The sequence below is a fragment of the Podarcis erhardii genome (assembly GCF_964252035.2).
Source record: "Podarcis erhardii genome assembly, chromosome: 10".
Taxonomy (NCBI): domain Eukaryota; kingdom Metazoa; phylum Chordata; class Lepidosauria; order Squamata; family Lacertidae; genus Podarcis; species Podarcis erhardii.
This window is the reverse complement of record NC_138500.1, coordinates 10,462,651-10,534,739: the sequence shown is the minus strand read 5'-3', so window position 1 is coordinate 10,534,739 and position 72,089 is coordinate 10,462,651. Positions and strand designations below refer to the sequence as shown.

The 72,089-nt window shown below is 44.2% G+C and overlaps 1 long non-coding RNA gene across 1 annotated transcript; it reads right to left on the bottom strand.

Annotated features, from left to right (window-relative positions):
* Window positions 1-38,246: 38,246 nt before the first annotated feature.
* Window positions 38,247-49,404, bottom strand: LOC309352053. The gene is made up of 4 exons (XR_014161066.1): window positions 49,237-49,404; window positions 43,329-43,730; window positions 39,883-40,017; window positions 38,247-38,371 (listed from the first exon to the last, which is right to left on the bottom strand). It is a non-coding gene; the product is annotated as an uncharacterized lncRNA (long non-coding RNA).
* Between the last annotated feature and the right edge of the window lie 22,685 nt (window positions 49,405-72,089).

Sequence of the window (72,089 nt, the reverse complement as noted above, 5' to 3'; positions counted from 1 at the left end):
TGCCTCACCTCTGCAGTTTGGGGTTCAGAAAGGATCTTTCCAGGACTCAAAACTTTTTCTTTCTTTTTTTAGATGATCTTTATTGAATTTTCAGTTACATCCTATACATACACATACACTATATTTCACATTTTCAAACAAAACCTGGGAAACTTGCTGACAATGTAGTCCTAATATGCACGTCTACTCAGAAGTAAGCCCTGCTCAGTTCTATTATTATTATTATTAGTAGTAGTAGTAGTAGTAGTATACTTAAATTCTGTATCTCCCCACCCCACCCCGACTGGGTCTCAAGGAGGCTTACGTATATTAAAACAGCACAGATAAAATACAAAAAGCTGAAAACATACAATCATTAAAATGTAGTTAAACTCAAAACAATATAAAAAGCAATGCGTTTAAAATACTGATGGAAGTTCAATTACTTACTTACTTACTTACTAACTGAAACCTTCTCTTTTTCCCCTTACTGGGACTCAGGGCAGTTTATGAATATTAAAACAGCAGAGATGAAATGCAAAAAGCTAAAAACATCCAAAAGACAATCATTAAAAAGCAATTAAACTCAAATAAAACCATATTAAAAAGCAAGGCTTTTTAAACAGGACCCCAGTAATAAGGGCCTATAAGTGTATTTTAATTATTGTTTTGTGTCTGTGTTTCGGCTCGCACCTGAATATCATCGCAATTGCCCAAACCCCATTGCGGTTAAAGGTGGCTAGGCTGCCAGAGCAGCTTTAGGATTTCAGCCAATGTGTAGGAACCAAATTCGCACAGCTGAGCCCCAGCAACCAAGTTTATTTTGAAATAAACAGCAGCGCCGAGCCAATTTCTATAGGTGTCTGTTTATCCTGGCAGCTATCTTACACAAGTCCTGATTCATAAGTGGCACAAAATGTCTCCACAGGGCTTGCATGGAAACCAAAGGTTGATAGCCAAAGGTAGGGACATCTTTATTCAGGGTAGATTCCAACTGTCAAAAAATAAAATAAAAAATGGAGCCTGGTAGCATAGCTGAATAATCTTAGCTTCCTTTTCTTCTTCTTCTTCTTCTTCTTCTTCTTCTTCTTCTTCTTCTTCTTCTTCTTCTTATTTTTAGATCAGGTCTGTAGTCCTCATGAACGTGAGAGGAATATTGAAAGGAGAATCACTTCCGGGTTGGCGCCTCCGGTAATGGCGGAATTCCTCTGATCGGGAGGAATTTGCTTCGTGGAAATCCGGGTCTGGCCGCCACGGCAAAGGTGGAGACCCACTAAAAATCACAGGCGGATGAAGCCTGTGAACGTGGGATTCGGCTGACACCTTTTGCGCCTTCCCTACTTACGGGGAAACCCGGTTTTGGGGATCCGGAGTAACGTGGGGTGAGTGGCGCAGTGCTTCAAATTGACTGCTTTTTCCACGGAGTGAAGCCACATAGCTGTTGCCAGAGAGCGCTGACTTTTTCCTGTGGACAATTTGATCTTAAAGCAACTACCCATGAGTAGAGTGAAGAACTGGATTTTTAAACGTCTTAATTTGGCATCGAAATGGGGATGTTCAAAACAGGAAGTCCGCCTTCCCCTTTTGAAGCAAAGAGGCTGCAAGCTAAAGTCTTGGAAAGCCTACTGTAAAGGACTAAATTTCCATCAGTAAAAAATATTAAATCCCCCTTGGAAACAGGAGATGAGGGGGGAAGTTTTGGATTGTATATGCTTGCAGGAGAGAGTGAAGGAAGTTAAAATACCACCGCTCTGAACCTGGAAACGGGCTGATAGTAAGACTGACGTCTTTTGGAATGCTCATTGACCGTGACTAGAACGTTCACTGACAGTTAGTTAAATAAGAGAAATACATTGTTTCCAATGTCTCCGTCTGCGTTTAAAAAGGAGTAAAAGTAACTGAAAATTGAAACTAACTTTATTGTTTGAACTGTGTCTAAAAGGAATAATACAAATAGAAACTGTTTCCCTCCAGAGGAAGCTTTTGAAACTGTTACAAGAGCTGATCTGGGAGAATTTCCAGCTGCAAGATAAAAAGCTGTGAGACTCTGGGACTGACCTTGAATTGGTTAAGAATGTCGACAGAAGAGGCCTTAGCGGTCACATTAAGTAAGATAAATAACTCACTGGAAGGTGGATGTGGTAACTACCAAAATTGATAATTTGGGACAAAAAGTGAACATCAATACAGAAACTATTCAGAAATTGATACAGGAATCTACTTTCACATGGCAAACTGCAGAGAAGGCTAGGGAGAAAGTTGTTGTCGTTGAACCTAAAGTAACACAGTTGGAGAGAGAGAGAGTCCCAGCCTTACAGATGCAATTTGATGACCATAAGTCGATGCCTTCTACGACTGAATTTAAAGAAAATCAGATTTTGAGGATTAGAGCCCTACTTGAACTGGAGAAGGAGAGTTTGATGGATTTCATCACACAGGAATTTGCTGATTTTGGGGACCTGGACTTGGGTCAAGAAGAGATTAAAATTGTGAGGGCCTTCAGACTTGGAAGAGGAGGGAAAAAAGAGAAGAAAAAAATAAGAGACTGTTGGAACTACCAGAAGAACCCAGAAGAACAACAGTCAATAGTGGAAATTTTGAAAGACGTCCCGAAATACCTTTTGGATTTTGGGTTTAACTACGGAGATTTGGTTGCCCTGTTGAGAAGGAATAAAATCATCTCTAGGTGGGAGTTTCCCCGAGATCTACTCTTCAGCCTCAAAGGAAGGAAAATAAAAATAAGATCAGTAGACGACAAAGTAAAGTGCATGTATAAATACGAAGAAGACTTGCAGAAGGGACTTGGAAAAGAGTTAAGAGCATCAGACAGAAGATTACGAGGTTGATGGACTATATGGAATTGGTGGAAATGACTGGCAGAATCCGAGACCAGGGAGAAGAGACGGTGGAAGAAGATTGGAAAAAGTTTAAAGACTATTTATAGAAATATTGTAAATTAATGAGTGTTAGAAAAATGTTGGAATGAACTTATATGGCTTTAGCAGAAATGTTATAAGGAATTAAGTATAAATAGATTATTAGAGTATTAAAGGGAAAATAAGGTTAAAATATGTTAAGATAACTATATGACAGAAAATAGAGGAAGATGGAAAGGAATTGCTGAAACAATTAATACAAGTGGAATACAAAAAGGGAGGTGTGAGGAGGTCGTTGAAACAAGTGAATGAAAGATAAGATATTGAAATGGTATGATGTGTGTTTTAAATGGTCTTTGCTTTGTTTGGTTTGGTTTGGTTTGTTGTGTTAATGTTGTGTTGTGTAATGTTTATATATTGTATTGTATTGTTTTCTTTTCTCTTCTTTTTTTCTTTCCTTTTTTGTGATGTTTAAATGTAATAAATATTATTTTTTTTAAAAAAAAAAAGAGGAATATTGAAAGGAGTGCCTGCCAAAACAGGAAACTGCCAACTTACTTGGCACCAATTATTACGCTGAAATATACTTGTTGCTGTTGGATTCGTTATAGATGGGATAGATTACTCTTAACATCTGCATGTTTGATTGTGAATTTTTTGCAACTGCCTACTGATATTCTGATATACTCACCTGTATTCTAGACATCCAATAGCAACAGGACGTTAATAAATTTTCGAACCAAAACTTCTCCCTTCTTTTTAAAAACAATATATATGTTTTTTAAATCTATATAGTACTATTTTATTTTTATTTTTTATAAAAAAAGACATCTCCCTTTCCTTCTTGTGACAATGGCATGGCAGGCCAGAATTCACCTGTTGAAGTTTTCTTTACTATTGTAGTGAAATTTGCCACAGTTTTTACACATTCTTTCATTCATTCATTCATTCATTCATTTTTTAAAAATGCATCTTCTCCATATTGGTAAGGATTTATTTCACAGTTTTGATATTTTCGCTCCATCTCTCTAACCCTCCAAAGCCAACACTTCCCATAACTGAGAATGCTGCCTAAAAATGATGAATGAGCGAACTATTCCTTGCACTTAAAAGCAGGTCTGATTTTTAATGCTCGTGGTGAAGTACAAACCATTTTTAATAAATTATTTATAAAATATTTTAATTATAAATGGAAAACTATTTTTTGCTCGTTACACCACAGAGGGCATCAGGCCCTTGGCCTAATCCTATCCAACCTTTAACGTACTTTAAAATATTCTATGCAAGTGATCTGTCCTTTTCCTAATAGCCTATTAGGGAGAGAGGAAGCGGTAGCTCCGCCTATTTTTGACCTACCCAATGGGGGGGCTTCATCCCTAGAGTTGCAGAAACAGGAAGCAAACTGCCTCAGGACCCCACATGGCTGGGGAGTGTCAAATTATTGAAGTCCTTATCTGTGTTCCCTCGCCAAGGGAGATGTAAAGGCTGGCAACATGGGAAAGGGCCTTTTCAGTGGTGGCACTGCTCTTATGGAATGCTCTCTCCAGGCAGGCATGCCTGGTGCCACCTCAACAACTTTCAGCCACAAGCCAATCATGTTTCTTTCGAGCCAGATTTTTAGCCTTTACCTTGGAGAGTTTTAGATTTGGGGTCTATGCGGCAGGATGTGTTAGATCGCTTGGAAAACTTTGAAAGTTTTTACCATTTGTTTTGAAGAAGAAGAAGAAGAAGAAGAAGAAGAAGAAGAAGAAGAAGAAGAAGAGTAGTTTGGACTTGATATCCCGCTTTATCACTACCCTAAGGTTTCTCAATCTCCTTTCTCTTCCTCCCCCACACCAAACACTCTGTGAGTTGAGTGGAGCTGAGAGACTTCAAAGAAGTGTGACTGGCCCAAGGTCACCCAGCAGCTGCAAGTGGAGGAGCGGGGAAGCGAACCCGGTTCACCAGATTACGAATCCACCGCTCTTAACCACTACACCACGCTGGTTCTCTGTTTGTTTTAATTTTGGATTCGCGTTGTTAGTTGCTTTGAGTTTACTTTTCGAGAAGAAAAGCAACTAATAAATGCAATAATAATACGTAATAAGAAAATAATAATAATAATAATAATAATAGTAGTGGTAGTGGTAGTCGTAGCTTGTTAGCTATATATTGCCCTGCTTCTACAGCAGCGGAGCTGGGAATTGTGCTTGTGCAACTCGTTCTATTTCGTCACCCTCTCCTCACATTTCCCCTTGAAAAGAAGCTTGCTTGCCAAATTCTCTCTTGATGATTAAATTGATAAGTTCTCCAAAATCAAGGAAAGGAAGAATACATTCAAGTAGGAAGAATTCATTCAAGTCGACCACCTGCTTAAAGATTAAACACTTCATTATTATAATAAAGCACTTTTCGTTTGACTAATGTTTGAAGATTTCAGATCTTAATTTCAGTAATTGTAAATAACGTTTAGAGAAACTGATGATGGTGTAATTTTCTGATGTTGCAAGATATTCCTTTTGCATTTCGTCAAAGTCAGTTTGCCTATCTAATGAATTGGCATTCATGGTTATTAATGAACATTATCATCATCAAATACAAGTTACTAAACTTTATAATGCCTGGATTGCAATCACACTGCTCAGTATTCATGTTTTAATGTTTTGCTTAACATTTCCTTGGGTTCTTTTAATTGCACTTTGATATTGTGTATTTTATCTTTCCTTCCAATTTTTGGATGGTCATTTCTGTGAACCGCTTAGATGTTGTGTTATATTTAGTGGTATATGAGCTCTAAAAAATATTTACTCTATTTCAGCAGGGAGGGCATTCCACAATATCATACCCTCCAACATTTCTCTGACGAAAATAGGAACGTCCCAATCCATAATGATAATTTTACTATTTATACCCCACACATCTGGCTGGGTTCCCCCAGCCACTCTGGACGGCTTCCAGCGTATATAAAAACATAATAAAATATAAAACTTTAAAAAAAAAAAAAACTTCCCTATACAGGATTGCCTTCAGATGGCTTGGGGGGTCGGATCATTCCATACCCTCCAACATTTCTCCAATGAAAATAGGGACATCCTAAGGAAAAGCGGGACATTCGCGAGTCAAATCAGAAACCAGGATGGCTTCTCTAAATCAGGGACGTCCCTGGAAAATAGGGACACTTAAGGGGTCTGCTATGTGAATGCCACCAGTGAAAACCCCATCTCCATGTAAGCATGTTGTTGTTGTTTAGTCGTTTAGTCGTGTCCGACTCTTCGTGATGGACCAGAGCCCACCAGGCACTCCTGTCTTCCACTGCCTCCCGCAGTTTGGTCAAACTCATGCTGGTAGCTTCGAGAACACTATCCAACCATCTCGTCCTCTGTCGTCCCCTTCTCCTTGTGCCCTCCATCTTTCCCAACATCAGGGTCTTTTCCAGGGAGTCTTCTCTTCTCATGAGGTGGCCAAAGTATTGGAGTTTCAGCTTCAGGATCTGTCCTTCCAGTGAGCACTCAGGGCTGATTTCCTTCAGAATGGATCTTCTTGCAGTCCATGGGACTCTCAAGAGTCTCCTCCAGCACCATAATTCAAAAGCATCAATTCTTTGGCAATCAGCCTTCTTTATGGTCCAGCTCTCACTTCCATACATCACTACTGGGAAAACCATAGCTTTTACTATACGGACCTTTGTTGGCAAGGTGATGTCTCTGCTGTTTAAGATGCTGTCTAGGTTTGTCATTGCTTTTCTCCCAAGAAGCAGGAGTCTTTTAATTTCGTGGCTGCTGTCACCATCTGCAGTGATCATGGAGCCCAAGAAAGTAAAATCTCTCACTGTCTTGGGCTCCATGATCACTGCAGATGGTAAGCATAAGCCATTAATAATCATGTTATCTTTTGTCCTGCATCTTTTGAGAAATCGTTTGTTGTGATAGGTCAAGAGGAACATCTAGTTCAGAGATGGAGAACACGCAGTTCTCCAAATGTTGTTAGAGTGCGACTTCCATCTTCCCTGAGCATTGACTATGCTGGCTGGTGCAGATGGAAATCCAACAAAATCTAGAGGGGCACCGGTTCCTCATTCCTAATCTTGTATCTGTCTCATATAACACTTGGCTATTTTATTTAAAAGGCATTTTTCTGTACAAAGCTGCTCACAACGTTGAATACACAGTGCTTTATGGATATCCGCCACAGTGACTTACACCTTAGTTACACCCCATTCAGATTATTATAATATGCTCTACAAAGGGTGGCTCTGAAAAGTGCTCAGAAACTTCAGCCGGCTCAAAGAGCTGCAGCCAGATCGTTGACCAGGGCTGGTTATAGGAAGCAGAGCTTTGCCATGACAGCTCCACTGGCTAACAGTCTGTTTCCAGGCACAATTTAAAAAGTTGGTTATCACCTATAAAGCCCGACATGGCTTAGGCCAAAGCTAACTGAACACCGTATGCCCTCATATGAACCTGCCTAGGTTCTGAGATGAGGCCCTTCTTTTGTTCCTGCCATCCTCAAAAGCACGCTTCGTGAGAATGCAGGACAGGGCCTTCTGGGTGGCTGCTCCCAGACTCCCTCCCTAGGGAAGCTAGCCTGGATCCCTCCTTGTCATCCTTCTGCCAGCTGGTGAAGTCTTTCTTGTTCCAACAAGAAAGGGAACTGACTGCTTTAAAGGAAAGGGCTGGTGCCATGCTGTTTTTATTGTAATTGTCTGTATGCATTTAATAGTTTATTACATGGGTAGAAGCAAACTAAGGCCCGGGGGCCAGATCCAGCCCAATCTCCTTCTAAATCCGGCCCATGGACTGTCCGAGAATTAGCGTGTTTTTACATGAGTAGAATGTGTCCTTTTATTTAAAATGCATCTCGGGTTATTTGTGGGGCGTAGGAATTTGTTCATTTTTTCTCTCTTCAAAATATAGTCTGGCCCCCCACAAGGTCTGAGGGACAGTGAACTGGCTCTCTGCTGAAAAAGTTTGCTGGCCCCTGGTTAATAAATACAGGAAGGAGAGAGAGAGAGAGAGAGAGAGAGAGAGAGAGAAAGAAAGAGTGAGTTAATTCTATCAGTGTTAAATTGTTCTTTTCAGTGGAAAAGATAGGGTATAAAGTTGTTGTTGTTGTTGTTGTTGTTGTTGTTGTTGTTGTTGTTGTTGTCAGCCATGCATCTGAACCATTGTCTTCAGGCTGACTTTGGACCACTGCAAATTACTTCCTAACTTATTAGGTTTCTTCAGGATTTCCAGGGGGAGGAGCCCATGGGATTTCAGCGGGGGTTGAAAAGGACTTTTGCCATTCACTCTGTCCCCATGACCAGCAAGTCCTAGGAATCACCAAGCACAGCCAGGCTCCACCCCCTGACCCGCCCCAGATGCCATTAGACCCTGCCCCTTATCTTCTGCATGCCAGTCTCTGAAGATCCCTACCTATCAGTGGGCGGGCTGCTGCAACTCAGGTGAGAAAAACGGTCCATTGTGGAGGGTATACCTGAAGTAGGTTTTCCTCTCCACCTCTCCCCCCATTTTCTGTGTCTTCTCTCCCCCCACCCTCCCCGCCCCAGGGCTGTGTTCTTTTGGCGGGCATTCCCTGTTGATCATACCTCTTTGCTGTAATTATCCCAGACAGCTTTTTGGCTCCAGTTGTGGTTTCATTGGTTACATAAATCTTGCAAATTATTACCGCAGTGCTAAACTATAATTACTCACAAACTCCAACATGCCAAGAGGTGTATTAATTTGATAATTTAATAAACACTTTGGAGCATATAGCTATAATTATTGCTTCCAAGTTGACACATATTCCATCTTGGGGTGTGTGTGTGTGTGTGTGTGTGTGTGTGTGTGTGTGATGGTAAGATAATATTTTGATGGAATTGGCATGTCAAATTAAGATCTGCTCAAGAGAATAAGGATCATTATCCTACTGGGATTAGATCAAACTCCCAATGATGATAGGCTGTTCAGACAGATAAGGATATAACTCTTCGTCAGGACGAAGAAAAGGTTACTTATTCTTAGCTTTGTAGTCGGTGAGATTGGTATAATAATTAGATATTTTACTCAAATATTAATATTTGAGACCTAGTACGGTGGGTACTGACACACACACACACCAAATTCAAATTGCACTTCAATCTGCCACTCACCGACTGACACCTGCAATATAGGAATAATATTGCCTTATGATATTGTTGTATGGATTATTCAGGTGATGACTGTACAGCATTTGAAACACTTGTAAGTGCTATAGAATTCTATTATTGTTGGCTATATAATGATGTGTGTACAGTGGTACCTTGGGTTAAGAACTTAATTCGTTCTGGAGGTCCGTTCTTAACCTGAAACTGCTCTTAACCTGAAGCAGCACTTTAGCTAATGGGGCCTCCTGCTGCCGCTGCGCCGCTACTGCACGATTTCTGTTCTCATCCTGAAGCAAAGTTCCTAACCCGAGGTACTATTTCTGGGTTAGCAGAGTCTGTAACCCGAAGCATCTGTAACCTGAGGTACCACTGTGTGTGTGTGTGTGTGTGTGTGTGTGTGTGTGTGTGTACACACACACACACAAATATAATCTGTGAGGGTAATCTTAATCAACAACAAATTTTGCAGCATAAATTCACATGTACTGATTAGTTTTTAAGAAAAAATCATAATGGAAGTGAATGAAAATTCAAAGGTCTGGGGCAATTTAAAATAATAATAATATTTTTAATAATAATTTTATTATTTGTACCCCGCCCATCTGGCTGGGTTTCCCCAGCTACTCTCTTGTGGGTTTCCCCAGCCAGGTCTTTTTGCCTGGCCCAAGAATGACAGTAATGGAGGTGTGATCCTCCTTGAAGAGAATGTTCCAGGTTGGGCCACGACAGCTGTAAAAAAACCTTTTCTGTAGTATTCTCCCATGACATGTGGAAAGAGCAGGGTGGAAACAATACAAAAAGTATACCTGAATAGAAATATTATGCACAACTTCAGGCTGACTGGCATGCCCCAAGATGCCTGCCAACAGCATCAATAAGGGTTCACAGTCTTTATTTCCCCTCTCACTTCCCTTTCCTTCCCCTGTTCACCAGCATTTTTGTAGCTGCCCTGGCTCCATACACTATCCACTGCCCCTGGAATCATCTCTCCAGAGTCAAACAGCCTTTGAGTCTGCTAGGAGAGGGTAATCTTAATACAGTAGACCCTCTGGATGTGAATGTAATTCGTTCCAGAGGTCGATACGTACCCCGAAAAATCTGCAATTAGAGGCGCCGCTTCTGCACACGCACACGGCGAAACCCAGAAGAATACACTTCCGGGTTTGTTGCATTCACAACCCAAAAGTTACATTACCCGAAGGCAACATAACCCAAGGGTCCACTGTACTTTGAATATAGGTAAAGGTAAAGGGACCCCTGACCATTAGGTCCAGTTGTGGCCGACTCTGGGGTTGTGGCACTCATCTTGCTTTATTGGCCGAGGGAGCTGGCATACAGCTTCCAGGTCATGTGGCCAGCATGACTAAGCCGCTTCTGGCGAACCAGAACAGTGCACGGAAACGCCGTTTACCTTCCCGCCGGAGTGGTACCTATTTATCTACTTGCACTTTGTCGAGCTTTCAAACTGCTAGGTTGGCAGGAGCAGGGACCAAGCAACGGGAGCTCACCCTGTCGTGGGGATTCGAACTGCCGACCTTCTGGTCAGCAAGTCCTAAACTCTGTGGCTTAACCCACAGCGCCACCCGCGCCCACTTTGAATATAATGCATGCTATTTATTTATTTATTTATTTATTTATTTATTTTAAATGCATATCAAAATTGGAATGTCAGAATTCAAAATGTCAGTGTTAAAATATTTTAGTTTTGAATTTGGAGTGAAGCTTTCAAAACGTACAGCATAATAGATGTTTAGGATTGCAGCCTTAGGGGATGAATTGCTTGTTTTGAGCTTATCGATGGTCAGATCTTGACAACGAGAAAGCAAAAAGAAACACTGCTCTTTTTGCTACTCACATTTCAGATGTGTTTGCTTTCCAGAACCAAATATTTTCAGGAAAAATATTTGCATAGTGCCACAGAATACAAACCCTGTTTTGAATGCATGTTTGTTTTTGTTTTTTTAAGTGATTATATACCAGGGGAGTGCATTGGCTCAGTGGGGGGGGGGGATGCCCAACAAGGGAAAATTCTGTGGGTCTTTCCTTGCCCCTGAAATGAAGGGCAGTACCAGTAAACCCCCTAAATTGAATCACTGGAGGCACAAAGTCTCACATTGCTGCTTCTGTCCTTTTCTATCCCATTTAACAGCTCTATGTTTTTCTGGGTCCATAGGCTTTGCAAGAAGTCAAGCTGTCCAAAGTACTGCTTGTGCAATAACTGAAGAGCTTTGGGCTGTTTTGCTGCTGCTGCTGCTTCTGTTAATGCACAGCAACTGACTTCTTAAAAAAACTAAAATGAAAGCTTTGATGTTGTTGCTTAGTCGTTTAGTCATGTCCGACTCTTTGTGACCCCATGGACCAGAGCACACCAGGCACTCCTGTCTTCCACTGCCTCCTGCAGTTTGGTCAAACTCATGCTGGTAGCTTCGAGAACACTGTCCAACCATCTCGTCCTCTGTCGTCCCCTTCTCCTTCTGCCCTCCATCTTTCCCAACATCAGGGTCTTTTCCAGGGAGTCTTCTCTTCTCATGAGGTGGCCAAAGTATTGGAGCCTCAGCTTCACGATCTGTCCTTCCAGTGAGCACTCAGGGCTGATTTCCTTAACTTTAATTGTTCACATTACTTATTTATTTTAAGAAAGGGCTGCGGGAACCTGTGGTGCCTTTCCCCCGATGTTGTTGGACTACAACTCCCATCACCCCCAGCTAGCAAAGCGAATGGCCAGGAATGATGGAAGTTGTAGTCCCAGCAATATCTGAAGGGCCGCACACCCTATTTTAATGTTAGCAAAAAAACAAACCCCTGCCCCCCCCAATAATGGGTTATGAAGGACATTTAACCCCCTTTTCACACAGGCTGAGTTCATGTGCGATCCAATAATAACTGAGGATTTTTGGATACCCTAAATTCACGTGGCCCGAAACTATTAGTCATATGCTTCAGTGGGCCAGGGCTGCCCCACTCATCTGACCTCCTCCCCACTGAGTCACTGCAGCATTTCAGGAAGGAGAGGCAGAGAGGCACGGTGGCGGCAAGGCTGGCACGATGCAAACACGCCAGTAGAGCCAATCCACTGCCCCGGCAGTGTGTTTGCACCGCTCCAAACTCACTGCCAATGTGTCCCTCCCTCTCTCCGTCCCAGCATGCTTCAGTGCAGAGGTCAGGTGAGTAGGACAGCCACACCACCCCATCTACTGCTGACAATGTAAAACTGATACCTCGGGACTTAAGTGGTGCCCAGGACCTGTTCTTGAACCAATTGCGAACAGCAACCATAATGCGATCAGGTTCAATATATCTGTAAATGGACAACTGCCACGAATCAAGCACAGTCACATTGGGTTTCATAAGAGGAAACCCTCAGCAATCCTTTTGTTTGCTTGTTTAGTATCCTAAAAACACAAATACCTATATGAGCAAAGAATGAAGAATATATTGCACATTATTTGTCCTATCGCATAAGAGAAATCATGTTTGGGGGTTTTTTGGTTTTTTAAAAAGCCTACTCAATGTAAAAAAGGATTCTAGTATATAATTTCTGCAACAATGTGTACAACCCAAACATATATCAGATGAAAGAACACATATTGCTGAATATTATCTTGAGATTGCATATTCCAGTGATTTATAAATACATGCTATTTTTCAATAAAGCTACTCAACGGAAACCTCTCCTCCAATATATCTTTTATTGTTTGCGTGACTTTCTGCCAAAATGGTTGTAGCTGAGGATTGGATCAGAAGACATAATAAATCTGTTCCTGAGGCTTGATACATCCAGTATCCTATTAGTAACATGTTTCCAATATCCCCCCAAATCAGTTCTGCTATATCAGGAAACGCAGAGTCTTGGTATCTGCTTAAGAGAAGGGTAAACAATCTGGTTCCCGCCAAATATTTTGGACTCCCAACAGTTCCCTGCCAGCATGGCCAATTGTCAGGGCTAATGGGAGTTGTAGTCCATCAGCATCTGGGAGACTCTCATCCAGTCCACTGCCAAGGCAAGACAACGGTCCAGCACCTTCACTGCCACACCTACAGATGTAAAGGAGAAGTAGAGCTGTGGATCATCAGCATATTGCTGACAGCATACTCCAAAACTCTGGATAACTTATCTCAGCAGTTTCATGTCGATAATAAACAGCAAAGGGGGTGAACTTGAACCCTAAGGAACTCTACATGGAAGGTTCCACAGGGCCAAAGAGCATTCCCTCTGGAAACAAGCATCCAAGTAGGACTAGAACCACCTTCAGGTGTGTGTGCAGGAGCCAGGCCCTGTGACCAATAGGACTTTGCAGGACTGGGGCCTTCCTAAGTTTGTTCTGAAGAGGCAAGGCGCAGTCTCACAGGTGAGGCCGATTGGTAACTCACAGCACCTGGTGGCAAGAGCCAGGAAGGGATATAAGGTCAGCATTTCCCTTCAGCTCTTTGCCACAGCATCATGCTTCCTGCCTTGCTGCGTTTGGCTTCTTGCTTCCTGATCCTTGCACCTTGGCTTCTTGACTCCTTGCTTCTTGATCCTCGGATCCCTGACTTCGTGACTCCTTGCTTCTTGATCCTCGGATCCCTGACTTCGTGACTCCTTGCTTCTTGATCCTCGAACCCCTGACTTTGTGACTCCTTGCTTCCTGACCCTTGGACCCTTGGCTTCCTGACTCCTGGCTTCTGGACTCCCATTCCTGCTCCCACCCTGCCATCTTGCCCCCGGTCCTGACGTCCCCTGCTGGGACTTCAATCACCCGTGAACCGGACCATGACACCACCACAAAACCATGTCACCCATCCCAACTCAAACAGCTGCTCCAGAAGGATACCATGGTCAATGGTCCTGAACACCACTGAGGGGTCAAGGTGCATTAACAATTTCCCATCTCTCCAAACAGAGGTGATCCCACAGGTTGACCAAAATGGTTTCTGTGCCAAAACTGAGTCTAAACCCCAATTGAAATGGGTCTAGAAAATCAGTTTCTTCCAAGAGCACCTGGATCTGTCTTCAGTCTTTAGCTCCTAGGAACAAAATACAGTGGTACCTCAGGTTAAGTACTTAATTCATTCCGGAGGTCCGTACTTAACCTGAAACTGTTCTTAACCTGAGGCACCACTTTAGCTAATGAGGCCTCCCGCTGCTACCTCACTGCCGGAGCCCGATTTCTGTTCTCATCCTGAAGCAAAGTTCTTAACCTGAAGCACTATTTCTGAGTTAGCAGAGTCTTTAACCTGAAGCGTATGTAACCTGAGGTACCACTGTAGTTAACTGTGCCACTTGACATTACATGTTTGCTCTCATAAAATTTCGATATAGCCAATTCTGTGGTTCTGCTGCTGTTTCATATAGGGCACGGTTCTGAAAGAAAGAGACAGAATTGCAACGATTTCTCTTCTCCTGGTGAGGTTCCTCTGGTGGCAGGCGGGGGTTGGGGTGGGGAGGTGTGCATAACATCATCCTAAACTGAGAGTTTAGGCAAAGAGCTGAAGACTGGAAACATCATACCTACAAATCTCCAATACACCCACTGCTTAAGGCATCAATTGTTCCCCATTGGACACTTCTGCCAAACAGGCTAAGGGAAGCTGCTGCTATATAAGCATTTAAATCCACCAATGTCAAGGTAATTACTCACATATTTAAAGTTAACTATCTGCCTGTGTACTTTGCAAACCAAGGGATTAACTTTATCTGATGGATGTTGCCTATTCAAACAGTTTTCCCGAGTGGATAGTCATCTTCTGCAATATATTTAAGAGGTCTCAATCTAAAGAGTTGCTTTAGGCACAAATACGTCTTCCGAATTTCCTTTCCTCTGAGCAACAGACATCCATCCATGCTCAGTCCTTGCCTGCTTGTGAAAACCCCCACTCATTTTCAAAGCTTGCCTTTTTCTTGGGATGCACAATGCCAAATTCTCTTTGGGGCATAGCCAGAGGGGAGAAACGGTGTAGTTGTCTAGATTGCAAGAGGTAAGAACAGAGATAGCTCCTTGTATCACCTCAGATCGACCCCCAGTGCCTGGAGTGATTTCATACGTTCAGGTGTGCCACTCATTCAGGACCAGTTGTGACGAGAGTCACCCCTAAAAATACAACACTGAATACATGGAGGGAAGTGTGATGGAAGCTGCTTCTTCTTTGGTGATCACTCGTAGCCGAGTAAGATTGTCTTACTTACATGAACACGGTTTTAACAGTGAGTCCGTACGTGACTGTGGAGGCCAATTCTGGATCCACACATCTTTCCACATAGGTTTCCGGGCAGGAGTTGATCATGGTGAGGGTTTGCCTGTTGGTTTCTGCTTTCTTCACTGTGCAGCGAAGTGCTTGTCATGGGACAATGTTTTGCATTCCACAGTCAGAGTACTGTTGGGTTTCCCACGGGAATGGGAGACTGGATGTGACGTACACTGGTTTCCTGTTTTTAACAGTTCTCTTGGTGTTCTTTGTTTTCAGAGGAGAGGAGTTGCTTCTCTGCTCTCGCAGAGGCAAGATGCATGTTTGTATTCTCTCAGCATTGAAGTGTAAATAAAGTAAAGTTAAGTATGTGGCACGTACTGCTCATCCTTCCACTGTGTAGAGGAGCCTGCAAATACAACATTGCCAAGCATGCCTTCCTCTTAGCACGTTTCTCCCTTTCGTCCTGAGTTTGAGTGTCTTCAAAGCCCATGACACCTTTGGTAAAGGCTGTTCTCCAACTGCAGCGCTCGCAGGCCAGCGTTTCCCAGTTGTCGGTGTTTATATAGTGGTACCTCTGGTTGCAAACAGGATCCGTTCCGGAAGCCTGTTCTCAACATGAAAAGAGCACAACCTGAAGCGCCGTATCTGCACAGGTGTGCGGAGCGATTTGGAGCTTGTGCGCATGCATGAAGCGCAATTTAGCTCTTCTGCGCATGCGTGAGCGGTGAAACCCAGAAGTAACCCTTTCCGATACTTCCGGGTTGCCACGGGAAGTAACCTGAAAGAACGTAACATGAAGCAAACGTAACATGAGGTATGACTGTACTACATTTTTAAAGATATGCCTTGAGAGGGTCTTTAAGCCTTTTTTGTTGACCACCAGCATTACGCTTTCCATTTATAAGCTCATAATAGAGTAGTTGCTTTGGAAGACCATAATCAGGCATCTGAACAACACTAGCGCCTCTTAGCCTATGTACAGTAGAAGATCGCTGTGTGTTGGAGCCAGGATGCATCTCAATACTGGTGGCTAAGAATCACTGGTGAATAGAGCAGTCTGGCACTCTGGGGTCTGCTTGCAGACTTCCCAATGGCTTCTGGGGATAACAGGGAGAGGGGGGTTCTTTCTTTTACAGCCTGGCTGTGGACGTCCTGGAGGTATCTGATTGGCCACTGTGAGAACAGGATCAGTGTTTCCCAAAGTAGGCAATACCACCCCCTGGGGGTGCTGGAACAACCCTGGGAGCAGTAGGAGCTTTGGGTGCAATTGGGGGGGGGGCATTGAATAAAAATAAGGGAGTGGCAGAAACATATAGAAAGAAAAGAAGAGAAGAATATATTGAAAAACCACCAGATGTTATATAGATGGCATCACCCCCCCCCCCCGAAACTAGCAAAAATTTATAAAGGAGGGACACCGATTTGTTGGAGATGTAAAACAGACGTGGGATGATACTACCACATGTGGTGGACTTGCGCAATTATTGGGGAATTCTGGGGCATCATCTATAATCAACCTAAGAGTTTTTCCTTCTAGGCATTTTACCATTAGAAATCAAAAAAGACATAAGACCACTGTTCATGTATGCCACCACAGCAGCAAGAATCCTTGTGGCAAGGAAGTGGAAAAATGAAGAAATACCGACAATTACAGACTGGCAGATACTAATGTTAGAATACTTACAATTAGCAAAACTGATGGGAAGAGTTTGAGTAGTGAATCAGAAAATATTTAGAGAATGGAGAATATTTAAAGAGTATATAAGATCATATTGTAACAACCATACCATATCAGCAGAACTAGAGTGACACCTGTAAATAAAACACATAACAAATACCGTTTTTGGAGTAAATGGGAACAATATTAAAGAATATAAAACTGTGCGACAAAAAGAAGGACAGTATAAACAGTATAATGAGAATGATTGGAAGACTTGTTTTGTCATAAGTATTTTTTATTTAAGTGTCTATTAAAATGTCAATAGGAAGATTATGCTGTTTTATGTATGTAAATTTGTTTCTTTTCTCTCTTCTTTTTCTGTATTTTCTTCTTTCTTTTCTTTCTTAATTGTTTTTCTCTCTTTAACATTTCTTTTTGTAATATGAGATTGTAAATCCTTTGTAAATTTTCTGTATATGTGTGTAATTTAAATTAATAAATATTATTATATATATATATATAATAACCACCAGTTTGGGTGCCATTTCAGGACAGCAATAACACGTCCCTTGGATCCGGTGCTTATGATGGAGGCAAGAGGGTTTCCTGGTCCCAGGAAGTGGATTGCAGCATGCCTGCCTATTTGGCCAATGGCAGGCGTGCTGCAGTGCCAGTCTCACTCACCCCAGCGTAGGTCAAACTGAGCCAGCAAGCTTCGCTCCAGTCCAGCCTGTGGGTTTTTAATCCCTTTACTATGTTGTAGAACGTAGGTAGAAATATAGATACATAAAAGAATGCACATTTGTCGCTGCATACCGTATTGGCCCAAATATAAGCTGTACCTGCAAATACGCGGAACCTTTAAAATTCAAGGAGGGGGAGGGAAAAAAGACAATACCCAAATGTAAGCCGCTCCCTTAAAATTCCGCAGGCACTCACACCCGTAAATGGCAAATGTAGAAGACAATCCTACAAGTGCTAGAGAGACTCTCAAGTGAAAGCAATGAATGACATTAGAACTAACTGCACAACGGTCTCAAGCTTGCAAATTGGCCAGAAAACCTTTTTTTGTTTGTTTGTTCCGTTTTACCATATGTGTGTTTCAGCAGCGATGTCGCAAAAGCCAATTTTTGTAAGGTCGCAAATTTAAGCCGCGCTTTAACTTTTCACGATCGGAATTTGGGGGAAAAAAGTGTGGCTTATATTCAGGCCAATACAGTACTGTTGTTTGTTATTGAAGGTAGATTTCCATGGGGCACTGAGTATTTTTTTCTTCCTGAAAATGGGGCGGTAGGCCAAATAATTTTGGGAACATCTGTACAAGATGCACCTCTGGCTTGATGCAGCGGATGTAGCTGTTTCCCACTCAGCCAGTATGTTGTCCTTGCCTGTACGCACCGCCACAGATCGTTGGATTATCTCCTATGTAACTACTTCTGGCTCTTCTTGTGTTCTTAAAGAATCCTCCCCAAGGATCTTACAAAACACACAGGCATTATTTGAAAGCTGTCACCGCAGTATGAGACCTACATAGAAGAAGCACCTGGTGCACATAACATGAATGCTTCCTTTTCTCATTTTTTTTATCCCACTCTAGGTTGAAGGGAGGGAAAGTAATTTAAAGGTGTGTGAGAGTTACCTATATCCTCCCTTTTAATAATGGAGTAGAAAGTTAATGGTGATGATGTGTCTCATTAGCTGCCTATAATGTTAATTACTGATTACTAGCTGGCAATCCGCGATATGATTCACCCGGCGCTATTGTTAAGCAAATCTGCAAATCTGTTTGATTTAGGTAAAACGAGAATATGAGTGGTTTTGCAAAATGAGGAGAAATAGTGCGGGCGGCAGAAATAGAGGGGAAGGAACAAGAAAAAGGAAAGAAATTGCACTGGCATGATTTGGAGCTCTGCTATTGAAGGAAAACGGAGGTTTACGGCAAGCCGCTTGGTGGATACAGTTTCAGAGAGCGAGGATTCTGCAGCGAGATTAGATCAGCTACAAATTGCTAAATCTGATGAGTTAGATAAAAACTTCACCAGAGGCTTTAAAAGAGGCAGAACGTGTTTGCTATTGCCCCATACCTGGTAAAACATGGGAGGGAATGATTTGGAGTGTCAAGCTACCTGCACTGAATTTTCAGAGTTCTGCACCCCAGTGCCCACCCCCTGTTACATGCCAAGAAAAAGAATGAAGTCTGCAGCTTGTGAGAAACGTGCATACATCAAAACTGATCAAAACACACACATGGTGGGGACTATACAAGGCACAATATTAACTCACTTGAGCACTGGAATGGCTTCTTGCTTTGCTTTGTATTTATGTGCTTAAGCCTATATTCTTTTGGAGATACTGAATTTATTCTGTGTAAAATTGTTGGTGTTCACCATTTTCTAATTTGCTGAAATGGTCTGTATATTTGTATCTTGGTGTTCTGAATGTTTGTTATAAGCAGCTTTGCGAACAGCTCATTGTGGGAAAACGGCATATAAGTAAACTCAATTAATCAATCAACGGCTTTTCCAACTCTCTCTGCACCCAGCTTTCTGAAGTTGGACCCAATCTTTCCTGCATGCTTTCAAGTTTATCTTCAAAAAATAGGGACTGGCGACTTGTTTTCCTGCATAATGAAACTGATGTTCTGAATTTAGAGAACCCTCCACCAAGGATTTATGTGTGCACTAAGGATGACTTTGCCAACAAAGGTCCATATAGTTAAAGCCATGGTTTGCTCAGTAGTGATGTATGGAAGTGAGAGCTGGACCATAAAGAAGGCTGATCGCCGAAGAATTGATGCTTTTGAATTATGGTGCTGGAGGAGACTCTTGAGAGTCCCATGGACTGCAAGAAGATCCATTCTGAAGGAAATCAGCCCTGAGTGCTCACTGGAAGGACAGATCCTGAAGCTGAGGCTCCAATACTTTGGCCAATACTTTGAGAAGAGAAGACTCCCTGGAAAAGACCCTGATGTTGGGAAAGATGGAGGGCACAAGGAGAAGGGGATGACAGAGGACGAGATGGCTGGACAGTGTTCTTGAAGCTACCAGCATGAGTTTGACCAAACTGCAGGAGGCAGTAGAAGACAGGAGTGCCTGGCATGCTCTGGTCCATGAGGTCACGAAGAGTCAGACATGACTAAACGACTAAACAACAACAAAAGATGAACAGAACCATTTGGTTGCACTCTGAAAAGAAGTGTGGATGGGGAGTGGAGCAATCCTATCCCAAGCTTCAGAGTAGATGCCACCCATCCAGACTGGACATGTAAAAATGGAAAGCTTTAGCATGCCTAATTCCTTCTAAGCAGGTCCTTCCGTCTGAGGTGCAAAGTTCACACACAGAGACACTGAAGGTCTCAGACATGCAAGAATGTGCCCCAGCATAGTTGATAGGCAGGTTCAAGTGGAAAGAGCTGATCTTTTAAGCCTCCTGGTGCTGGGCCATTTGATGGTTATGGAGCTCCAACTTTGTTGGCTACATGATGCCAAACTCATTTCTGGGGCCAAACAACAAGGGATCCTTTTCTGCCCTGCTTGTGGGCTTCCTTCAGAAATCTATCCCCCTACCATTGGAATAGGGTACTGGACTAGACAGATTTTTGATCTGATCCAGCAAAGCACTTTCTTATGCTCTCACCCCTTGACAGAGCAGGGCCTTTGCTAAACTTAATCCCGTTCCTAATCGTAACATGGAGTGCAAACAAGTGCTCAAGCATTAACGATCCGAGTTAATTGTAGGCTTTGAAAATACAGAGATGGGTGAGATTAGATAAAGGAGGACACTGTTTTTCCCCTGGCATCAGTTCCTACCCCTGCAACACTGCGGTGAGGGAGGCTGCATATAGCAACACCTTGCTTGTGCAAAGGTGTTGCGAGAATTAATTAAAAAAACAAAATGTACCACACTAAACAGCTTTGAAGTATTATACTTCTCAGATCTCTGAGAGCTGATCAGAAGGCAGTTATGAGGCTGAGAGGATGTTATTAAACAAAGCATGTTGAACTGCCATGTGGTTGCACGTTCGTCAGGTGTTATGTCAGTATCACTCTTTCTTCCGCCATGATGGGCAGCTGTTGGCTTGGTGCCCAGATCCACAGACGTGTACCAAGCGTGAAATGGGGAAGAGAAGAAGAATGTGCCACATTGTGAAACCTCCATCTGAGTTGCTGAGGTCAGTGAAAGTCTGGTTTACTGAAGTTGGCTTCAAACTCTGGGTACATGGGATTTGCAGCTTCCTGTGGCTCCCGACTCAGAGAACTCTGAGCTCCCCCAACCCCATGGTTCTTGATTCTTCTCCATCAGGAAGGCCAGAGATCAGCTTCTGAAAAGCACACACCCATCAAACGGTAGGGACATGGGATGCTGCCTTACACCATGGGTCCAGTCCTCTCCAGAGTGTCAGAGAGTCAATCTCTCCCAGCCCTACCTAGAGATTGAACCTGGAACCTTCGTGTGCAAAGCAGATGTTCTGCCACTGAGCTACAGACCTTGTCCCATAGGCCAAACATATTGCCCCTCTCTGCACCATGCCTACCAAAATCTTTTGACTGGCGCCACCACTGAGGGGAAAAGCCACAGCTCAGTGTCAGAGTATCTGCTTTGCAAGTACTGTACTTATAGAAGGACCAGTAAGGTCCTGAAAAATATCTCAGAGCCCAATGGTCCTGAATAATAATAATAATAATAATAATAATAATAATAATAATAATATACACATATGTGCTCTTGCACTGCTATAAATCAAGTAGTGCAAGGGCTGTTACGCAGTGGTATAGCATCTGCCTTGCACACAGAAGCTCCTGGGGTCAACATCCCTGGCATCTCTAGATAGAGTGGGGAGACAGCCCTGTCTGAAACCCTATACAGCCACTTCCAGAGAGTATAATCAATAGTGAGCTTGATGGAACATTTAACTCTTTATAAGACAGCTTCCTATGTCTCTAGTTGCAGCTTACCCCTTAGTCCCCTGGGAATTTAGGATCTTTATGTAATAATCTCTCACTCCTGGCCATCCATACAAATCTGCCCAACCCTTGAGATCATCTGCTGAGGCCCTGCTCCATGTCCCCCAGTGCCTGAAATAAAACTGGGATGCATAAAAGGCAGGGTCTTTTTGGTGGTGGCAAAATGACAGTAGAGCACCCTGTTGAAAGAAGTTCACTTAGAGAGGGTGGATAAACCTACAATGACAGCAAGGAAGAGGAGAAGCAGGCTCAAAAGACTCCAGGAGCTGGTGGTGAGTCCCTTACTAGGGTGTGGTCTTGGCAGGTGCACAATACTGCCAACCTGCTTAGACTATTGGAGTGCACTCCATGTGGGGCTACCCTTGAAAACTGTTCCATGGCTGAACAGAAGGAAAGTCCTGCTAGATCAAGCCCATCTAGTCCAGCATCCTGTTCTCACAGTGGTCAACTGGATGACCACGGGAAGCCACCAAACAGTGCCCTGAGCCCAGTAGCACTCTCCCCATTTGTGAGTCACAGAAACTGGTAGTCAAAGGCACAGGTAGTCAGAGTGGAGGTGCAACTTAGCCACTTTGGCTTGTTGCAGGTACTGCAAAGTGCATTGTGGTTGCAGCTGGTGAATAACGCAGCTTCCAGGGTCTTGAACAGTGGCCATGGAACATGGGACTTCAAAGATCTTCACTGGCTGTCTATCTGCAACCCGGCAAATTCATGTCTTTGGTCTTGACACATGAAGTCCTTACTGGCTAGGGAACAAGTTCCCTGAGGCAGCGGCTTCTCCCACACTGCCCCCTGCCGAAATTGAGATCTGCTGGGATTGTTCCAGTGAGAACAATCACTGGGTGGGCTTCTCAACCGTTGTGCCCCAGTTGGGTGTTTAACTGGCACCAGTGTTGTCTAACTTAAAGTCCTAATGAAGACTTGCCTTTGTTTTATTTATCCAGGCCCTTTAACAATGGGAAACTTTCTTGCACATTAGAAAACAGGCAGCTTTCTGACATATTACTGTGTTTTATTATTTATCGTTAAATGTATTTATTGTTGTGACACCGCCAGATATTTTCTGAAGGGCAGGCTATAAGCTGCATAGAAGCCATATTGGCATGAAGAAGAAGAAGAAGAAGAAGAAGAAGAAGAAGAAGAAGAAGAAGAAGAAGAAGAAGAAGAAAGCAGCAGCAGCAGCAGCAGCCCCTAATGGGAGATCTGAATTGAATGGACCAAACTGAAAACCTCAGCACAATTCTCCCTCCTCCAATTTTCAAATCATTTCAGACATTTTCTAGCATGAAACAGAATCCAGAAAGCCCAGTATGCAGAGCACACTGGAGGAATGATAACGACACCCAACAGGGGAATTCCCCTTATCTCTAAAACGGGGTCATTCCAATTCATCTTGCAACAATATTATAAGATTGGCTATGTATTTAATTCACATAAATTTAGAGGGTATGGCCACGAAAGAAAAGAAGGAAGAGATTGACACTACTCCAAATTATATGAGACAAAAATCTTTAGGCAGCGCCTCTCCTCATTTATCTCTTGTAACTTAGTACGTTGTCAACACTTAATAAATAATGTTGAAAGACATGCTTGTTTTCACAAGTCCCTTTTGCAGTGCCGGCCAGGACTTGGAAGATGATGGTGGATCCTTTCCAAATGAAAGCAGAATGATGAATGCCAACTCAACTCAACCGTGTTGCAGATCATGCAAGGCAGCCAACTTGAGTAACACCATGCAGGTGAGTTTCATAACTCGTATCTGAAATAAGGCTTAGCTGTGGCATTTTCCACCGAGCACTATTGTTTGAACTTTGCCGGATAGAAAATGCCAAGAGTATCTCCACATACTAAACTGCAGGGCTCAGGCTGTCCCTGCCCAGGAATAGCCACAGCTGGCAAAACAGATAGATTGATAGAATCCTAGAACTGTAGAGTTGGAAGGGACCCTGAGGGTCATCTAGTCCTACCCTCTGCAATGCAGGAAAGTCAGCTAGAACATCCATGACAGATGGCCATCCAACCTCTGCTTATTTTATTTTCTTATTTAAAAAAATTATTAGTTTTTTAACATACCATTTTCAAATAATTAAACATACTTTTAGATCTTATACAATTATTTTTGGACTTCCATCAATCGCATCTGAAAATTTTCCAATACAATCACTTAGTATACATTTCTTACTCTCATTATAACCTTTAAATCTCATAACTAATCTCTCTTCTTTCTCTATTTTGCAATATTTCATATATTTCTCCTTACAAAACTTCTTGTAGTACTACTAGCGTAATTTGTTGATTACAGTCGCTCTTCAAATAGTTAATATAGTTCTTCCAACCTTCTGTAAATCTCTGGTCCCACTGGTTTTGAATCCTTCAAGTCATTTTGTCTAATTCTACGTAGTCCATTAATTTTATCTGCCATTCTTCTTTCGTCAGCATTTCTTCTTGCTTCCATTTCTGGGTTAACAATACTCTTGCCGCTGTTGTTGCATATAGAAACAATTTAACATCTTGTCTATTAATATTGTCACCTATAGTACCAAGTAAAAGTGCTTCTGGTTTCTTTAAGAATGTGTATTTCAACATCTTTTTCATCTCCTTATATATCATTTCCCATTTCCTGCTCCCACCCCGCCATCTTGCCCCCGGTCCCAACGTCCTCCACCAGGACTTTGACCACCCATAAACTGGACTGAGACAGCCTCCCTCCTGTTACTCCCAAGAGTACCCCGAGCCATCAGGGGAAGGGGAAGCTCCCCGCTCCCCCTGACAGCTCGGGGTATGCTTGGGAGTCGCGGGCAGGCGGTGCGCTGAATGTCACCCCCCTCAGGGATGACACCTGGGGCAGATCACCCCCACTGCACCCCCTTCGCTCCACCCCTGGTCAGAATCTCCTTTCTTGTAACTTTCTTGTAACGGGATCGCTTCTCCTGGTATTCCCCACGGAGGTCCTTAAGGTCCATAAATGGCAACACTCTAGAGGCCCTAAGGAAGTCAGATTAGCCTCAACCAGAGCCAGGGCCTTTTCAACACTGGCTCCAGCCTGGTGGAACGCTCTGTCTCATGAGACCAGGGCCCTTGGGGATCTGATTTCTTTCACAGGGCCTGTAAGACAGAGTGGTTCCGCCTGGCCTTTGGCTTGGAATCAGCCTGATCCCCTCCCCCTCTTTCCTTTTCCTTCTGTGATAGAACCCCTATTTGGGGACTTCCCTGGCTTTTTTCTGGCCCATGTGGGACCAGTCTGGATAGTTGGCCTTGTTGAAGATTTGACATTTTATCTCCCCAAACAATTTTTGATCTTGGCTTCCACTGAAATGAGCCTGCATTTTAATCCTGTTTTTAAGTTGAATTTTAATCAATTGTTTTTATACTTGATGTTAGCTGCACTGAGCCCGGTCTTGGCTGGGAAGGATGGGATATAAAACTAAATAAATAAATAAATAAATAAATAAGCCATTGGTTCGAGTCCTACCCTCCAGAGCAAGCTAAAACAAGCTTTTTCCCTCTTCCATGTGACAGCCCTTGAGATATCAGAAGATGGCTATCATATCTCCTCTCCCTCTCCTCACTTCCAGGCTAAACATACCCAGCTCCTTCAACCATTCCTCATATAGGTTGCTTTCCAGACTCGTGATCATCTTGGTTGCCCTCCTTTGCACACATCCCAGCTTGCCAACCAGATGAAGCTGGTAAAATGCAATTGTGGCCATGGATGACTTTTGTGCCTTCTTAGTAGTGGTGCCTGGCCTGTGGAACACCCTCCCACCAGATGTAAAGGAAATAAACAACTACCTGACTTTTAGAAGATATCTGAAGGCAGTCCTGTTTAGGGAAGTTTTAAATGTTTGATGTTTTATTGTGTTTCAACTATCCTGTTGGAAGCCACGCAGAGTGGCTGGGGAGGTCCATCCAGATGGGAGGGGTATAAGTAATAAATTATTATTATTATTATTATTATTATTATTATTATTATTATTATTATTTATTGATGATGATGTCTCCTCCTTCAGAGGTACAGAACAGGTAACTTGCCTATTTCCCAAGCATGGAAACCATCTACTCAATGAGCCTTCATCTTTCCAGGATTCAAGAAGTTTATTGGGCCTCATCCCATCCACCACTACATTCAGACATTGGTCCAGAGCTTTCACAGCCTCTCCTGATTGAGATGTTGTGGAGAAGGAGAGCTTCTCTTTTACTCGAGTATTTTTGAAAACACAACATGAATGGAGAACTGCTTTGCAAAATACAAACAGTATGGATTGGGTAGGCATGCCTTCAAATGAGAACTAGATTTAAATTGTTCCCCCATCCATACTCACCAAGAGGGTGTTGCCTATAATTGAGAGGCTTTTTAAATGAAAATTAAGAACAATTTAAGTTACCTCATCTCAACTGTAAAGGGCTCCTCCTCTGTTCCATTGTGAGAAAGACGGCAGAACCTGCGGGCATTTAATAACGCATTCTAAAGAAAAATAATAATAATCTAAGAAAATACAGTAGCACTTGACATTTCGAAAGCATAGTACAAAGATTAACTAATTAATCCTCACAATATCTATTTGAGGTAGACAATTAAGTACTAGAGATGGAGAAAATGAGATAAAAGGAAAAGCTACAGGCAAATGTTCAGAAGCAGTCTCTCATTTGGGGTGGCTGAGTCGGTGGCTGAATGATGTAGATGGAAGAAACGCTTAATCTGGCAAAAAGGAACAAAAAGAGGGAAAAAATATTCTCAGGGAAAACTGAATTTTGGCTCTGAGTGACTCCAGGGAATCTCAGCTTAAGAACATTGCTGCCTTGAAACAACCTGAGGGAAGGGTGGGCAAAAAGTAGCTGTGCATCTCCTGAAAGATCTCTGCATGATTTGCAGAAGAACGCCAAGAAATTTCTGACTCCTGATTAACAACAGCGAGAAAATAACTTTCCCGCTGCCCTAAACTATGCTGCTGAAATGAAGGGAGGAAGAAAACTTGGGCCAAGCAGGAGTGGATATTTGCATACAAACGCTGTGAACTTGGTTCAGCTCTGGTACTTGAAATTCCTGGGCTCAGAAAACTTCGATTCAAGTGTGCCTCTTTTGCACCAGGCTGTGGCTGTTGGATTTCAGGGGCCTAGTATTTTTTTAAACAGCCAAAGTAGATTTGAAGTCTGTCCCCCATTGCCCTGGTTTTAGGAATTCACAGCAAGCTTCCAGTCTGACCTGCTGACTTGTGTATCTTGTGTGTCCAGTGAGTGTTTATACTGAGTGATATAGTGCATGTCACTCAGTCACTCAGTATAAACTTTCGCTGGACACACAATAGTGCGTGTCGGACCCGGGTGGCACTGTGGGTTAAACCACAGAGCCTAGGACTTGCCGATCAGAAGGTCGATGATTCGAATCCCCGCGACGGGCTGAGCTCCCATTGCTTGGTCCCTGCTCCTGCCAACCTAGCAGTTTGAAAGCTCGACAAAGTGCAAGTAGATAAATAGGTACCACTCTGGCAGGAAGGTAAACGGTGTTTCCATGCGCTGCTCTGGTTCACCAGAAGCGGCTTAGTCATTCTGGCCACATGACCCAGAAGCTGTACGTCGGCTCCCTTGGCCAATAAAGCGAGATGAGCGCTGCAACCCCAGAGTCGGCCATGGCTGGACCTAATGGTCAGGGATCCCTTTACCTTTATCGTGCGTGTCTGGATGAGCCCTTAGAATTGCCACCAAATTTTGCCTGAGGAAAATGTCTCAGGTTTGGAGAGAAGCTCAATGTGGTTCAATATGACTAGCAAAATAGGAGTGGGCATTATCTGCTCCTTCTTGCCTCACATTTTGTTCACACCAGGACCAGGACTGAGGTGGTGCAAGGCAAAGTGATTTCCATTGTTATGTACTAAGCTTGGATCCTAGAACAATAGGCAGGTAGGGTCCTAGAATGCAACAACCTGATTGGCCTGCAGAAGAAGCCCAATCAGACCCCAGGAGGAAGTTAATCAACCTATTGGGCTGGTAGGATCCTAGAATGCAACAACTGATTGGCCTGCAGGAGCAGCCCAATCAGACCCCAGGAGGAAGTTAATCAACCCATTGGGCCGGTAGGATCCTAGAATGCAACAACTGATTGGCCTGCAGGAGCAGCCCAATCAGGCTGCAGGAGGGAAGCAAAATCAGCCAATCAGACGGGACTCATTGTGTAAATAACGTATATAAAGCCTGAGGTTTTGGGGGAAATTCATTCACTGTTTTACGAGCTGCAATAAAGAGCACGAAATCACTACGCAACTACGAGTATATTTCATCCATCTTGGTGCACTCCCTCAGTAAGCTTGCCAGGCGTGGGCAGAGACATTCCACTATCAGCTGCTATGTGGCAACTGAGGGAGAAAGAAAAGTCCCAGCATGACCTTTGGGTGCTGGGTGGTGATGGAGGAGGGAGGAGAGAAGTCAAGGCTGAGGCAACCCATGACACAGTGGTCTCCACTGAGTCCACTTTTCAATGACTTACATTGAACCTCCCTATAGTATTACTGTAGAGCCCTCAAGGAGCTTTTGCTGTACATTGACAGATCCTGGAGCCAGCCATTTCTCCTCTCCACAATGCCCTGGAAATTTAACATCCATTCTGGGAAAACTGGTGCAAAACATCATTAAAGATAGACTTGCTAGACAGAGAGATTTGGTCTCTTTTTTTCTCTCTGATTGAAGAACGACAGGATATTTTAATGTCCCCATCATAGCAGAGGTGTCTGTGGAGAGGGGATATATTAACTGAAAATTAATCAGATCGGTACTGGGTTCCTATTGAGGGTACATGGTGAGCCAAAATGACAATGATGAGGGATTGAGGATTGGAGTGATCAATCTGTGGTATTCTAGCAGTGGACAAAGCTGTATTGTAACTTTTGAATAAATGTATTTTAATAATAATAATAAATAAAGACAGACAGACTTTCTAAGCCTATAGAGGACAAATCTTGCTCAAGAAGGGCCAGCAACAATCAGAGGGATTAGATGGTCCCCCCCCCCCCCGGTTTCCCCCAGAAGTTGTAGACTATACTCAGGGCTGGTGCTATCATTAGGTTGGTGCTATCATCTAGGGCACTGATTCCTTTTTGTTATATCTTATAAATTTCTGATAAGAGTTTACTTCTATATTTTGAATGCAGGTTCTCAAAGCTTAAACTTATAAGAGCTTACTTAAACTCTGAAGATGCTGGACCTTTAATCTGGAGATCTGTACTTTGGACGTTCTGCATACATGGCAAGTTCCTTGCCACTGATCTCCATCCGCTCAAAGTTCTGCTGCATCTCTCTTTTTTGGTGTGATTGAATTATTCCGCCACTTCTGCTGCAAAGAGGATGCTGCTTGTGTGTCTCTACACAAGTCTTCATCGCTGTGCTTCACTCCTTCCAGTCAGAAGGTTCAAAACAGTGACTCACGAGGAAAGGACCACAGGGTGTTGGTTGTCATAAAGTTTTTGATCCACCCTGAGCCCTCAGGGAATAGGACACATAGTAAATAAAGCAAAGCAAAGCAAAGCAAAAGCCGACCAAAATCTATTTTAGGGATGCATCTTGGTTCCCAATTCAATGCAAATCTATCGACTGTACAATTCCCAAAAGGAAACTGAAATGCAGCCATCCTTCCAAGCCCACACTTGTCTGAACCTTGCAGGGCAGTTCTCCAACCCCAAAATATGTACAGTGGTACCTCTGGTTACGTACTTAATTGGTTCTGGAGGTCCGTACTTAACTTGAAACTGTTCTTAAGCTGAAGCACCACTTTAGCTAATGGGGCCTGCCGCTGCTGACACGCGATTTCTGTTCTCATCCTGAAGCAAAGTTCTTAACCCGAGGTACTATTTCTGGGTTAGCGGAGTCTGTAACCTGAAGCGTATGTAACCTGAAGCGTATGTAACCCGAGGTACCACTGTACAAGGATACATGGGCTGGAGGGACAGTGCGAGTAAAAATGCAGAGATTTCAACATCCAAAAATGCATTTATTTGGGGGGCATATTATTATTATTATTATTATTATTATTATTATTATTATTATTACTACTATTACTATTACTATTACTATTACTGAGTCATTTTTTCATTTTTTCAGACTGTGAAATCAAACACAAACACTAAAGCAAATATAAAAAACAAGAATGAAACAACATAAAATATGTCTATCAGGCAAAATTGTGTAATGATGTGTATATATCAATATCAGTATGTCTATCTGTCTGACAGTCTCTCTATCTATTCATCCACATGCTAAAATGACGAGTGCTTTTGGAGAGGGCTTATTCGAACAAAAGAAAACATGAACACTGATGCAGAAATATGCCAAACTGAAATTATGCCTGGCAAGATGAGAAACTTAAACTCTGATGGGAGCCTCTACAATCCACCAGTGGCATAGCGTGGGTTGTCAGCACCCGAGGCAAGGCAAGTAATTTGCGTCCCCTAACCCGCACGCCTGGCACCCCCCCTCCACAGTGGGTGGCGACCCGGCGGCTCGGATCGGATTCGCACAGCCAGCACAGCAGTGAGAGTGAGTGAGCCAGGTAGGGGCAGAGAGCCGCGAGTGCGAGTGCGCCCCCCCAGTTGTTGCGCCCGGTGCGGCCGCCCCCCCCCCTGCACCCCCCACGCTACGCCACTGCAACCCACTAACTCATACAGAGCGTGCCAGTTTAGTATAGGGGCCACCCCCCACCCCATACAACTTCCATGAGGACCCCTGAAACAGCAGCGAGGCCCATGACTGGAGATTGGGAAGAAAGAAAGCAATAGGCTTCTCCCAGCCAGAGTCCTTGGACTTTTAGAGGGCAGGTTCCAGAGGCAGAAAATGCAAACATGACTAAAGAGCTGGGAATTCTGAGTTGACCATCCACAGTGGGCTGCCTGCTATTTTGTCAGGAGGAGGCCATTCCTGGTGGGAGAATCTCAACGGCTGGCGAGCCCCATCTACCTGGTTTGGTGGACCGCTTGCGTAGATCTGAACCCCTTTCTCCCTCCCAACTTGAGTTTCTAGTGTTGCTACACCTTTTCTTTTTTTGCAGAACCCGCCGCAAATGCCTCATGCTATTTCCAAATCTTAGTCATTCGTCACTGGGTGTGGGCATTTCCCAGTGAGTTCTGGAGAAGTTAGGAAGAGGGTTGGGGAGAGAAGAAAACGAGGGGGGAAGGAGGGGGAAGATGAGAAGGATACATAAAAGGATTGTTCTTACTAAAACAATGACACGAGAGATACAGCCCAAAGAAGTGTAGAGAAAGTGTTTGTGTTGCAAAACACTACTGTACCCAGAATATGTGTGTGTTTTTTGGCAAAGGGGAGGCAGTAAATTTTGTAGCTGCGATAAGCCAGTAAGCAATATAAACCACACATGCATTCTAGAGCAGAATCGCTCCTACATTAATCTTCTTCAGAATCTGGTTCATTTTATTATGGTACAGGTGGATGCTTAATCATAACCAGAGATAAGTATGTGATGTCATTATATGAAGATGTAGAGATAAATCCAGGTGGTTTATCCAATGTGGAGAATTGGTTAGAGTGTCGGACTAGGCGCCCCCCCCCCTTTGGTCGTCCCTAATTGAAGCCAACTCTGAAAAAACTAAACTTGGGGGAGAAATGGGGCACATAAAGAGATTTATTATGCTTCAAGGGGGCTGGATGTAAAATGAAAAGTCAACAAGAGACACAAGAATAGATATCAGACTGGTTTCAATATCAATATCAAGTGTATGGTACAAAAAAGGTGTGTTTTTTGGGGGGGGGGTTCGGATTTTGAAAGGGAATTACTGAGTGGGAATGAGAAATTGATTCCTAAGGTCTATAAAATGTTTTGTAAGTAGGCGAAAGCTTACAGTGAAATGATGAATAATGAATTAATTAAGATGTTTAAAATAACAATAGATTTTAAAAACAACATTAGAAGCCTTTCTGCTAGGTTTGATTGGGACAGAGATGCCGAAAATAATGATAAAACTGTTTATGTAAGCAACAACAGCGGCAGGAATCTTATATGTGCAGAAGTGGAAGGAAACCCGCAAAAGAAGAATGGGTTAATAAATTAATGGACTAAGCTGAAATGGCAAAACTAACTGCCAGACAAAGAGACTCTAACTATGAGGTGTTTGTAAAAGAGTGGAAAACTTTTTGGATTACTTAAGTAAATACTTTAATTCTTTTGCAATATGAGATGGGTTTATATCCTGAGCAACAGAAAAACAAGAAATTGCTATTCTTAGTTTTATATTTTATGTGTTGTTAGAAACAAACAGGCAGTAAAGAGCGATATGGGAAGTCAAGGAAAAAGGAAAATGATAAATTGTGATGTACAATAGTACCTTGGTTCTCAAACACCAAAAACCCGGAAGTAAGTGTTCCGGTTTTCAAACGTTTTTTGGAAGCCGAACATCCGATGCAGCTGTCAGCTATTGTTTCCAGGGGCCCTGCACCAATCAGAAGCCACGTCTTGGTTTTAAAACATTTCAGAAGTCAAACTGACTTCTGGGACGGATTAAGTTTGAGAACCAAGGTACCACGGTATTTGGCATTTTGTTTGTGCTATTTGTTTTGCGTTTTTGTTTTTGAGGCTTTTTCGGTTAATTTGTTTTTGTGACTGTGTGGAACCCAGTTCAGCTACTGATTGATTGATTTTGTGACTGCAGAAATGGATAAAAAAAACCCCATCCAAACAATGACTATCATCAGTGCTGGTAAGAAACAAAATTAATTTTAATTTTTATCATCTACAATACTGTCTTATTTATTTTATAGTACAGTGCATTGATTGTTGCTTACATTTTATGGATCAGTGGTCTCGTTAGATAGTAAAAGTCATGTTAAATTGCTGTTTTATGGGTTGTTTTTAAAAGTCTGGAACGGATTAATTCATTTTGCATTATTTCTATGGGAAAGCACGCCTTGGTTTTGGAACGCTTTGGCTTTGGAATGGACTTCTGGAATGGATTAAGTTTGAGAACCAAGGTACCACTGTACTTAAGATGGATTATGTGAAAAATTAATTTAAAAATATAAATGAATTTTGAAAAATAGAGTGTCACACTAGGACTTGGGGGAGCAGGGTTCAAATCTCCACTCAACCATGAAGCTCACTGAGTGATCACTCGCTCTCAGCCTGATCTACCTCACTGGGTTGTTGTTGATGATAAATTGGGGAGGGGGAGTATATGCCACCTTGAGTTTTGGGGACATTCATGTAAGATATAAGGGTAAAGGTACCCCTGCCCGTACGGGCCAGTCGTGTCCGACTCTAGGGTTGTGCACCCATCTCACTTAAGAGGCCGGGGGCCAGCGCTGTCCAGAGACACTTCCGGGTCACGTGGCCAGCATGACGAAGCTGCTCTGGCGAACCAGCACCAGCGCAGCAAACGGAAACGCCGTTTACCTTCCCGCTATAAAGCGGTACCTATTTATCTACTTGCACTTAAGGGTGCTTTCGAACTGCTAGGTGGGCAGGAGCTGGGACCGAAAGACGGGAGCTCACCCCGCCATGGGGATTCGAACCGCCGACCATGCGATCGGCAAGCCCTAGGCACTGAGGTTTTACCCACAGCGCCACCCGCGTCCCTTATGTAAGATATATATTCGTGCAATATAGGCAGCACAGGAGATACAGGGGTTGTCAGAGACATGTGATGTGGTTGGTGGAGCTGTGAGCGATGGTTCCTGCTCCACTCACCTGGCTGGTGCCGGAATAAGGGAATGATGACTCCCATAGCTTAGCTGTGACATCTGGGCAACTCCAGTAGTGATGGGCAAATCTGTCAATTTCAATTTCACTCAGTTTCTCATTCTTTGAGTCAAGTTCGGCTTCCACATTTCCTGTCAGCGTGCAATTTTTTTCTCAAAGTCGTCATGGAAATTTGCCAGCATTTTAGTGCAAATTTCTCCAGATGCACACATGTTGCTGTTTGCCAAATATTCTTTTCATATTTCTTTGAATGAAAAAGAAAAGCCAACCTTGAGCCGGCCTCCTGTAGAATGACGACAGCAGGAGGACTCGAGAGCCTAATAACTTGCCAGTTTGTTTACCTGGAGCTTAGTTCTGAGGGGCATTTGTCTTCCCCATGAAACTGTATGTGATATACTGTTACTATTTCTACTACTGAGAAGACAGCATTGTGCAGTGGTTAGAGCAGTGGTTCTCAAACTTTTCCCCTGGGCCATGCTTTCAAAATAAAAATTCGCTCAAGCCACACACTGCTGGACTTGGAAATAGTTTTCCTGGTTCTGTGGTCTTATTCAAAAGATGGTTGTTCTTCACCTGGGTAATGAACAAGGTGGTGCCGATGTGAATTCTTACCACATTGATAAGAAATACATTGGAAAACAAAAAGAAGCCATTCCAAACAGTGATTTATAACATAGAACACAACTACTTTATAATATGATCATGAGACATAAAGCAATACAGCTACACAAGAGTACAAATCATCCCCAAACATGTTGCTGTTGTTGTTTAGTTGTTTAGTCGTGTCCGACTCTTCGTGATCCCATGGACCGCGGACCAGATTGAGAAGGCGATTGGGCCAGATCCGGCCCCCAGGCCTTAGTTTGCCTACCCATACTCTAAAGCGCCAAAGAGGAATAGTGAATACCAATGATGTGATTGTATATTATTAAATGGGAAACTTATAAAAATATTATTTTTTAAGAAAAAAAACAAGTTTACAGTTCTGTGTCTATCCACAAGGCTGGGCTAGAGACAAGCTCCTCAGCTGGGGCCTCCCTGCATTTCTTATGTTTTACTGGGCTTGGAAGCAACTAGTAGGACTTGCCTCACATGTGTTGAAGGTTTCATTTGCCTGCCAGCACCTTGCAGCAAGACTTTCACTCCGGTCTGGCTCTCGTTGTGCAATGCGCATCGTTATGCATGCCTGATTCATTGGCACAGAGTGGCAATGGAGCAATCTACCACTGAAGCAGCATCTGAAGGCACAGTCATTGCCTCAATTACTTTACTAAGCATGACCAGACCTGGGTAGGGGAGAATATTAGCAAGGAGGGCATTCCCCTGGCCTCCACCCTCTTGAGAACGGTTTTGAAGCATTTCACAAATGGGCGTGGAGTATAAATGAAAGGAAGGGTGCACAGTTTGAATAAGGATGGGGAAAGAATTTGACAGAAGCAAAGTATGATACGGAGTCGGTGAACGGACTGGGCTAGTTACAGATAGGTAGCCGTGTTGGTCTGCCATAGTCAAAACAAAAAAATTCCTTCCAGTAGCACCTTAAAGACCAACTAAGTCAGTTCTTGGTATGAGCTTTCGTGTGCATGCACACTTCTTCAGATACACTGAAACAGAAGTTTCCAGACCTTTCTATATAGTGAGAAGGTGGGGAGGGGTATTACTCAGAAGGGTGGTAGGAATGGGTGATTGGCAGATAGCTGTGATGAGCCTGTTGACGACTCTTAACGACTGCAATAGGTCTTACAGGAGGAAGCAAGGGGTGAAAAGGTGAAAAATGGCTTTGTCATGTATAATGAGATAAGAATCCAAGGTCTTTGTTCAGGCCAGGTTTTATCATGGAAAAACCTGGCCTGAACAAAGACCTTGGATTCTTATCTCATTATACATGACAAAGCCATTTTTCACCTTTTCACCCCTTGCTTCCTCCTGTAAGACCTATTGCAGTCGTTAAGAGTCGTCAACAGGCTCATCACAGCTATCTGCCAATCACCCATTCCTACCACCCTTCTGAGTAATACCCCTCCCCACCTTCTCACTATATAGAAAGGTCTGGAAACTTCTGTTTCAGTGTATCTGAAGAAGTGTGCATGCACACGAAAGCTCATACCAAGAACTGACTTAGTTGGTCTTTAAGGTGCTACTGGAAGGAATTTTTTTGTTTGGACTGGGCTAGTGATAGATACAATACAATAATCTTTATTGTCATTGTGCCATACAGAACAACGAAATTGGAAAAAAAAATCTACATAAGACATTCAAAAACCAACAAGCCTGCTATCCCAGCTATCCCAACCTGGTTAGCCCCCTAAAAACTCTGATACCCCATTTTTAAAATACAATGCACTCCCATAGAGACTCCTTACCCTGCGTTTAAAACCAAAATCACATTTGGATAGAAACTGTTTCTCAGGCAGCTAGTCCTAGTCTTTATAACCCTGTACCTTCTTCCAGAAGGCAAAAGCTGAAAGAGATCATTTCCGGGGTGTGCACTATCCTGCGCTATCTCTGCAGCTTTCTTATGGCACCTGGAAGCATAGATTTGATCCAAGGTGGGAAGAGTGCACCCAATTATTCTCTCTGCAGTCTTTACAACCCTGGACAGAATTGTTTTTTCCCTGACCGTGCAGCTCCCAAACCACACACTCAGCAACCTGCACATTGCCCAATCCCTTAGTTACTTTGCAGATGACTGCCTCTCTCCTGGGGAGACTTGGTGCTATTTTTTTTTAAAAAAATGCTTTCTGTGGACAGTAGTTAGCGGCTGGCAGGTTCTTCTTCGTGAACCCTTTTCCGAGGGAGATACAAAGGATGGCAATGCAGGAACATGCCTTTTTGGTGGTGGCTCCATGTCTGAGGAACGCTCTCCCCAGGGAAGCATGCCTAGTACCTTAGCTGTCCATTTTTAGGCTCCAGGCAAAAAGTTTCTAATTTACTGAGGCTTATGATTTCTAATTGGAAGGGTAGAAAGATGCGCTAGTGGCCTTTGTTGCGCTAGGGAAGGTAGAACTTGTTCCTTTTCGAACAGAATGTCTGATCAGCATTTTCATTTTTGTGCATTGCCCCTTTTAATCTGATTTTAATGCCTCTGTTGTTTTATTTTACTACATCAGTTGCTTTGAGGCACCTGAGTGCAAAAATGCAAAACAACAACATTTACTGAGGGACAACTCAAAGAGACTTACAACTAAACAAACAAACAGAAAAACAAAACCCACACAGATACATTTAAAGCAAGAGGAAAAGGAAAAACATTATTTAAAGGCCTGGTTATAGAGGAAAGCTTTTGCCTGGCACCTAAAGATATATATAAAGATGGTGCCAGGTGAGGCTACCTGGGGAAAGCCTTCCACAAAAAGGCCACCACCACAGAAAACAGGATATTAATAATAATAATAATAATAATAATAATAATAATAATAATAATAGAGTTTATTTACATTTTTTAAAACTAGCATGAGAAGATAGATAGGCAGAGTGGACCAACTCATAAATGGCTAAAAAAAACACACACACTCAAAAACCCTCTGCGCATTTTTAAAAGATATATGCAGATTCCTTCGTTTTTATTTTTATTTTTTTTAAGCCACATAGAACAAGGACATTATTCTAGTCCCATATCAAACATGGATTAGCTGGAATTTGCTTTTAGGCCCATCCCTGATTTCAAAGAGCTGAAAAGGTTTGGAAAATGCTTTCCTACTTCACCTCAGCCGTTCTGCTGTTGCGACTTCTTTTTTCCATTTGTAGTTATTTTATTTAACAAGATTTATATACAGCTTAATCAAAAAGAACTCTCTAAGTGGTTAACCTAAAATGTTTATTTAAAGGAGCAATAAAATGTTGTTTTAAAAGAAACTTATAAGGATTTTTAAAAGTTTGTAAAAGTATGGGTAAGCTTGCCTGAATAAAACGTCTCTAGCATGTGCTGAAAACTGGTATCAATAAGGCAGGGAGTTCTGGAGAATAAGTGCTGCCATACTAAAAGATCAATTTCTCATATGCGTGGAATAAACAATATCTCACACTGCTCTGACTCGTCCTGCATTTTTGTTTTAGCTCTTCTTCTCCTCCTCCTCCTCAGACAATGAGGATATATAACCTCATTGTTAGACCCGAAATTGCTGCGTTGTGAATTGGGTAATGTATTCCAATTGCCATTGTTATCTTTTTGTTTGGATTTCTGTACGCCAAAGGGGTTGGGTGTGAAGCACTTCCCCCCCCCCCCCCTCTCTCTCTCTCTCTCTCCTTTTTCGCTTGCTTGTTTGATTCCTTAATTTATGCACCTTTTCCAGCACAGGTGCCACCACCGGCATCAGAACAACTTGGCAACTCTCCCGGGGCACCATCAATCTATCAAGAGGTTGTAATGAAATTGGACTCTAAAATGGTTCCTCACCACCTGCCTCGCATCCAGTGCCCAACTCCTTGCTGTTACCGCTGCCGTCATTCCTGAGGCAGTCGGTCAGGTTTGCAAAGTACTGTGGCCTTCCCGTTCTTGCGGTGTACTGTTTGAATTCAATCCCTCGAGGCAGCGGTTCCGACTCTTCACCCACTTGCAACCATTGCCTTGAAACAGTAGCTGAGCAAGGTGGGTGCGGCCCAGTCTGGGTGCCTTCTCTGAAGGAGGTGAAATCACTGCAGCCGGCGTACCCCTGGGATTCTCCCCAGCGCTGGTGCACCCCCCTGGGACACGCACCTGCGGCAGCACACCCCCTGGGAAGCGCACTGCTGCCAGCGCGTCCTGCGGGCAGCTAGCCCTGCCCCCACGGCCCGCTCTGGGCACCAGAACAGCTAGCTCCACCTCTGCCTTGAAAGAATCAATGCTCAACCAGGATTATCTGAAGAACATAAGGTTTAAGAAGCTTTGGCTGCTGGATCAGGCCAATGGACCATCAAGTCCTCTTCTCAAAGTGGCCAACCAGCTGCCTGTGGGAAATTCACATGCAGGATTTGAGCATAACAGCATTCTTCCCCCAATTGGGCTTCTAGCAGCTGATATTCAGAGGCATCCTGAAGGAAGAGCATAGCCAAGAATTTGTCCAATAGGCATTGATGATCATCACTACATCTTATGGGAGAAAATTCTATAGTTAACCTCATGAAGAAAAAGAAGAAGAGTTTGGATTTGATATCCCGCTTTATCACTACCCGAAGGAGTCTCAAAGTGGCTCACAATCTCCTTTCCCTTCCTCCCCAACAACAAACACTCTGTGAGGTGAGTGAGGCTGAGAGACTTCAGAGAAGTGTGACTAGCGCAAGGTCACCCAGCAGCTGCATGTGGAGGAGCGGGGAAGCGAACCCGGTTCCCCAGATTACGAGTCCACCGCTCTTAACCACTACACCACACTGGCTGTCCTTTCTTTTGTCTGTCCTGAACAGTCACCAGAGCTATACATTTAAAGCAATAAATGTCCTGGCTTTCTCCAAAGAATCTTGGCAACTGTTGTTTGCTAAGGGTGCTGAGAGTTGTTAAGAGGCACCTTTTCCCCAGAGTTCCCTGGGAACAGGCATTAAACTCGGATGATCCTGAGTTTTTAGAATTATGAGAGAGGAGGAAAACCTTCACTAGCCTGGCCCACTGCTGTACAGCTTAGACTACAGCAGGTTTTTACACACAGAGAGACAAGTTAACTCGGGATAATGCCTCATGTGTCTAATGAGCAAGATCACAGTCAGTGAAATATCATACCATACTAAATTTGTTAGTCTTTAAGGTGCCCCAAGACTCTTTTGCTGCAAGAAGCTAAGATGGCTACCCTTCTTGAAGATAGTCTGAAGTACCACAAATCTCTCACCTCACAGGGAAACGACTGACCCATTTCTAGCTTCCCAGGAACTTCCTCCCCATAAGGGAACTGCAGTGTGCAAAATAATGTGTGACAACAATTTCCATTCAAACTCAAAAACTTCAGAAATGCTGTCAGACGCATCCAAAATTTTGTTTTACTTGTGTACACTTGCAACTTTTTAACACAGACATCTTTTAGGAGACGCGTCTCCTATACACCCAAAGAGAACCTTCTGGAACCTTCTTCCCAACCGCCAATTGGGCCACAATGCCAAACTTTATCTCTGAGTATTTCAGCAGTGCCAAATGAGACAATAAAATAAAACAAATACTTCAATTCCTGTATTGAGCTCTAGTTTATGTTTCCCCAGAGATGGATTGGGGATAGGAGTGTTAACCTGGAGTTATCTGCACGCGCTAGGTAGTATGAATTTAGCATTGCTCTACCTGCATTTTATCGCTAAATTAAACACACGTTGAACAAAATAATGTCACTGAAACCAGCTGGGAAAATGGGGGCTTCTTCAATTCCAGTGGCCTGTCACATTCTCTTGGGTTTGTATTTTCCACCCCCAATGTTTGTATTCCTTATCCCGCCTGGAGATGCAGTTTTACAGACCAGCATATTGATTTTAAAACTTTAGAATACCTTCGACACCAGACGTAGAGCACCTCATTTGTCATGTGGATGTCGAAAGGGAGATTGCGGGCCTCATTTTATTCCTGATTAATTTGGCCTTGCGCTGCATTTCCTCCTGAACTCGTAATAGGAAGTTCGGTATCTCTATATTCATTGCACTGTTTGTTGTTTGCAAAAAGAGAGAGAGAGAGAGAAAGAGTGAGGAGAAAAGACACAGAATCACACGGCATTATTTAAATAGTTGCAAGCCTGGGCTTTCTTTTACTTTCCCCCCACTCCAACCCCCCAATAATCGGTTATCTTGTATAAACAGTTTGAAATAAATAAATGCACACAGGAGGGGGGAAATAAAACAAGATAAGAATTCATCAGGTTCTGTTCAAAAGAATGACGCTAGCACGATGCTCTTCATAAACAAGACGACAAACTCATCCTTGAGTTTTCTTTCTCTAATTTGCCTGTTAGTCTGAATCAATGGTGTTGCTGCTGCCCGATTTGCTTAAAGAAAGGATGGCAAACTGTCAAACCCAGATATATCAATCTTTTGTTTAAAATATTAGGATACTTTTAGGGATTGTGGGGAAGGGGGTGGGTGAGTCTGGGGTGGTTGTGTGGGGAGCGTGAGATACCTAAAAACAAAGCAAAATACATCGTTAAAAGAGTTATTAAAAATGGGCATTCTGTCAAATGGAAAATTGTTCCCCTGAAGAATTTGACATATCATCCTCCCAAACATTCCACCTTAAAAGCACTGCTCTAAAGGGGAAATGTAAGGGGAACTGTCCCCTAAGTAAAAGCTAATCTAAGTCAGTCAGTCTTTCACATGATAGATTTGAATCTTTGAACAAGGCTACTCTTAAGTCCTCATAAACTGGACAAAGAAGAGTAAATCTTCAGACTCCTCATCCCCACTGTGTAACCGGCCGTACAAATGTTAAATAGAGGGGGGGAAAGGCTTTTACAAATCTGCAATTCCAGTCTGTGCACTCCGCTATAGTTGAAGGAGTTTTCTGCAAACCTGGACAGCATCTTAAAAAGCAGAGACATCACCTTGCTGACAAAGGTCTGTATAGTTAAAGCTATGGTTTTCCCAGTGGCGATGTATGGAAGTGAAAGCTGGACCGTAAAGAAGGCTGATCGCCGAAGAATGGATGCTTTTTAATTATGGTGCTGGAGGAGACTCTTGAGAGTCCCATGGACTACAAGAAGATCAAACCTCTCCATTCTGAAAAAAATCAGCCCTGAGTGCTCACTGGAAGGACAGATCCTGAAGCTGAGGCTCCAGTACTTTGGTCACCTCATGAGAAGAGAAGACTCCCTGGAAAAGACCCTGATGTTGGGAAAGATTGAGGGCACAAGGAGAAGGGGACGACAGAGGACGAGATGGTTGGACAGTGTTCTTGAAGCTACTAACATGAGTTTGACCAAACTGCGGGAGACAGTGGAAGACAGGAGTGCCTGGCGTGCTCTGGTCCATGGGGTCACGAAGAGTCGGACACAACTAAATGACTAAACAACAACAATAGTTGAAGGATGTTATCGACAGATTCTGCACAAAGAGAGATCCTGCCTACACGTCATAGATCACCGCCATCACTGTTTATTTCTATGCCTCCTTTCCATAGTTAAACAATGCTCAAGGCAGCTTATGAAAAGGTTTGCATATTTACAAAAATATAGCAGAAGTAGTCATAAGCAATGAATAAAAACGCATCAAAATGTGGCCAACAAAATTAAACAATCCCCATGTAAATCATAATAAGATCTAAAAATAAAGACAGAAAAGTTAGTGTCAATAACAGCAAAACTGACGTCTCCAGTATTAAATCTTGACCTCAGTAGCAATAAAACCCTGGACAATACCCTACAGAAAGAATGTTGTTGGTCAAGGGAGCCATGGACTCGGAAAGGTTGAAAACTCTCCACTAAACCAAAGGTGGGTGTTGAAATCAGTGAGTGTCAGGGACAGGACTGAGGAGGGATGGTCGACACACACACACACACACCCCTTCTCCTGCACTTCCCAGAGAAGAAGGAGATAGTATAGATTTACAACAGTGGTTTGCAGAAGGTCATAATTCAGAGGCTGCAGAGGGGAAGAAGAAGAAGAAGAAGAAGAAGAAGAAGAAGAAGAAGAAGAAGAAGAAGAAGAAGAAGAAGCGGCAGCAGAGAGACAGATGACAGACTCAGTGTATTTAGAAAGCATTCCAGACCCACCCCCCTTCTCCCAGAACCAGGCAGGTAGGAGAACAGAAAGCTCAGAGGCCGAAAGCACACATCTGCCAATGTAGGGATGGGAGAGATGGAGGGAGTGGGGCTTTACCTGGAGCAACGCCATTACTGCAAGAGAGGCACTTTCCAAAGCCTTTCTCTGTGAGTATTGAATAAAAGACTTGGTAAAAAACTCCTCTTGTTTATCTAATTCTTGGGAACCCAGCATGGGAGGGATCGGATTCCCAGAAGCCTGACAGTGCAACTTCAACACACTTCCATTTGGCTTCTTCAGACCCATTCTTAAAGCTGTATGAGGACTGACGCCCCCATTGTAGTCATCAGTTTGCACAGAAATATGGTGAGGAATCACCTTTTTTTTACAGTAAGCTCCATAACTTGAGTGTGAAACCAATCCTCAGTCCAAAAGACTGTGTTTGCCAAAGCCACTTCCGCCCTGCAGAGGAGGTGGAGTTGCGGGCTTCACGCCCCCATCATGCGTGCGGTGGCTGGAGCCCAGTCCCCGCACGATTGGGGGAATCCCCAGCCACATCACCCCCTGGCCAGCCAATCGCCTGGCCTTGGGGGCATGACCTGCCCTATTTAACACAAGCACGACCGGGGATCTCCCTCTTTTCCCTCCTACCAGCTGTTCATGTTTCCCACTCTCCTGCCCTTTAAGGTTTTCGTTCCTTGACCTTGCTATGGACCTTGGTTGGTTGCCGTTGAGGGGCCTGGTAGGAATTTTTCCCACTTGGCAAATTGGCACCAGCCATTGGTTTTCGCCAACCTCGTAGCAAATCGTCACGACTTCCTTGGTATTGGTGGTTAGGCATTGGTATTGGTATAGCTCTGTAGATGGAAGAGGGGAGGTAGCGCCATCACCTGCCCCGCATATTGAAGGGTAGTCCAATAATGGATTCCGGGGGGCGTGACCCTGTCTGAAGCCTATAGAGGTGAGGGCCTAAGGCACACCCCCTAGAGGTGACCCCGAGATAGTTCCTAGTGGATGTGCATCAGCAGGACTCCCCCTACCGGTGGTTAACCCTTCTCGGACTTCAAGCGGAAGTCAGATGTAGTCGGTTAGGACCAATGCCTAAGCCAGTACCGCTCATCACCTGTAACCAATAAAGCTGTGGCCTTAATTAGCCCATTAACCTTAATAATTGTGTCATGTGTCTTTATTTCCACTGGGGGGGGGGACTTGCCACGCAAATGTTGATCGAGCTACAGCTCCTTCCTACCTTGACAGCATCTGGTCGCTCATTCAGAATCACAGGTGGATTTCTGCAAGAGGATCCGGTGCCCTGTCCCGCCCCTCCCCCCTCAAGCACACAGACATCCTATGCCCAACTTGTGGCGGGGTGTAAGAAAGCAGTGTAAGACACATTGCAGAACGGTGTTGGTAAGTATGGAATGGGAAGCCCACGAGATAATTGCATTTTAAAAGAAGATGCTCCCACATTCCACAGGATGGCAGACAATCTTCTTCTCTTTATTGCCGCCCAAGCAGAATGTGTGTACTGCTTTCGATTGCTGCGTTCAATGCAGCCAGATAAGCGAACTCCTGTATTCTTCACGGAGTGATTTCAGAATAATGTGCTCTAGGGACATGGCCATTTACAAATGTGATGACAATCCATTTCCTATTGTAAAAGAAAAAGAAATCAAGTGACAAGGCAAAGTTTCTCTGAATGATAAAATAATGGTTTTAAAAAAAAACTTTCAAAAAGAAAGACTTGTTAATTCAACAATGGCTCCCGATGCTTACATTCTTGTTATTAGTCTTATCCATCTAACCGGCGAAAGAAATGTAAACAATGTGTTGGAGTTTTCTCCTGCTCTCCCATTTTTCTTTTTCGAATATCTAAAGGCTTACATAGATTTGGTTGGCCCAAAGTGATCCTGGGATGTAGAGAGGGATGTTACATTTGAAAAGCAAGAGTACAAACCAGTCACCCAGAAGTCCTCTTGAATGAACCCATCAATATGGAGTAAGATCCCCCAGCCTGGAAACCTACCAATGTTGCTGGGCTCTAACTGCATTCTTCCTGGCCATTGATCATGGTGCAAAAGCTCTAGAGAGCACCAGGTTTGGCTGATCTGGAGGTAAATCGCGCTTTGCGCATGCACAGAAGTACCGAATCACAACCCGCACATGCGCAGACTTGCCACGGCGGGTTGCGAACGTGCATCCTGCACATATCACGTTCGCAACCTGAGCATCCATTGTACATCTTTATTACGGCCATAGGCCAGCATAAGTACATATCTAAAGGTAAAGGTACCCCTGACCATTAGGTCCAGTCACGGATGACTCTGGGGTTGCGGCGCTCATCTCGCTTTACTGGCCGTGGGAGCCGGCATTTGTCCGCAGACAGCTTCTGGGTCATGTGGCCAGCATGACTAAGCCACTTCTGGTGAAACCAAAGCAGCACACGGAAACACCATTTACCTTCCCGCTGGAGCGGTACCTATTTATCTACTTGCACTTTGACGTGCTTTCGAACTGCTAGGCTGGCAGGAGCTGGGACTGAACAACGGGAGCTCACCCCATCGTGGGGATTCGAACCGCTGACCTTCTGATCGGCAAGCCCTAGGCTCTGTGGTTTAGACCACAGCGCCACCCGCGTCCCAAGTACATATCTAGAGCATGCTAAATAGGCAATAGAGCAACTGTAGAAGTAGGAGATAATCTCCAATTCAAATGTTGCCCACGAATTGAATGCAATTGCTGGCCTTGGCCAAATGGTTGTCTATCTGACTTGGCCCCAGTCCCCTGGGGCATCCAGACAGTCATACTGACCTACTCCACAAATGTTTGGCTTCACATGGAAGGGCAGTTTCAAACAAAGATGTGCTCTCCCAAGCCCACATTCCCAGCATTTTTGCATCTCTGTCTCAGCAACATCTAAGCTGACTTGGTCACGTCTGCAGAATGGAAGATGGCAGGATCCCCAAGGTCGTGCTCTATGGGGAACTGGCTTCTTGCACCTGGCCCGTTGGCAGGCCAACTCTGTGTTACAAAGGTGCCTGCGAACGAGACATGAAGGCTGGCAGAATCAGCCTTGCCATGTGGGAAACCCTTGTAGAAGACCACAGGTGAGACAGACAGGTGACCAGAGGAGGAAACCCTTATAGAAGACCACAGGTGAGACAGAAAGGTGACCAGAGGAGGAAACCCTTGTAGAAGACCACAGGTGAGATAGACAGGTGACCAGAGGAGGAAACCCTTGTAGAAGACCACAGGTGAGACAAACAGGTGACCAGAGGAGGAAACCCTTGTAGAAGACCACAGGTGAGACAGACAGGTGACCAGAGGAGGAAACCCTTGTAGAAGACCACAGGTGAGACAGACAGGTGACCAGAGGAGGAAACCCTTGTAGAAGACCACAGGTGAGACAGACAGGTGACCAGAGGAGGAAACCCTTGTAGAAGACCACAGGTGAGACAGACAGGTGACCAGAGGAGGAAACCCTTGTAGAAGACCACAGGTGAGACAGACAGGTGACCAGAGGAGGAAACCCTTGTAGAAGACCACAGGTAAGACAGACAGGTGACCAGAGGAGGAGTGGCTGCTGGAAGGAGCACAGAGAGAAGAAACGCCCTGGTGCATCTTCTGCAACACAACCGGACACCTTCATCTGCCCCAGCTGTGACAAAACATGTCTCTCCTGTGTTGGTCTCTACAGCCTCAGCAGGCGCTGTAACTCCCCAGCGCTTTGACTTCACCCCCAAAAGCTCACTCCTCCATTGGATGCCAACAACTTCACAGAGCTGCTGTAAGGCTTACATAAGAGAAATGCTTCACACACATAGGGAGCAGTGTTCTAGCACATTGGGCAATTTGTCAATCTACACGCGTGGTGTTCCAGTATGTGATTATCTGTACACATTACTTTGCTGGAGAAACACATTGCATAACTTGCTGCTTTCACTGCACAGCAATCCCTCTTGCTGTTCTGGCTTCTAAGATTCAGAATCTTTTTTCCCTTGTTTTCCTCCTCCAAAAACTAGGTGCGTCTTGTGGTCTGGTGTGTTTTATAGAGCGAAAAATACGGTATGTCAACCCTGTGTGTGGCAGTTGTGAAAAAGGATTAATTCGTGCTAGGGATCATTAGGAAAGGAATTGAAAATAACATTGCCAATATCTTAGGCCATTACACAAATCTATGGCGCAACCACATCTGGAATACTGTGTACCATTCTGATTGTTTCTCTATCCCCACCCCCAAAAATTGGTCCTCTTTGATCTATGAAGGTATTTTCATCTAAAAGGATTTTGCTACCGTTTGTGAAATCTCTTGATGATCATATTGGAAGGAGGAGAATTGCCTTGTGCTGCCCATCCACTTGTTTCAAGCCCCATGCCTTCAATAAAATCCCCACTTCTTCCTATATAGCTTGGCTACCTGCCCCACAAATCACACTGTTACGCGGATCATTCAAAAAATATAGATGGCGGAAAATCTCCGAGCATCCTCCGATACGATTTGCAAACTGACAGATCACTCTCCCTTTCACCTCTAAATCTGCCCAGTTTTTTTGTTTTTTTATATAAATACCCTCTTGTTATAAATCTCAGAGTTTTAGCAGGATTCGCTTTGTCCATTTATCAAAAACACGGAGCTAAATGGTTTCAATGGGGGAAAGAGCAGACTGCCTCTTTTTATTTTCTTCCTCCCCCTCCCCACCCCCTGTAGAAATGTGATCTCCGAACTCCACAAATCAAAATTCTTATCTCATGTTGATGCCAGCACATAAAGCACAAGCCCTGCGGTAGATGAATGTCTACCAGCAGAAAGCATTATTAGTCTCTTTAGCTTGCTGGCTTCTGCTGACCTACTTTTAACTTGCTCGCAATAATGTACCGTACCTGAGTAATATTGACAGCCCATCTGCTGTGATGAATTAATAATATCACTACTTTTCCTCCTTCCCCCTCCCACCTTTGCATCACAAAGTGCTGAGATAGTTAATTCGAATAGACCTGGGTTTTACTTGAAACATGGATAGAATGTTCAGATTATTCCTTTTAAAAAAAAATGCATCAGAACCGATCTATTAAATCCACTTTCCTGCTACCCATGACACTGGCTAGGCTTGTGGTTGGGTATCCTACAAGGCACAAAGACTCTTCCTTCCTCTGATCATCATAGCATTCAGAACCCTTCCGCTCAGTCCACTAGAGTGGAATATGGGAAAAGCTGGGTCACAATGGACCAATGACTGTTCCTGGGTCAGAACCCATTGTTTACAGTTAGAAGAAAAACAGATTTGTACTAGGGCAAACAGAATGTCTGGAGAGGGAAAATTTGAGGGACTTAGAGGGGTGATTCGGGGCTCAGACACACTTGTGTTGGGTTTGTGGTTTCTTCCATTTGTCCTGAGACTTCTGAGTGATAACCAGCCTCATATAACCAACATGCTTAAGTCTAATTCATGCATGAAGGGGTTAATGCCATAGAGTAAGCTGTCCTGCCAGGCTTAGTTAGGTCACTCTCCCTCACCTTGGGAGGGATTAGGTAATCAAACCTTTATTCCCCAGCGTATCTGAGAAGGTCAATGCATGAAGAGCTTTTGAGCTAGTTGCTTGCAGCTCAGACCGCATGGCTCTTACAAGCCTTTCTTGTGTTCCTATACCCCTGATTTAGCGACTTTCACCACTGAAACTAAGCAAAGTTTTATTGCCCATGTTTCTGAATGTTGTATGGAAAACATTGCATAAACAATAAAACTTAGCTTCGTTAAAATGTTGAAGGTCCCTAAATTATTGGTATGGTGGATGTCAGGGGTTCAGGGAGAGAGACGCAGATGAGGGAGGAGACGGAGAGTGAGGGGGAAGGATTCCAGACTGACGAGGAAGAGGATGACAATGACCCAAGATTGTCCATGAGTCCGTCCAGTGAATCGGAGGACTCCCAAAAGGGAGCCCCTCTGGTCAAGCCAAGGGAAGCTAGAGGGGGAAGCAGTCAGGAGCAGGGAAACGAAGGGGGAACCCCCAGTGGGAGTTGGAGAGCGAGACCGGCTGCTCCGCTGGAACGGAGTGAGGGGGGAGGAGTGACCAGTGTGTCAGAAGGAGCAGAACAGGAAGCAGAGAGGGGAAGGAGATCAGGGCAAAACGTCCTGCCGGAAGGGGAGGAAAGTAGTATCGAGGGCAGTGTAACTGTCGAAGGGAAGGTCAGGAGCAACGTACGCGCGCCAAGTTCAAAATGGGAGGCGCGCGGAAATGAAGAGAGTCCTGGGGAGGAGCCTGGTCCCAAAGCCCGAAGGAGGGGGGAGGAGGCGGCAGAGGACTCAGCCTCTGGAGAGTCCCGAAGGGAGAGAACACAGGGGGGCAGAAAGACCCTGCGGAAAAGGAAAGAGAGAAAGAGGTGGACCAGTACAAGCCTCTTAAACTGGTGTCGGGGCGGGACGGACTCAGAGGGGACTTCAGCGGTCTAAGGGTAACAGACGTAGAGTCACAGACCTCGGATGTAAAGCTAATAACGTTCTTCAATAAATGCTTTTGTACATAAGCTGGAGTGGACTTGGTCTCTTGTGAGCTGGGACCACGGGTGACTCTGACAGTAACATAAGAAAGGCTTGTAAGAGTCATGTGGTCAGAGATCAGCACACACTGAGCTTCTCGGCTAGCTGCTTATATGAGTCTGGTAATCCCAAAACGTCTAGGCATGGGTCTGAGAAGCATTTCTTTAATCCTGCCACATTCCCTGGGAAAAACTGTGGTTTACCATTGAATAGGAACAAACATCAACCAGACTGGGAAGGAAGCACATTGGAAAGCTTGGACGTCTCCTCCTGTGGTGACAAGGACCCAAGCAGCTGCATTTAACCCTTTAATGAACTGCAGGAGAGCTGATCAGAGATCTCCAGCCATCAGATCTAGTTTTCATTTCCTTTTGCTACTAAGGAGTGGCAACAGCACTTCTCACTTTTCAGAGTTCCCTGGGAAAGAGGGCTTGATTGCTAAACCACTCTGTAGCTCTGGGGGTAGGGGGAACAGGGCAAACAACTCTCAGCACCCTTAACAAACCACAGCTCCCCAGAATCTTTTGGGGGTAAGGCATGGTTGTTGAAAGTGGTAACATAACCATTCAAATGTGGCCTTAGCTAAACCAGATTTCAGGAAAAACAAAACATAGGACTCACCTACTGGCCAGTCAAGGAAAGGATTCATTCATCCCTCTTTGCAGCAAGGCCAGGCCAAAGGGAATCAATGGAGGATTCAGTCATGATGCAGCCTGGAAGGAAAATACTGTGGCTTCTTCTTCTACTCCAGAGTCTTCAGAAACTCATCAAAATGGACCCCATTAGGCAAGATCTCATTCCAGCTTTAGCCAAGCCTGGTAGAAGGGCCCTTCAAAGACAACTGTTCATAAAACTTTGTAAACTGCTTCGAAGCCTTTTTCACATTAAGCCATACTGTATATTTCCTGCCAACCTAGCAGTTCAAAAGCACATCAAGTACAAGTAGATAAATAGGTACCTCTCTGGCGGGAAGGTAAACAGCGTTTCCGTGCGCTGCTCTGGTTCGCCAGAAGTGGCTTAGTCATGCTGGCCACATGACCCGGAAGCTGTACGCCAGCTCCCTCAGCCAATAAAGTGAGATGAGCGCCGCAACCCCAGAGTCGGTCACGACTGGACCTAATGGTCAGGGGTCCCTTTACCTTATACTGTATATTAATTCACAATTTATTTAATAATATCAACAAAAACAACAACACAGTCTCTTGGATGTGGAATATCCAGGTGGCCACTTGCATGCTGCCCTCGCCTTTTTAAAAATCAGGTATGTTTTGACCCTGTGTACAAGGCCACGTGGAAAGTGAGAGTTGGACCATCAAGAAGGCTGATCGCCGAAGAATGGATGCTTTTGAATTCTGGTGCTGGAGGAGACTCTTGAGAGTCCCATGGACTGCAAGAAGATCAAACCTATCCATTCTGAAGGAAATCAGCCCTGAGTGCTCACTGGAAGGACAGATCCTGAAGCTGAGGCTCCAATACTTTGGTCACCTCATGAGAAGAGAAGACTCCCTGGAAAAGACCCTGATGTTGGGAAAGATGGAGGGCACAAGGAGAAGGGGACGACAGAGGACAAGATGGTTGGACAGTGTTCTTGAAGCTACCAACATGAGTCTGACCAAACTGCGGGAGGCAGTGGAAGACAGAAGTGCCTGGCGTGCTCTGGTCCAGGGGGTCATGAAGAGTCGGACACGACTAAACGACTAAACAACAACAACAAGGCCACGTGACGGATTGCCTCATAGACCCTTGAGATCAGACACCGTGACCCACTTTTCTTGAGCGTTCTTGAAGATGGGAGGATAGTTCAGCTTCTTGCCTCCTACAGACATACGCCATACCATCCAGCTGCTTGGTACAGCCACCTACTCTGTGGTATTTGTTTAATTACATTCCCCATTTGCCAGAGGGTGGTGTAAGGTACTTAAAAAAAGTGTCTCATTCTGTATTCTGCAGGGTTTTTTTAATTAACACAGGTTGAAGCATCCACCCACATCTAAGGCTGGGAAAAGAACGTCTATTTCTCAGGGTTACCTCACGAGTTCTGCTCCCATGACCATTAAGGATGGATTTCCTCTCCACACAGTTTGTTTACGCAATAATAATGACTCAAAGGCGTGTGAGAGCAGCACTGTGTTGTGGTCAACAGACTGACCTGCAAAATTAGGTGTCCCAGAGAAATTCCCTGCTCAGAGCAGGACATCTTCCAACCTCCTCAATCCTTGTCTGTCGCTGTGGTTGTTCTTCCTGTGTGTTCCCACAGGAGATACTGAGGCAGGAGATACTGAAGCACCATAAATTTGCCCAGACCCTTCATGAGTTCTTCCAGTTCAACCATCTTGCTTGATCAGATCCAGGATACTTGCTTACTGGAAGGTTGTGTTCAGACATAACAACTTATATGAGGTAGAAAATCATGCACGATGGAGAGAAAGTGGAACAGGACTTATTCATGCAGTACAGTGGTACCTTGGTTCTCAAACGCATTGGTACTCAAACAACTTGGAACCCAAACACTGCAAACCCAGAAGTGTTCTGTTTTTTGCGAACCTTTTTCGGATGCCAAATGTGCTCCATTTTGAGTGTTACACTTCCGTTTTGAGTGCCACAATTCTGTTTTGAGTGTTACACTGAGGTCTGTCTGTTTTTGCTCTTTATTTTGCGTTTTTGTGGCTCTTTTTGTTTTGTTTTTGTGATTGTGTGGAACCCAGTTCAGCTACCAATTGATTGTTTGTGTAACTTCAGTACATGGTTTATTGCTTTCATTTTATGCATCAGTGGTCTCGTTAGATAGTAAGATTCATGTTAAATTGCTGTTTTAGGGGTTGTTTTTGAAAGCCTGGAACGGATGAATCTGTTTTGCATTGCTTTCTATGGGAAAGCATGCCTTGGTTTTGGAACGCTTTTGGTTTTGGAATGGACTTCTGGAACGGATTAAGTTTGAGAACCAAGGTACCACTGTACATAGTTAAACTATGGAACTCTTCCCCACAAGATGCAGTGATGACTACCAACTTGGATGGCTTTAAAAGGAGGTTAGACAGATGCTTGGAGGGTAAGACTAACACTGTCTACCAGCATCACTGGCTATGTGGTACCTCTACTGTCAGAAGCTGTATGCCTTTGAATGCCAGGGTCAGCTTACCATCAGCCTGGTAGGGAGCAGTGATTGAGGTTCAGCACGACTGTGGCCAAGCCAGGGTGGTCTTCTGCTCCCTGCACGGCCGGAGGATGATGTCATACCCTCCTCCACCAGCCACACAGGTTGCTGGAGCTTTTCCGTGGGGGAGATGAGGGTGTGGCTTGGGTAGTGGACCAAAGGGAAAACTTTCCCCCTCCGTTCAGCTCTCTGGCTATAAAGCCAGCCATGCCCAGGACTCTGTGTCCCAGTCAGTGTTGGATTCCCCCCCTCCCCTGCCCCCCCCATAATGCATGTTATGTGGTAAACTTGCTATGGAAATATTTGGTCCCTTTATGTGGGGCCATGAACAAATTCTCCTTCAGACAAATTGCCTACCTCACAGCAATTGTCACAACTTGTTGGCAGCTAAGGTGTTGGGTTGGATCCTTAGTCAAGACGGATGGGTGGGAAATTGGGGCACCTCCAAGAAATTGGGACACCTCCTTAAAGGGGCAAGGGAGAGATGCTTCTGTCCTGAGGCCCAGATGGGGGCTGATGGGCCACAGCACGCACGCACACACAAAATGGCAATCTTGCAGGGATTTCCCAATTTGAGGTACATCAAAGGGTGATCATTAACCCAGGATTGACCCTGCCAAATAATCAACCAGCAGATGGGCTGGATGATTCAGTACAGTATACACACCCAATTCCTACGCCCAAACCTACTCCCATCTGTAATCAATAAAGTTATGGCCTGTTTAACCCCAATGTGTTTGTCCTGTAGTTTTTCACATCTTCCATGCCTTAGCCTCCACTGGCTGTGGGCTCACTGGGCCTGGGCCTTCAATTCCTGGGAATCAGGAGTGGGGAGAATACTGTTGTAGTCAGATCCTGCTTAAGCGTTTCCCAGAGCTATCTGGCTGATCACTATGAGAACAGCATGCTGGACTAGGTGGACTTTGGGCCTTATCCAGCAGGGCCTTCTTGTGTAGATACAGTGGTAACTTGGTTCTTGAACCTAATCTGTTCCAGAAGTCCGTATGACTTTCGAAACATTCGAAAACCAAGGCGCGGCTTCCGATTGGTGCAGGTGTCCCGGAAACAATAGCTGACAGCCACATCGGATGTTCGGCTTCCAAAAAAAGTTCGAAAACCGGAACACTTACTTCTGGATTTTTGGTGTTCAGGAGCTGAAATGTTCGAGTACCAAGGTGTTTGAGAACCAAGATTCCACTGTATATGGTTCTGGGTAGACCTAAGAGTATTATGTCATTCCAAGTACCTTGCATCTTACCTTTTTCACACATTTTGGCTACTAGCGTAGAGCGCATTGCAGGTATTGTGGCACTATTCACACAGCAAGATCTATTGTGACGATATTGACATTTTCGAAAGTAGGGGGCCCCTGGCTTGGCTTTTGAAAAACGGGGTACGCAGCACTTAGCTAATTGCGAACCACTGTCTTAAGCTAGTATTTGAATCTATGGTGCAACCGCTTTGGAAATACAGTGCACCATTCTGATTGCCTCAACTCAACAATGGTATTATAGAGCTGGAGAAGTTTCAGAAACGGGCGACCAAAATGATTAAAGGGGTGGAGAAACTCCCCTATGAACCATGGTTACAACATCTGGTGCTGTCCCATTTAGAGAAAAGTTGAGTAAGAGGCGTGTAAATGATTGATGGAGTGGTGACAGTGGGTGAAGAGATGATTGCAGGCTTCCCACAGGCATCTGGTCAGCCACTGTGAGAACAAGATGGTGGACTTGATGGTCTGTTGACCTGAGTCAACCGACTCATCTTACATCCTCGAGCTTTCTCCCTCACCCATAATACTAGCACTCAGGGGCATCCAACGAAATTGGATGTTGGAAGAGTCAGGACATGCAAAATTTAAAGCATTCTCACCAGGTACAGAGTTAAACCATGGAATTTGTTCCCACAAGACGGCTCCAACTTGGAGGGCTTTGAAAGAGGATTAGACTGATTCAGGAAGACTATAACTATCAATGGCTATGTTTAGTCTTGCCTGTTGGAGGTGCCATTCCTCTAAATGAGAATGGATTTTAAGTTTAAAAGTGTGATAGGCATGTTGTTGTTTAGTCGTTTAGTCGTGTCCGACTCTTCGTGACCCCATGGACCAGAGCACGCCAGGCACTCCTGTCTGCCTCCCACAGTTTGGTCAAACTCAGGCTGGTAGCTTCGAGAACACTGTCCAACCATCTCATCCTCTGTCGTCCCCTTCTCCTTGTGCCCTCCATCTTTCCCAACATCAGGGTCTTTTCCAGGGAGTCTTCCAAACTACAAGAAAAAAGATTCCACCTAAACATTAGGAAGAACTTCCTGACAGTAAGAGCTGTTTGACAGTGGAATTTGCTGCCAAGGAGTGTGGTGGAGTCTCCTTCTTTGGAGGTCTTTAAGCAGAGGCTTGACAACCATATGTCAGGAGTGCTCTGATGGTGTTTCCTGCTTGGCAGGGGGTTGGACTCGATGGCCCTTGTGGTCTCTTCCAACTCTATGATTCTATGATTCTATGATTCTATGATTCTATGATTCTATGATTCTATGATTCTATGATTCTCTTCTCATGAGGTGGCCAAAGTCTTGGAGCCTCAGCTTCAGGATCTGTCCTTCCAGTGAGCACTCAGGGCTGGTTTCCTTCAGAATGGATAGGTTTGATCTTCTTGCAGTCCATGGGACTCTCAAGTCTCCTTCAGCACCATAATTCAAAAGCATCAATTCTTTGGTGATGTTTTTGAATTATGGTGCTGGAGGAGACTCTTGAGAGTCCCATGGACTGCAAGAAGTGATAGGAATATAAACACATAAAAACTTTAAAATAGATTACCTTAGAGAAATGACCCCAAGTCGCCTGTGGATCCAGGTTTGGGAATTTTCTTAACAAACTAGATTGAGTCGGGGGATGGTCTGTGCCTACGGATCTGTGCACAGAATCTGGCGACAATCCAGGCCATCTTGTGGTCTTTGCCTAACAGGAGAAGATCGAATTTTTGCTTTACCGGGAGGTCAGCAAGCCTCCCCAGCAGGGTGTCAATGGTTTCTCTACATGCTTTATTGTAAAAGGGACATCTAAAAAATATGTGTTCAGGGCTTCCTATATCCCCCAAAGGAGAGGCACAAATTCTGCGGTCATATGGGACTTTTTAAAAGGATACTTCCAAGACCGGCGAGGGCAGAGCCGAGCTTCTGGTGAGTGTAAAAGCCCTTCTTGCATTTTTGGATACAAGAAAAAAGAGATATGCTGCTGGTGCACCTATGTATCTCTCAATCTCTACAATTTTGTAATTGGGGCACCTTAAAAAGTCCTGTTGTCTCTCGGTGTCTATAATTCTTTGCCTAACCATTGCTTTTGCTTGGCCCGAGCCCAGCCTTAGAAGGGCTTGAGGGGCAAAACCCAGTTTCTGAAGAGTGTTCATGACTGCTGTCTGCCTCCCTGCATAGAGCAGTCACTCCTTGCCCTTTTCTGAACCTTTGCCAACTCTACAATAGCCTATTTGCGGTGAGACCTACTTAGGCTGGTGGGCCAGAGAGTCCCTGCCTCTGCTGTTGTAAGCCTGAGACTGTGCCCTGGGGAAATTCAATGCCCCTCCTAGAACATAACCCACAATTCTCTGTTGATGTCAGGCTTCAGTTGTAGATGTTGCTTGCTTGCTTATTCAATTTGGATACTGCCCAGAGGCCACAGGGCAGTCCACAACATAAAAATACAATATGAGAACACAAAATACATAATAAACAGAAACAAACCAATAATCCCCGCTCCTACAAACAAAAGGCCATAGATTGTTTAATCAGCCAAAGGCCTGGTTTTAGAGAAACGTTTTCGCCTGGCACCTAAAGACGTGTAATGAAGGTGCCAGACAAACCTCCCTGGGGGGAGAGCATTCCACAAACGGGGAGCCACCACAGAAAAGGAATGTTCTCATGTTGCAACCCTCTGGACCTCTCACGGAGGAGGCACATGAAGAAGCGCCTCTGGTGATTATCGCAAGGTCTGAATCAGTTCAGATGGGGAGAGGTGTGCCTTGAGGTATTGCGGTGTTCTGAGTTCCTTGACAGAAAATTCAGTGTGATAAGGGCTTTCTTAAAAAAAACCAACAGATATGGGGACTCCCATCAGCCCCAGTCAGCAAGGACCATGCTCAGGGATGATGGAAGGTGGAGTCCATTGTCTTTTGGGGGGGCTGCAGATTCCCTACCCATGCTCCAAACAAGCAGGCCCTGTACCAGGTTAGGCTTAGTATATTCCTTTTTAAATTTTATTTTTTGTAATGAGAGGTGGGTGTGACTTCTGATGAACGGACCGGGACGCTGGCCTCTCTCTGACAAAATTTCACGGCTTTACGTCAGAACCTCTTAAAAAAATTAAAAGGCAGCTTTCTCAGCTCTGCGCCGCTTCATTCCTTGTGCCTCTGATCTCCCATAGAGGGCGCCAGAGTTCCACTTCCTTGATATGGTGAAGACTACACATGTTGCCTATTCATGAGTGAGTACGCATAATGTACGGCGCGCAACATACTATGTGTGAGGCCCGGGACTTGTTAGTGACACTGACAGATCATTTCTTATCTATGAGATGTGAAGACTGGCCAAATATCAGCATCCATTTGTGTCGGCTGCATGTGCTGGTACACGATCAAATTAGATTGTGGAATGTAAAGGTCATTAAAGGTTCAGCCAATACAGCAAGGTTTAGCAAGCCGGCAAATGACTATCGGTAGCAAGTAAACAGGCAAATAAATTAGATCCCTTTTGGGGAGCAAAGAAGTAGCCCTTCCGGCTAGTGGTGCAGCTGAAAGCCTTCTCTATCCTCTGTCCCAGAGCATGTTTGTGTCTAGGTTGTGGCTTGGAACCAAAGGTCCGCCATCTTGGCTTCTATGATGGAAGAAAGCTGGGGTACAAGTGTAAGAAAATGCAATGACAAAACAAATAAAGGAAGCAAATAAAGTTCGGAGATCACTGAGAGCCAGTGTGGTGTAGTGGTTAAGAGTGGTAGACTTGTAATCTGGTGAACTGGGTTTGATTCCCCGCTCCTCCACATGCAGCTGCTGGGTGACGTTGGGCTAGTCACACTTCTCTGAAGCCTCTCAGCCCCACTCACCTCACAGAGTGTTTGTTGTGGGGGAGGAAGGGAAAGGAGAATTTTAGCCGCTTTGAGACTCCTTAGGGTAGTGATAAAGCGGGATATCAAATCCAAACTCTTCTTCTTCTTCTTCACTGTTGTTCAGGGATGGGGTCTCCCAAGCTCAGGGGTCAAAGCCCTCTCTTCCTGGCCCTGGGGACTTCCCCCAGATTGTCCTACCTCAGAAGAAATCTCTTCAGGGTCTGGGTCATGCAAGATGCTGAGAGTAGCAGCGGCCAATTGTATAAAGCAAGGGAGGGGCTACTATGGCCGCCTGGCCCAGTCAACTGCAAAGGATCATGGGAGCAAATCCAGCTTTTGAAGGATTCACTTGGCTTGAGGCTCTGCACACACAAAGTGCAATTTTGTATATGGTTCCTATATTAGTTCCCAGGTTCAGTACTCTGGTTGTTTGTGAGTTGTTTTGGGCTGCCCTGGGCAAGATCTTGCTGTTGGCTTCCACCTGTCTCGGGAGACAATGGAATGCTTCTCCCAAGGTGAAGTCAAATGGCTGTGTTGTTGTTGTTGTTTAGTCGTGTCTGACTCTTTGTGACCCCCTGGACCAGAGCACACCAGGCACTCCTGTCTTCCATTGCCTCCCGCAGTTTGGTCAAACTCATGCTGATAGCTTTGAGAACACTGTCCAACCATCTTGTCCTCTGTCGTCCCCTTCTCCTTGTGCCCTCCATCTTTTCAACATCAGGGTCTTTTCCAGGGAGTCTTCTCTTCTCATGAGGTGGCCAAAGTCTTGGAGCCTCAGCTTCAGGATCTGTCCTGTATGGAGGTCCTGGGCTGCCCAGATGACAAGACCTTCTTCTTGGCTTCCCTAATGTGGTCCAAAGGAAAGCAGAGCAAGACGTTTGGCCCCAGCTTGGCTGCAGGAGTTGCTGGAAGGAGGCATACAAGGAGCAATCCGGTTGTATTAGGGACTCAATTCTGGATTTGTGTAGGGTTTACTCCTGAAGATATCCCACAGGGCAGTGAAGCTTTTGGATCAAAGTTCTCCTTCTCCGAGATGGGCTACCTTCCCAGGTTGACAAGACCCAGCTGCCCCTCATTTCCCTCTACAGCACATGCAGAAACAGTTTAATAATAATAATAATAATAATAATAATAATAATAATAATAATAATAATAATTTATTTGTACCCCGCCCATCTGGCTGGGCCTCCCCAGCCACTCTGTGCGGCTTCCAACAAAGATTAAAAATACATTAAAATGTCACACATTTAAAACTTCCCTAAAAACTTGCCTTCAGATGTCTTCTAAATGATGTCAGGCAGTTGTTTATCTGTTTGACATCTGATGGGAGGACATTCCACAGGGTGGGCGCCACTACTGAGAAGGCCCTCTGCCTGGTTCCCTGTAGCTTTGCTTCTCACAATGAGGGAACGATGAGGGTGGAGACACTCCTTCAGGTATACTGGGCTGAGGCTGTTTAGGGCTTTAAAAGTCAACACCAACCCTTTGAATTGTGCTCGGAAACATACTGGGAGCCAATGTAGGTCTTTCAAGACTGGTGTTATGCGGTCTCGACAGCCACTCCCAGTCACCAGTCTAACTGCCGCATTCTGGATTAGTTGTAGTTTCTGGGTCACCTTCAAAGGTAGCCCCACATAGAGCACATTGCAGTAGTCCACGCGGGAGATAACTAGAGCATGTACCACTTTGGCGAGACAGTGCGCAGGCAGGTAGGGTCTCAGCCTGCATACCAGATGGAGCTAGTAGACAGCTGTCCTGGAAGTAGAATTGACCTGCACCTCCATGGACAGCTATGAGTCCAAAATGACTCCCAAGCTGCTCACCTGGTCCTTCAGGGGCACAGTTACCCCATTCAGGACCAGGGAGTCCTCCACAGCCGCCCGCCTCCTGTCCCCCCAAAACAGTACTTCTGTCTTGTCAGGATTCAACCACTAAAGCAACTAACGTTCTAATAATAATCAGGGTGGGGTTTTTTTTCAGATGGAACTCTGAATTGCAGAGTTTGGACTAGATGACCCTTGGTATCCCTTCCTACTCTACGATTCTGTGATTCACTGATTACCACTTAAAGGTCTGGCTAGGCATAAGGCAGCCTCCTATGTCATGTAAGAGATGACATTTTTCAGTTTCAGTTTCAGGCAGGCAAGCTCAGCTTGCCTGAGACTGAAGAAGAAGAAGAAGAAGAAGAAGAAGAAGAAGAAGAAGAAGAAGCAGCAGCAGCAGCAGCTGAGGGTCCTTTGTCACACGTTGGACAAACCCCAATGCATGGGTGGTTTGCTATGCCAGCCTGTTGAGTCACTGGTCATGCAAGCCTGATGTGAAGCTCCAAGAGAGAAGCTCTGCTGCTTTCTCCCCCGCAGCTCTGCAGCTCCACAAAGGCCTGGGGAGGGAGGCGATATTACACACGGAGGTTATTCAGTAACACGTGGAATGCAAATCTACCTTGTATCTCCTTGAATCAGGAACATTAATTAGTCATGACGAGAATGCATAATTCTATTTACAGCGCGAGGCGGAAACAGCTGCCGAGGACATTTCTGCCTCCGATAGCTGCGCCTGCTGTTTGGGAGCGAAAAAGGAGCAAGGAAGAGGAGCAGTTTCATTATTCATTTGGCCTTCCTTGTTCTTGTTTCCCACGTGAACAACCCAGAAGAAGAAGAAGAAAAGTTTGGATTTGATATCCCGCTTAGTCACTCCCCTTCAGGAGTCTCAAAGCGGCTCACAATCTCCTTTCCCTTCCTCCCCCACAACAAACACTCTGTGAGGTGAGTGAGGCTGAGAGACTTCAAAGAAGTGTGACTGGCCCAAGGTCACCCAGCAGCTGCATGTGGAGGAGCAGAGAAGCGAACCCGGTTCACCAGATTACGAGTCTACCACTCTTAAGCACTACACCACACTGGATCTCCCTTATGCAGGGGCCAGAACGTGGGCAAGCCAGTCTTGCATAAGAACATAAGAAGAATAGTTTGCCTTGCTGGGTCAGGCCAATGACCTATCTAGGTCAGCATCCTGTTCTCACAACAGCCAACCAGGTGACTATAGGAAACTCGCAAGCAGCATTTGAGCACAAGAGCAGCTCCTGTGATTTCCAACAAGTGGTATTCAGAAACATTGATGCCTCCAACTGCAGAACCAGGACATAGCCATTATGCCTGGCAGCCATCAATATCCCTCTCCTCCATGAATGTATCTGATCCTCTTTTCAAGCCATCTAGTTTGGTGGCCCATCACTCCATCCTGTGGGAGGGAGTTCTGTAGTCTAACTAGGAAGATTTTCTTTGATCTGAATCTTCCAGCATTGGCAGGCCTCAAATGACTTCTGTGGTATGATGGATCATTATAAGAGAATATATTACTCATGAAAATTAACAAAAGAAAATGAAAACAAACAGTGTGCTAGGTAGATTAAGAGGTAGATGCATGATGGGGTGGCGGGAAGTCATTAGAAATGCAAGAAGAACTTATTGTGATTGGATGTAACAAATATTGCCATTTCCTTTTCCTTTTCCTGGACAAACCTTTTGTTTGTTGTTTCCTTTTCATTTCAATAAAGCATTAAATATATATATATATATATGAATCTTCCAGCATTCGGCTTCAGCAAATGTCCACAGTTTCTAATGTTATGAGAGAGGGAAGAGAAAGAGAGGAAAAAACCCTCTATCTTTCTTCTCCATACCATGCTTAATTTTTAGAAACTTTTATTAAGCATTGAACTGATTTTATAATGAATTGATTTTAGAATGCTGTATTATTTTACTGTTGTTAGCCGCTCTGAGCCCGGCTTCAGCTGGGGAGGGCAGGATATAAATAAAATTTTATTATTATTATTTACTATTGTTAAGAAGAACATGTAGCCTACCATCGGAAAGGCTTCATCAAAGTTGTGGATCCCAGAATATGGTCTGAAAGCACATGGGGTCAGTGCCTGGATGTTTTGGCTTCTGAGATGGAAGAAAGGTGTGACAGAAGTAAAAGAAAATGCTTTCCCCCTCAAAACACATCTATGAGGGCACTAAAATTAAGTTCCTGGGCTGCTCCAGATATTTTGAACCAGTCTGGGTGAGGATAGCTGTGCTGGTCAAGGTTATTGGGCGCTGCATTTTGAAGCACCTGAAAGGCACCTGCTTGAGAAAGTTGCCATTCACATTTCCCTAAGCGAAATGCAGATTGCCGTTCACGAAACTAAACCAAGACTGTCCCAATTTAAGTAAGTAATACAAAACCATTGTGGCTACGGTGTTTGAATAATTCAGGTCTGGAACAGGGGTGGGGAAGACACATCTATTTTTTCTGGTAGTCTAAACATATATGGGATGAGCTGGGGGGTTTGATGCCATTTTCGCCTCCCCCCAATAGTCTTTGGTACCATCAGTCTTGGAGTATTGAGGGTCAGGCGAGTATTAAACTGTGCTTGATTTATAATATTTCCAAGAGCAGAAGTACTAAACATTCCTATCAGAAAATGGCATGTTGTTGTTGTTTAGTCGTTTAATCATGTCTGACTCTTCGTGACCCCATGGACCAGAGCATGCCAGGCACTCCTGTCTTCCACTGCCTCCCACAGTTTGGTCAAACTCATTCTGGTAGCTTCGAGAACACTGTCCAACCATCTCGTCCTCTGTCGTCCCCTTCTCCTCGTGCCCTCCATCTTTCCCAACATCAGGGTCTTTTCCAGGGAGTCTTCTCTTCTCATGAGGTGGCCAAAGTATTGGAGCCTCAGCTTCAGGATCTGTCCTTCCAGTGAGCACTCAGGGCTGATTTCCTTCAGAATGGAGAGGTTTGATCTTCTTGCAGTCCATGGGACTCTCAAGAGTCTCCTCCAGCGCCATAATTCAAAAGCATCAATTCTTCGACGAACAGCCTTCTTTATGGTCCAGCTCTCACTTCCATACATCGCTACTGGGAAAACCATAGCTTTAACTATACGGACCTTTGTTGGCAAGGTGATGTCTCTGCTTTTTAAGATGCTGTCTAGGTTTGTCATCACTTTTCTTCCAAGAAGCAGGCGTCTTTTAATTTCGTGACTGCTGTCACCATCTGCAGTGATCATGGAGCCCAAGAAAGTAAAATCTCTCACTGCCTCCATTTCTTCCCCTTCTATTTGCCAGGAGGTGGTGGGACCAGTGGCCATGATCTTAGTTTTTTTGATGTTGAGCTTCAGACCATATTTTGCGCTCTCTCTTTCACCTTCATTAAGAGGTTCTTTAATTCCTCCTCACTTTCTGCCATCAAAGTTGTGTCATCTGCATATCTGAGGTTGTCGATATCTCTTCCGGCAATCTTAATTCCGGCTAGGGATTCATGCAGTCCGGCCTTTCGCATGATGAATTCTTCATATAGGTTAAATAAGCAGGGAGGCAATATGCAGCCTTGCCGTACTCCTTTCCCAATTTTGAACCAATCAGTTGTTCCATATCCAGTTCTAACTGTAGCTTCTTGCATGTTGAGTCCCACAGTGCCACCCCCCAAAAATTCACACTTCACACTTCAATTTTTGTTTAAGGTTTTTGGCATAATTTTGGCCACAACTTTATTCAAATACAAAAAATGTGAGTGGTTACTAAGGCATTGGTTTAACTATCTGTCCTTGCCCCCCAAGGACAGAGCTGGCACTTCCGGACACCACCGGAAGCCAGCGTGGGAAACAAGTATTGGGTGAGAAATGAAGCTGGGAATCAGACCAACACTTCTCACCCTCATGTTCTGGTGGGGCTTGCACGGCCCAAATCCGGCTCCACGGACAAGGACGAAAGAATGGCAAGCCCCTGGATTCCTTTAACGGAATTCCCTTTCCGCATCATTTGGAGGGATAGGCACTTACCCCTCCAAGAACCAATTTAACCAATGCCTAACCGCCAACCTTACAAGTTGTGACGATTTGCTACGCAGTAGGCAAAAACCAAATGGCACCAGCCAATCAGCCAGATGGCAAAATTCCTACCAGGCCCCCGCACCAAGGCGAACGACCCCATGACAGGCATAGCAAGGTCAAGTGAAACAAAGAACCACCCTATAAAAGGGAGGGGGGCGGGTGATCTGGTGCAAAACGGCCAAGAGGACGTCCCATCGCCTGGCTCCTATATTTATAGCCTCTGACCCCTCCTCCGAATTGGCAACACTCAAAACTCCCCAGCAACCCAATTAACTCTTTACAGGTTTGGGTGCCACCAAATTTGCCTAGTCATGACACAGTGGCCTGTTCCCCCAACCGCAACACGTGCTCTCTGTTATGGAGAACACGCTTTGTCCCACATAGAGATTTCTCAGGCATATATTTCTCTCAAAACGGCATATATTTCTCTCAAAATGGCATATATTTCTCTCAAAATGGCATATATTTCTCTCAAATCTCACAGAATTGGAGAACTGTAGAGTTGGAAGGGACCCAAACAGTATTCTAGCCCAACCCCCTGTGATACAGGAATTGTTTATTCTTCTGTAGGAAAATTCCTGGACAGAGCTGGCCTGGCTGCAGAAGCAACTGAAGTGATCCCTCAGAGGTAGTAATATTTTCAGTGGTGCCAATGAAGCACTCTGCAATCCGAGCACTCTAACCCAGAATCTACTGGGATTCTGGATGGAGAGCCAGTGTGGTGTAGTGGTTAAGAGCAGTGGGCTTATAATCTGGTGAACCAGGTTTGATTCCCTGCTCCTCCACATGCAGCTGCTGGGTGACCTTGGGCCAGTCACACTTCTTTGAAGTCTCTCAGCCCCACTCACCTCACAGAGTGTTTGTTGAGGGGGAGGAAGGGAAAGGAGAATGATAGCCGCTTTGAAACTCCTTCGGGTAGTGATAAAGCGGGATATCAAATCCAAACTACTTCTCCTCCTCCTCCTCCTCCTCCTCCTCCTCCTCTTCTTCTTCTTCTTCTTCTTCTTCTTCTTCGACTTGTCCCTTGCATCATGAGATGCTGCCACGTTTGCCTGGCAAAATCCCTGAACAGTGTAGTTTTCAGTCACTATTCTTAAGCTGCCTCAAGGACCTGTTTCTGAACATTAGCCAGGCCTGGGTATTTGAATTCTGCACCAAGACGAGCTCATTTCTGAGAGTTAAATAAATCAGGCAAATTCCCCCCACCTGAATGCTCCCACAGTGGCTTCGAGAGAGGAAAAATCCATTTGCAAATAACACAGAAATGAGACTAAATCTGCACCACACTCCTTTATAAAGTGGCTTTTACGCAGTGCAAAAGCGCAAATATAATGTGGAAATTAAGAATTGAGAAAATGGAATAAACTGCTGTGTGAGTGCAGACCCTCCAAATGTCCTTATTTTCCAGGGACATTCCTGGATTTACAGAAGCCATCCTGGTTTCTGATTTGATCCCAGAATGTCCCACTTTTCCTTAGAATGCCCCTATTTTCATCAGAAAAATGTTGGAGGGTCTGGAGTTATCCAACCCCCAAGCTATCTGAAGGCAGCCCTGAATGGGGAAGCTTTTTTTTCATGTTTAATATTTTGTTCTTATATATGTTGGAAGTAGCCCAGAGAGGGCAACCCATTCAGATGGATAGGTTATAAATACTAACATTAATATTATTGCAGAACAGCTGTTTTCATCAGAGAAATGTTGGAGGGTTTGTGAGTGCAGCCGCAGTCTGTTGAACAGTTCTTACCGCTAGGACATTTCTCCTAGAAGAGGAGTGAGCAGCCATGATTCAATGTCCCCTCTCCTAGTGAAGGGCCAGGGGTCCTTCACAGCAAGGCATTCTGGGCAAGGCTGCCCAAGTAAACACTGTTGCAGTTTTGCCGCCGTAGCGATACAGTGGTACCTCGGGTTACAGACGCTTCAGGTTACAGATGCTTCCGGTTACAGACTCCGCTAACCCAGAAATAGTACCTCGGGTTAAGAATTTTGCTTCAGGATGAGAACAGAAATCATGCGGCGGCAGCGGGAGGCCCCATTAGCTAAAGTGGTACCTCAGGTTAAGAACAGCTTCAGGTTAAAAACGGACTTCCAGAACGAATTAAGTTTTTAACCTGAGGTACCACTGTACTGAATGGTTTAACTTATGTAAAATATGCAGGGATTTATGGTAAGCAAAATGAACCATGCAAAGAGAAGAATGGAAGTCACTGACATTTTAAGGTTGTTCAAATGAATATTCTAAAGTGTAAAACAGTAAATTTAATAAAAATGACCATATTGGCCTGAATATAAGCCTCACTTTTTCCTCAAATTCTGACTGTGAAAAGTTAAAGTACAGCTTAAATTCATGACATCATCATCATCATCATCATCATCATCATTATTATTATTATTATTATTACATCCTGTAGGAATGAATCTCATAGTTTAATTGTGTGCTGCATGATGTACTTCTGTCTGTCTGTTCTGATACTTCCCACATTCAACTTCCTGGGATGTCCACAAGGTCTAGAAAGGGGGCAGAACTCTTCCCTATCCATTTTCTTTACACCATGCATCATTTTAAACATCTCTTTCGTACCTGCCCGTGGGTCTTGTCCTCTGCCTCAGGCAGCAGAATGCCTTGGACCGGCTCTGGATATTGACACCTGCTTTGATTTATATCCTCACGTCTTAATTTACTGCTAACCCTGCTGACATTTTACGCTGCGCAATTATACTTTCCTTTACAGGAAAGGCAGCAATGACAAAAACTCGTTAGTGATATAAGACAAACAAAAAAACCATATCTCTCTCCCTCCCTTGCAGGTCCCCCTCACTTCAATTAGTACAGCCAGGCAGTGAAGCCATCATTCTGTCACAACAAAAGAATGAATTATTTTGTCTTTCAGAGTACAGCCCGGCCAACTATGGTTATTACTGATATTGCGGGTCCGCCGTGACATTCAGAGGGCATTTCTTTCGGAACGGCTGGTGCTTTGAGTCACTAATTCGCCTTTGGATCACGGAGGAATTGCAGCTCAGTATGAGATCACCTTCTTTGTGTGCAGAAGGTCTTGGGTTCGATTCTCGGCACCTCCAGGCTGCGCTGGGAGAGATCCCTGCCTGAAGCCTTGAAGGGCTGCTGCTAGTCAATTTAGGCTGCCCTGAGCTAGGTGAGCCAATGGTCTGGCCTGGTAGAAAGCATCCAGAACATAAAAGTATGATTAAGGGGAAAGGTTTGGCCAATGGACATGAAGGTCTCTGTCCAGGGCTGGCTCACTCATGAGGTGAGCTGAAGCAGCTGCCTCAGGCAGCAGAAGCCCCTGAGGTGGTGTCCCTGCCGAGGCCCCACCTGCCCATCTCTGCCAAAGAAGCAGTGCTGGCATCAGCGATGATTTCCAGCAAGATCTCACCGAAAATCACCGAAATGATTTCCAGCAAGATCTCACCGAAAGTGGTAATGATTCAATGGGCCAGAGATCTAGGGTATAATATAGATATGGAAGACTGGCAAAAAATATGGAATGGAAATATGAGGTTTACAGCATGTACCGCATTAAAAGAAAATGTCATGAAAATGGTATATAGATGGTATATGACACCAGCTAAATTAGCAAAAATGTACAAAACTTGTAACAAATGTTGGAAATGTAAAGAGAAAGAAGGTACATTTATGCATATGTGGTGGGAATGTAAGAAAGTAAAGGGGTTCTGGGAAATGATATATAACGAGTTAAAGAAAATGCTGAAATATAGCTTTGTTAAGAAACCAGAAACCTTCTTGCTAGGAATAACTGGAACGGACATAAATAAGAGGGACTGTAAACTCTTCCAGTACGCAACAACAGCAGCGAGAACATTGATGGCTCAAAAATGGAAACAAGAAGAAGTACCGACTGTGGAAGAATGGAGAACAAAATTAACAGACTATGCAGAACTGGATAAACTAACTGGAAAAATCAGATTCCAAAGGGACCATAAGTTTTTAGAGGACTGGGGGAAATTTAGAGAATATTTGAAAACTGTATGTGAGGAACATACAACGCCAGTGTGTTTTAAAGAAGCTTTGTGAAAAATTAAGGAATATTGCAAGAATGTAAATGAGGACAGAAATATTGTACTTAAAGGCAATATCAAAATTAAGGAATGTGAAGATAGAAATTTAACTACGAATGATTGTCAGAGAAGTTGAGGGAGGTCCAATAAGTTAAAATATGTGATGTGGAATCTTGTATGATTGGAGATTTTATGGAAAAGTTCAATAAAAAAATTTATAAAAAAAAAAAATCTCACCGAAATCTCACAAAATCTTGCTGAAATCCTATGAGATCTCGCCAGAAGCTGCCATCAGAGTGGCTGGGGAAACCCAGCCACATTGGGGGGGGGGTATAAATAGTAGTGGTAGTAGTAGTAGTATGTTGTTGTTGCTGTTGGTGTTGTTGTTGTTGTTATGTGCAGGAAGGTTTTTAATTTGCAAGTCTTTGATAATGAACTGGTTTGGAAGTCATGATTAAACCAAGTTTGTCTGTTTCCCTTGTCCTGCAGCCTCAAGGAACAGATTGGAAGCTTTCACGTCTGTTTTTCAGTAATCTTACTTTGTTACCAACATACTGACCAGTACGCTGGAGTTAAGCTCAACTATGGCTTGTTTGAACTGAGCTAAATTCAAACCATGGTTTGTGAAGTTGGGTTTGAACATGGGTTCACTGTGCCTTCTCTTCAAAGCATTGTAACAGCCCACAGACATAATTTCCATATTTTCTGTTTTAATGTTTTGCATGATGTTTTTCTGGATTATTATTTTTTTGTATTTTGATACTATATATATAGATATATAGATATATAATTGCTTGTGGTTTTTTGGTTGTCCTTTGTGTGAACTGCTTAGAGATTGTGTTATGTTAAGTAGTATACAAGTTATTAAAATGGAATCGTTGCCGCTGCTTGGAGCTGCCATCACGCAACCTAGGTAAGGGATGCTTTGGCAGGGTGGCAAAACGGCACTTCCCATTTTGCCTCCAGTGGGGAGACAGGAGGTACCGCCCCTGTCTCTGTGGGCTATGAATTTCACACACATAGACATAGAAAAACAGCAAGATGTCTTATACTGTCAGGAGTCCAGGTCCCCAGCTTGATAACATAGTAAGCATACGTAATTAAAAAGGAGGATTTATTGCAAAAACAGATAGCTCCAGACAGCTGTAACAAAGCCTCTGGCATCATTACTCAAGATGACCCTTCTGAAGACTGCTTCCAGTGTTGACAGAAGATATTGAACTTACGACCCTTACGTCTCTTGTTCCAATCTATCAGCCCTCCCATTTGCTGACTCTTCGGACTTAGTGGATCAGCTCCAACCTCTTCTTGTTCCAAGAGGCTATCTCTGAGTCTGATTGTGCCTGTTTGTGTTTTGTTTCCTGCAAACTTTGGCTGTGTTCTAGCCTGCTCTCAGCTGCTGCCTTATCAGCCTGCCCGTCAAGGTCAGGAAAAGCCGAAGTCTACAGCTGCTGGCTCTCCCCTACCTGACTAACATCTAAGTCTCTCTGTTCCTAGCTGCTTTCTGCTGTTGGCTGTAAACCTTTGCTTGGAGCTGGCTCATTCCTGATATATATCAAGTCAGTCCATTGGGATCCATCTAGTTTAATATTGCCCACAGTGACTGGCAGCCACAACATCTTCCCTAGCCAACCTGGAGATGCCATGGATCAGGGGTCAGCAAACGTTTTCAGCAGGGGGCGGGTTCACTGTCCCTCAGACCTTGTGGGGGGGGTGGACTATATTTTTGGGAGGAGGGAATGAACAAATTCCTATGCCCCACAAATAACCCAGAGATGCATTTTAAATAAAAGCACACATTCTACTCATTTAAAAACACACTGATTCCCGGACCATCCGCGGGCCGGATTTAGAAGGCGATTGGGCCGGATCCAGCCCCTGGGCCTTAGTTTGCCTACCCATGCCATGGATTGAACCCTGCACCTTCTGCATGAAAAGCCACTTTGTCTGCCACTTGGGGAAGAATAGCCTTGCTATGAAGCAACAGGAAGTAGCTGACTTCTGCCACAGAGTCCGAAGGGAGTGCCATGTTTTTGCCTCTGACATGTGGAGATGGAGGAGAGAAGCACCCTTTCAGTTGTTCCCCTTGAGTGTGAAAATGGCCCAAGTGTGGCTCCTGTTAATATGCAAGTGTCTGCGCTACTAGAAAGGTACTTCCCCTGCCAGGCATGATTAATTCACCATTTCTTCCACTGTCTCACTTTGATTATTAACAATAATGATTTGATTTATGAGGGTTGCCGGCTGAATATTCCGCACTTACCAAAAAAGAAGAACGCATCGTCTCCCTCCCCGAGAGAAAGAGACAATGCGATTCACTGAAAGTAGACTTCAATTCTGAGTGGACCTTTGAACAGACATCTGATCAGAGAAAGCCTAAAGTTACTGAAATTGTCATACGGGCTATTGAGAACAGTTGGCTGTTGAGCCAGTGTGGTGTAGTGGTTAGAGTGTTGGATTAGGATCTGGAAGACCAGGGTTCAAATCCCCCATTCAGCCACGAGATTCCAAACACTCCAACATTTCTCCCATGAAAAGAGGCATGTCCTATTCAATAATAATAATAAATAATAATAATAATAATAATAATAATAATAATAATAATAATATCCTGCCCATCTGACTGCATTGGCCCCGCCACTCTGGGTGGCTTCCAACATATATAAAAACATAATAAAACATTAAACATTGAAAAACGTCCCTATACAGAGCTGCCTTCAGATGTCTTCTAAAGGTTACTTACCTCCTTCGCTTGGGGATCGCATAACTCCATAGCCTCCAACATTTATCTGATGGAAACAGGGACATCCTAAGGAAAAACAGGACATTCTGGGATCCAATCAGAAACTGGGATGGCTTCTGTAAATCTGGGACTGTCCCTGGAAAATGTCCTCCAAGGGATGCTTGGAGGGTCTGAGATTCACTGAGTGATCTTAGACAAGCCATCGTCTCTCAGTCTAAGATGCCTCGCAGGGTTGTTAAGAGGGACCCAGAGGATCATTTAGTCCAACCCCCTGCAATGCAGAAATCTCAGCTAAGGCATCAGTGACAGGTGGCCATCACTTAGAAACCTCCCAGGAAGGGGAGTCCAGCACCATCCCAGGGAGTCTGCTACACCTTGAGCTCTGTGGAGGAAAAGTGGGCTATTGCTTAGAAGCATTTTGGACCGCAAAGGGCTCCCAGAATGGCTTAGATACAATCAGGTAAAACAAAAAAAGTCCCTGCCTTCAAGCTTACAATTCAAAAAAAATATGAAACATAAGGGGAATTGGGGGGGGGGTCAAAATCAGTCGTCAATCACTAAGATGATTTTATTTTATTTTTTTATTTTTATGTCCTGCCTTTCTCTCACTGCAGCACCTAAATCATAGCTTAAAATGGAAACAAATGCAACTAAAAAGACACAATAAATGTAAATATTTAAAAGCACACAAATAAATAAGTGACCCACTTAAAAACACACACAAAGCACCCTTTGACACCCACCCTTGGAAGACCCCACCATAACAGCCAGTTAGTGGCCAAAGGCCTGTTGGATGGCAATGATGATGATTTGAAATTAATGCTACTGGTTGACAAATACGTCCCAGAATGAATCAGCTATGAATTTTAGAAATGGCTTTATCTATAGAGTGAAACACAAATGAGGAGGTCTCTGGGAATGTCCAGTGGAATGAAATAAAAACCGCCCTGAATTCCTCCGTAAAGGCCTTTCGAAAGCAAGATGGCAAATATTGCAACTTTTCACATTCTGCAAAACTGTAGTAGGAAACAATCTGCGTCATCGAAATAAAGTGGCAAAGTACAGCCCCCCCCCAAAAAATAGGGGGGGTAGTGAGATGTGTAGATAAAATCTGCAGCATACATCCTTTGAAACTCGCCCACGTGTTCGACTCAGGCAGATATTCAAATTTTATCTGCAATCTTGCTGGGTGAAGATCTTTGCTTGTGAGCTTCTAAGAACGATAGCAATCTCTTTCTGGGCTGTGTTGCACGGGGCTTAATCTCAGCTTGCCATCTGCGAGCCAACTCTCATGGTCTCACAATCAATTTGTCCCATAAGCAAGGTCTTCCACGCCGATCCAGAACACTAATGCCATGGGCTGGTGGGTTATTTTCTTCCTCCAAACTTTCTTAACTTCAGCAAACATTTTCAAAGGATACCACTTTAAACAGTCATGGCTCCCCCCAAATAAATCTGGGAGCTGTAGTTTGTTGAGGGCGCTGAGATTTCATATAGGTTATTCCCCTTTACAGAGCAAGAGTTCTCAGAGTGCTTTAACAACCAGTCCCTCTTCCCAGGGGACTCTGGGAATTGTAGTTCTTGGATGGGAATAGAGCCATTATGCTCGCTAGGTGATGTTGTGAAAGTTGTGCTCTCTCTCAGCCACACCTAACTCATGGGGTTGTTGTGTCAAGTGTGTGAGGGAAACCATGTACAAAGGGAGGGGATAAAACTCCCCCCCCACACACACACTGCAACTTCATATACAGTGGTACCTTGGTTCTCAAACGCCTTAGTACTCAAACAACTTGGAACCCAAACACTGCAAACCCAGAAGTAAGTGTTCCGGTGTGCTAACCTTTTTCGGAAGCCAAACATGCTCTGTTTTGATTGTTACACTTCCGATTTGAGTATTACGCTGAGGTCTGTCTGTTTCTTCTCTTTATTTTGCGTTTTTGTGGCTTTTTTGTTTTGTTTTTGTGACTGTGTGGAACCCAGTTCAGCTACTGATTTATTTATTAATTGTGTAACTACAGTACATTGTTTATTGCTTTCATTTTAAGAATCAATGGTCTCATTAGATAGTAAAATTGCTGTTTTAGGGGTTGTTTTTAAAAGTCTGGAACGGATTAATCCATTTTGCATTACTTTCTATGGAAAAGTGCACCTTGGTTTTGGAATGCTTTGGTTTTGGAACGGACTTCCAGAACTGATTAAGTTTGAGAACCAAAGTACCACTGTATCTCAAAGCAACCTGTGCTCAGATACCTGCACTGGTTGCCACTTGCAATCGCACTGAGTTCGAGGTGTTAATATTCTTCCTTAGCAGCTTGGGAGCAGTTTTCTTGTCAGATCACCTTGCCATAAAACACCTGTTCTGTATTTGTAAGAAAGTGAAGGCAGGTACATTTGCTGTATCCTCTTTGGTGCCTTCTCAAAACACCTTTGAATAGGCCGGCAGATCCAGAAATGCAGAATGTCATTGTGCATTTTAATCCGGTTTTTAGCTTATCGTTCATTTTGATTACTTTTTTTGAATGTTGTAAATAGTTGCATTTAGCTATTTTTGACATTTTTAAGGAAAAAGCTTTTAAC